Raw genomic sequence first — 72089 nt, 5'->3', positions numbered from 1 at the left:
TTATTATCACAAAAATAAAATTAAAATTGAAATTAAAATACTACAAGTTCTTAAAAAATTGTCAGAAGTCTTTCCAGAAGCTCGCCAAATTTATGAAACACCGTCACGTACACGGAACGGAACACAATACGCGTATAAACAAATTCTAAGCCTTTGCTAAAAAACACCGTAAAAAAAATTAGACCAGACTCCCGAGTCAGAAGCAGACTTGTAAATCGTGATAATTTCATCGGGAGTCAGCAGGGCTCCCGACCCCCCCAAAGCCCAATTTTCTTGGGTACCCGGGGCTCCATAGTGGACAAGGGTAATAGCCCCTTTCGCATGTCGGAGGGTAAAAGTGAGGGAAAATGCGAGGCGCATGCCTGTCTATTAAATAAAAAACTCGAATATCATACTGAGGCATAGAACTATTTTGGTGTCGAGGAAAAGCCGCGTATTTTTATTAACTTTTACTTTCACTTTTGAGTCTTGAGAGTTCTCATCGCCCCGATTTTTCAGGGTACCCGGGTGGTACCCGACCCCCCCTAAAAATATTTTTTCAGGGTGTCCTGTGAATTTTCTTGGGTGTCACAGGCTCCCTGGTACCTCCTATTTACAAGTCTGGTCAGAAGAGAGAATTTCTCCGTCAAGTCTCCGCCAGAGGCGCCGCAGGCGCTATCTCCGGGCTTGAACGCATGCGCGACTTTGTACGCTGAGAACGTTTTGGGAACAGGGGCTACGTGCATTTTGACTGACTCCGAGCCTCCCCTTATACATCCTCCTTGCTATTAAGAACCTAGAAAAACTATTGCGAGGGAGGTATCGCGACATTCTGTTACGAAAATTTCCATCCCACCCCTTCGCGTGTGTGATAGGGTTTTTGATACGAAGCGCCCCCATCGGCGAGCGAAGGAGCTATTCAATTTGAACAAAAAATAAATACCGTAATGTTTCATCTTGAAAATGTTTTAATTCTCTGTTAATAAGCATCTCCTTACTTTACAAACACTTTTCCGTCCATTAATTAATACGGAAATTAATAAAAATTAATTAAATATAAAACGTCCCCGGCGGGATCCGAACCCGCGTTGTCTCCCTCCCAAGTACTGACCGCGCTTGAAGCTGCTGAACTTCGAGTGTTAACATGGGGTTGGTAATATTTTAGTTTACCTCGCCGCGTGTAGATGGCGCTACAAGCAACTCGCCCTATCACACACGCGAAGGGGCGCTTCCATTGAACCCGAATCAAAGCTGAAAATTCAACTGTTCCTCTTGTATCTCTATGACTCACCCCCATGAATCCAGAGCTAAGCCTAACTTCCGGCGAAAGAGAATAAGGTGGATAATCAAATTAAACTTGTAAATTAAGACAAACCATAGCGCGTTTCGAGAGGTTTAAAGAAATGAGAAGGGGTCTGAGAAAACGTGACGAAGCGTGATGGGGGGGGGGCGGTCAGTAAATACTATTTTGGCATGACGTAATTTATGGACGGTCCCAAATATGGAAACAACAAATGAAAGTACGCTATCACACATACGTCACATTGTTGACTTTGTGAACAACACATTCAATAAATAAATAAATGTATAATAGGCCTATTACATTAAAATACCATTACTTTCCAACATAAGTTAATAAGATATGTACCATAAGTTTGTCACTAGTTATTGAGAGTTTGTTACGAAGGGACGTAGGTGATTCTCGTAAACGCCTGTTGAGGCGCTGTCAAAGGCTTACTAAAGACTAAATAGGAAGATGGACTGCAAAACCGAGCATAGATTTAGTATAGAAGCTTGCGTTTCATGGATATATCACTCACCTTAAAAAACGCACCACATTTATTTCTCGTCTCGGCGCGAATTGGTTTGTGACATAGAATTTGAGGCAAATTCAATGAAGGAGGGGGGGCTGAATGTCACGCGCGTCTGTGACGTAGAATTTGAAGCAAATTTAGAGGATTAGGGGGTGAGTGGCACGCGCGTTTGTGACGTAGAATTTGAAGCAAATTTAGAAGATTAGGGGGTGAGTGGCACGCGCGTTTGTGACGTAGAATTTGAAGCAAATTTAGAGGATTAGGGGGGAATAGCTCGTGCACAAAGCAAAAAAAGGATGTTTGCCTCAAATTCGACGTCATCAGCGTGCTTGTAACCTGCCCCCGCGAATTTTTACGACATAAATGTGGTTAAAATCGAATTGCCTTTCCGAAGACTACAGTGATATATCCATGAAACGTAAGCTTCTATACTAAATCCATGATTCTAGGGTCGTTCTCGAAATACCTCTTAGTAAATCTCTAATATTACGAAGTATAGGTAGTGTCATACTTATGGAATATATCTTATAAACTTATGATTTCAAAAAAAATTAGTTTATTAGTATCAAATAAAAGTATGCATTAACTGGTGTATTAAATTAAAATACTATATTCTAAAAACGTTCCTAACTTTTAAACTAAATGTGGTAGAGATTAAATCAAAGTATCAGCGTAAAGTAGACATTCTTTAGGGAATTAAATTAAAATGCAATTACATTCCAAGCATAATTAAATTAGTAACAAAAGAGACAATTTGCAATGCATTTCCTATGGCCCCTGGACGTTCGCTTTCCCTCAATACTAACCAGCTGTAAGTACCTTATGAACTGAGTCCCGTCTTTTTCTCCGTGACCGGTGCCTACGTTAATCAAGGCCTAAGCGCGGTAGTCTCGAAGGGGGGGGGACTTTTAAGAAACGAGACTTCTTATTTTCGCCCTATTTTACCGCGAGAATTCATTGATAGCTGGTCCGACACGCGCGAGAAGATTAACATTTCAAATAATTTAGGTCCAGCTAATACCGCCTCAGGTTAGGGAATTTGGCAACTTAAATTGCCAAAATAAAAATAAAAATCGGCGCACGCCGCACAGGCCTTGATTAACGTAGGCAACGCTATGACGTAGCTTTCCGCTGACACTTATTAATTACAAAACCCACCATTTACATAATTAATGATTCAAGCTCAATATACCTTAAAGTCTAACCTTTCCCGTAACCATACAAAAAGCTCAATATACCTTAAAGTCTAACCTTCCCCGTAACCATACAAAAACTCGGAACCTCTAGTCATCGCAACCAATATTTGAAACCATTTAATGTGCACTGAATATGACTTATCGTCCTAACAAATCTTCAAATCTAACCATGCATAAAATAAAATTTGACTTACCCATCTATTCCAGCGATAGAACGAAGACATCAAAATGTTCCAATTAAGTTGAGACTGTTCCATAAGCGTAACAGATCACAAAGTTCCACGATAGAACTTGAAGCACACTTGGTGTTGTCACAATGGTAGAACAGTCACATACGGTGTTGGATCACGGTCACCAATTCGATTTATAAACACCACACATGTTCTGTTGTCTCGATACTGCCGCACACCTGTTTTACGCAGACCCCACTCCAGTAGATTGCTTGGGACCAGATGAGAAGCAGGTTTGTTTAACTTCTTAGCACTTGATTTGTCACAAAAGTTCGATAGTCACAGCGCCGTATTGCAATTGAGTACAGTAGCGTGAGGCAAAACGTTAACAGTTCGGAGCCATAGTCCAAAATTCCAGAAATATCTGTAACAATTCAACCACGGATTAGAAAAATAAAACAATCTGTCACCTTCACCATATTATGTTGTAAAGCTTTATTACGTTCCTCCTTCCATAATAGTATAATTTATAAAATAAATTAGGTTTTGAAAACGAAATACCATCCTCGTTTCTAGGCACGTCCTCTTGCACTTGCTCCCTTTCCATCCTAAGATGCCACTTTTCCCGCCAATTTTTAAAAGCTCCTCCCCTTCAACAAACGGCGTCCACATATGTATGCAAACGTCATACCCTTCTATCTCTTAGCTCAGTGTCATCCCCCCTACCCGTCGCGTACAGTATCCTCTCTTACAAAAGCGCGCCTTGAGGGAGGGAGGGATACACAGTCTTCTCTGATCTCTACCGACACGAGTCTATACCGGCTCGTCGCACGATCACCCTTCCCTTAGTAACCAAGCGCGAACGCGCGATTGGCCGATTTCATCCGTCTCCCATCTCTCGTCTGAGCGGCGACGCTAGACAACGTCTGATGTTGCTAGAGCCGTCTCGTCCCTGCCTTTCCCTCAATCCCTTCCCCTCAACGTTGAAAAAAATGCTCCCATCTCCTACTACCAAGGAAGATGGTAGTAGTTTCCCGCCAAAATTTCGATAGGGCTTTTCACCTTCCTGCCTTTCGCTCCACTAATTCCCTTCTCCTCGACTTAGAAAAATATGGCGCGCATCTCCAACTATATAGCCGTAATTTTCCTGCCAACTATACGCAGCCCTAACTAAAATGCCAAAAACTACCTTTTCACTAAAATTAGCTTAAACCATTCTCATGCAACTGGAAACTAATTAAGCTAAATAAATACAATAAAATATTATTACCAAAATGATGCGACGTTTGAATTTTTATCCAGATTCCTTGTTTTCCCGAAATTGGGGTCTTTACGAAGCCCGCGAAAATTTATTTCTATCCAATTTTGTTAAAAACACACACTCGCGTAATACATTTTCGCAAAAATAACTTCTAAATTATAATTAAGCTTGTTGGTTAATAGACTAATGGCACCCCATGTTATTTGTCCATACTCCATAGCTGGGAAACTGCCATTACTCTATTGTCCGGCTAACTTGGAAACTTTACGGAGCGTTGCGAAAACACGTCCGTACTCTAGCACGGCGCTCAGACTCTCTCTCACTGTATCGCGCCACTTTTTCCCGCCAAAATTTAGATGACGTTTTTCCCGCCAAGTATTCTATGGCGCCTATAAGGTAACAAAGCAGCCCCACCCAAGCCGGCCAAGCTAAATTTCAAACGGATGCTACGTTAATGCAGGCACGGCGCTATCTCCTTCGAGTCCGAATGCGCGATTGGTCCATTTCATTTCTTCCTCCCCTATCCCCTAAGCCGAATTTGCCAGCAGCTTTGGTTTAAAGGGAGGGTGAAGTAGAAAATCAAGTGATTTTTTATCGATTCTTCTACTCGGGGTTGCCACGGAATTTTCAGAACCAAATTCCCAGGTTTTCCCTGACCTTTTCTGCGATTTTTCCTGACCTTTTTAAGCCGAAAGTGTAAATGTTTTACAGAACTTTTTAAGTGCTAATAATTAAATAAACTTTCTACATTAAGTTTTCCAATGTATTTGTTGCACCAAAATGATTAAGAAACTTTTTATCTATAAATAACAGGCTAAGAGAGGCATTTACTTCATAAATACAATTCTTGACAACATTTTTAAGGATTGCTCTAGAGTATCCTGTGTTAATAGCTGATCAGGAGACACTTTCATTACTCTTTCAATAAAGACTTATCCTCAGAAATTTTACACACTAAAATCAAATTCCCTGACTTTTCCCTGACTTCGCTGAAATTGTTAAAATTCCCTGACTTTTCCCTGACCTTTTCGCCCTATTTCCAACTCCCTGACTTTTTCAGGTTTTCCCTGACCCCTGACAACCCTGTCTACTAATTATAAGACCAGTCTGCATAGTGGAACATTCAGGAAATACTTTGGTCGGAGGTCCTTCTTTAAAATTATCCTTAAAATCTGAACCTAAATTGAATTTTAAAATCATTCGGAAGTATTTCCTGAATGTCCCACTATGCAGACTGGTCTTATAAAGAATTGATTAAAAATTCACTTGATTTTCTACTTCACCCTCCCTTTAAAATGTCACCTCTTTTAAAGAATAATCAAAACTTTTGGATTGTTTTTAACTTTCTTAGTGTTTTTAAACCAACATAACCAAAATATAGGTATTATAGGATAAATTTACGATTTGTAGGTTTTTATCGGATTATCTCGGAATTATAGGTATTATGGGTAAAGGAATTTTTTTCCGGAATTATAGGATTTTATAGGGAAAAATGTGTTTTTATAGGAAACTATCAGGGATAGATTTAATTTTAGAAGTAGGAATCGAGAACGGTTAGTATTTACTTCTGTCCGACTCAAAGCCCTGTATAGAGATATTATAAATTTACGAATTATAGGTTTTTATAGGATTATCTCGGAATTATAGGTATTTATAGGTGTTATGGGTACTCTGGGAGCCCGGCTTATAGGAAAAATAGGAATTTTTTCCGGAATTATAGGATTTTATAGGAGAAATGTGTTTTTATGGGAAAATATCAGGGATAGATTTAATTTTAGAAGTAGGAATGGAGAACGGTTAGTATTTACTTCAGTCCGACTCAAAGCCCAGTATAGAGGCCCTCCTTCCAACACGTAACAAAAAGTTTAAATTATCTTATTGGCTCACTTAAACTACGTTTTGATTACGTTGCTGATGGGGTCGGCGAAAAATAAGAAATAGGCTTAGTGAAACAAAGAGTAAATAATTGAGGCCTGAGGTGAAGTAAACTTGTGGCTTTGATTTTCGTGTCTGAAATGAAGAGACATCAACGGTTCAGAGTGAGCCGAAAGTTAAATACACTACTAAATAATCAGGTTAAGATTTTATAATAGAAGAAAAGATCATGGTGGCAATTAGAATAGTGAAAGGGCTAATGGTAAACGGGTAGTAGCTACAGACTTTTTTCTCTTTATGGTGCGCATTGACTATTAGTGCGTCTAGCTACAATTTAGCTTTGGTGTTATTTAACATTAACATTCATGTTGGCAAACTAAGAATATTGTTGAGGTGAGACGAGACGATAGTGTTTACACTGCAAACCAGTTGTGAATGTAGCTATCAGAATATACGGTAAACAGCTGAAGCGTAGACTTCATTTCCTGATCTTTTCCCCATTGACTGATTTCCATGTGTCCAAGATTTATCCTTATTGGATGTAAAATGTCGTCTGCTTTACTGTATTATTCGCTATGCTTGGAATACTGCTTCAATATTTCGTAAATTTTTACTTCAAAAAAGAGAAATAATTCCATATCTAGATAAATAAGTTTGTAGTAGTAGACCTCTTGACTCGGAGAGGTAATATTTTGGTTTTCCCAACTTGTTTCAATTTCATTTTAGCACCATCTACTCAATGGTATGATTCGTATTATTTTTAAAAAGAAGTTCGTCAGCCATGTTGGTTGAATAGAGAGCTTCCTGATAATTATTTTAATGAACTTCCTAGTCATACAACAAGAGGTATTTTGAGAAAATGAAAATATTTCACAATTTTTACCCGTATGCGCTACAACCGAGTTATGTTAAAGAAGTTAGAGGGGAAGAGGAGTTTCAAAACTTGCCTCCGACAGAATTTAGACCAGTTAAATTATATTTAATTGAGGCTATATCGCCATACAATGAAAAGCATTTAAGAAACTACTAGAGTTTAATGGCTTACAACCAATTTGAAAATAGTTTCGTACGAAACGTTCGAGCAAAAAAATATAAGCCAAAATTTCCTCGCGAACGGCACAGTAAGTTATTTTGAATTAAGTTTATAAACAAAGCCCCACAATCATGATAATGCCCATTATAGGTTTTGCATTCACAATCTTTAAGGGATGATCCCTTACATTGTTGTATTACTGACGATGAAAGAGGCAATATTTGGGGCGGCCACTGATTAGATGAATGCTGTTCACATCTCAAAAAAATGTTAACTTCTCCGTTACAAAATCAGGATTTTGTCTCAACAAAGATTGATTTTTTATCGGGGCATCACCAGATGGCATAACAAAATTGTTCCTGTTGTGGAAGTGCAACTTTAAAAATAAAATTCCCTTACTCTATGAGAAATTTATCCGTTCACTCTCCCCATCAAAATTCTTTTTTGAAAGAAAACGCTGCAGAACTAAAGTTAGATCATTTTCACGCATACTATTACCAAATTCAGTTTCAAATTTTTGTGACTAAATCCTCTTATTGCGATTTTTGCGTGTGGACAACTAAAGATCATCACATACAATGATTAGAAAATCCTTAAAAAAGGCCGTACATTTTTCAACCGCACTATTCTACCCGAACTTGTATCCAAGTAAAAGGAAAAATTCAGTTCTTAGTGATAAAACAATTTTTTAGTTTTAAGTGATATTATTAATAATTTTGTTATTAATTATAAGAATGCAGGTGATGAAACATAAAAATGAATTAATCATGGCAACGCTAAAGTCGGAAAAAGAAATCTGATTACAAAGCCTTCAACTTCTACCGCTCCCATAACCCCACTTTCAATAATCCCAAGTAATAATCCTCCAAAAAACACAAGAAAATCACATAATGTTACTGTGGAGGTGATGAAGAAGGTGAAATGATTGGCTGCACTCTTAAAACGAAAGTTATGATTTAGTACCTTTTCTCCTAATTTTGACGGGTCCAAAAACAGTACCATTAATATGGATAAAGAACACCTCTGAAAGCGTTAAATGGCCCATTTTCAAAACTTTGCATCTGAACAATTTTTTCCACCGGCACATTTGTAACACCTTCATGAGCTTTATCTTACACCTTTTAAGAATCATATTTTTAAAAGGTGTTCTTAAAGTGTCTGTATGTTCTTCTAATTTTCATCTAATGGCGTGAATTTTGGCTTGATTTATGAAATAGTGCAGAAAAGGAATATTACACTCTCAAAACGAAAGATGGCATTTAGCTTCTTTTGTCTAAATTTTGACGGGTTAAGAAACAACACCTCTGAAAAATATGTCCCGTTGACACATTTATTACACCTCATTTCGCTTTTCCTTACACCTTTTAAAAACATTAAATTTAAAAGCTGTTCTTAAAGTGTTTGTATGTTATTCCAATACTCTTCAAATGGCGTGAATTTGAGCTATTGAAATGGGAAATAGTGCAAAATAGGCGTGAAATAAGGTACTACGGGTTTTTGGTAATAGTGTATTTATATTACAGTTGGGCACCTATACCACACTGTGCTACTTTTAGAAAAGGTGCAATGTACCCGTACAAAAATTTACGGCTGCATTTTTGCTGTTAAGTAGATTTTTTATAATCTGCAATATATTGCAAATAAACTGGAATATTCTGGAATAATACTGGAATAAACCTGCAAAATGTCCAATTTCAGACACAATTAAGATGCATTCCAGAGAGCAATGCAGAACATTTTAGACGTTTTGCAGAAAAAATATCTTCCGTTGGAAAATTCAGTACAGCAGTATACAAAATTTAGCTACTCTAGAGTCATAAAATAGCTACCTTACAGCTAGAAAACAGAGGGGAAATAGAAACTCCCGTAAGAAATAAGATGTTTGTAGGCTCATTACAGGTACCTTCCAGATATTTCGTATGCATGTTACAGTCAGAAATTGCTAAGTTTGTGGGATAATTGTAGGCGCGTTTCAGATACTTTGTAGGATAATTGCAGGAGCGTTTCATATAATTTTCAGGATCATTGCAGGCGCGTTTCATATAGTTTGTAGGAAAATTGCAGGCGCGTTTCCGATTCTTTTTGGATCATTGCAGGTGCGTTTCAGATACTGTGCAGGATCATTGTAGGTGCGTTTCATATTCTTTGTAGGATAATTCCAGATGCGTTTCTGATACTTTGTAGGATCATTGCAGGCGCGTTTCAGATACTTTGCAGGGTCATTGCAGCCGCGTTTCAGATAATTTTTAGGATAGTTGCAGGTGCATGTCAGATCATTTTTAGGATAGTTGCAGGCGCATGTCAGATACTTTGCAGGCGCTTTTCATATACTTTGTAGGAAAATTGCAGGCGCGTTTCAGATACTTTTCAGGATCATTTCTGGCGCGTTTCAGATACTTTAATTTGTACGATTATTGCAGGTGCTTTTCGGATACTTTCTAGGATAATGGCAGGTGCTTTTCAGATAATTTATAGGATAATTGCAGGCGCGTTTCAGATACTTTTCAGGATCATTACAGGCGCGTTTCAGATACTTTGTAGGATCATAGCAGCCGCGTTTCAGATACTTTGCAGGGTCATTGCAGCCGCGTTTCAGATTCTTTGTAGGATCATTGCAGGTGCGTTTCAGATACTTTGCAGGATCATTGCAGGTGCATTTCAGATTCTTTGTAGGATCATTGCAGGTGCGTTTCAGATACTTTGTGGGATAATTGCAGATGCGTTTCAGATACTTCGCAGGATCATTGCAGGTGCGTTTCAGATTCTTTGTAGGATCATTGCAGGTGCGTTTCAGATACTTTGCAGGATAATTGCAGGTGCGTTTCATATTCTTTGTAGGATAATTGCAGGTGCGTTTCATATTCTTTGTAGGATCATTGCAGGCGCGTTTCAGATGCTTTGCAGGGTCACTGCGGGTTTTCTTATCAATTATTGTGAATCAGTCGCCTTATATACCCTAAATTTCCAAAAATTGTTAAAGAGACTTACGCTTGAGTTCAAACGTCAACAATAGCTATGTTTAAAATGATTTTAGGAATAAAGTTTCTTAAAACGATTTAACTAGAATTAAGGTAAATTAATGACGATTAAATTAATAAATACCAATTATATTTATTTAAATATTTAAAAATAGCCTCTAAATTGTCTCGACTTGGAGAGGTTTATTTTGGATTCCCAACTTGTACTCATCCCTTACGAAAATATTAAGCTGTAATTCGTCTGCATACACGCTTTTCTGACTTGCTAAAGTAATATCTGAGATGGTCCAACTGTTCAGGTACATTAAGTTCTTACCACATCTAGCTAAAAATGTCTTTTCGTCTATCTAACATCCACAACATACACACTCACAGAACATAATCGAAAAAGTCTTTAAAACTTGTAGCTATAAACCGATTACAACTGAAGGGAAGGGTCCCGAGTGGCTTGTTTTATGTCTATCCGCAACCAGGAAAACTGCTGTACTCTTATATGATAGCGCTAAAGTACTTTGTTTCTCAATTTCTTCCACATTTCGAGCTCCATGGTGATAGTAGATCTTGTCTTAATCGGTTTCTATCCACGCTGGTTTTTCGTGTACCCGGGGCCACAAACACACACATGCACACAGCATACACAGAAAGCTAAGTCTGGTCTCAAAAACTGGAATAAAATCACTAAAATAAACTGAAACTAATTTCATTTACATTTTTTTGGATGAAAAATTGTTTTTCTACGACTTTTTACCTCAAATAGAATAAACTCTTATTTTATTAGGTTTTGAATCTATTGAACTTGACTGCCAACACCTTTGAAAGCTTGGAATCCTTATGTTGTTAGTATTGGATACACCTTAAACATAACTGCATAAGTTCGAAAGATGTGTTCCATAAGTTTGTCACTGGCTACTTAGAGCTCGTCATGAAGTGGTGTATTCTCGTAAAGCGACGCCTGTTGAGCCATTGTCAAAGGCTTAATACAGGCTAAATAGGTAGTGGGACTGCAAAAGCGAGTGTATTCAATTCTCGCGTCATTCTCGAACTAGCTCTCAGTAAGTCTCTAGCATTACGAAGTATAGGCAGTGTCATAATTATTGAAACATATCTGATAACTTACTTATGATTAAACAGAAGCAGATAAAAATTTAGGGTGCGCTCGGAGTTGACTTCCCGTACAAAGATTTTAAGCTGTAATTCATCTGCATACGCGCTTTTTTATCGCTACCACGCTGTAATAGCTATACATTAAGGCTACATTTCTGCAGCTCAAAAAACGGGAAAATTTCACAGCAATTCTAGAACTACAAATTGACTGCCGTTTCTACATTTTCTATTTGTTAACTGTTATCTGTCTAGCCTGGCAGAAATATGCAGCGCAATTCTGCAAACGCTATGCAAAAGTAGAAATACCAGCTGCAAGTTTAAAACTGTAATTTGACCGTTTTTATAGACATGTTACAGGTCTGCAAAAGTGATGGAAAAGTAGAAATCCAGCTGCTAATTTAGAACTGTAATTTGACCATTTTAATAGACATGTTACAGGTCTGAAAAGTGATAGAAAAGTAGAAATCCAGCTGCTAATTTAAAGCTGCAATTCTACCACATTTATAGACATGTTACAGGTTTGCAAAAGTGATAGAAAAGTAAAAATCCAGCTGCTAATTTAAAACTGCAATTTGACCACATTTATAGACATGCTACAGGTCTGTAAAAGTGATGAAAGTAGAAATGCAGCTACTAATTTAAAAGCAATTTGACTACATTTATAGATATGTTACAGGTCTGCAAAAGTGATGGAACAGTAGAAATCCAGCTGCCAATTTAAAACTTTAATTTGACCACATTTAGAGAGATATTGCAGGTATTCAAAAGTAGGAAATTCTACTTTTGAATACCTGCAACATGTCTATAAATGTGGAATAGTTACTGTTTTAAATTGGAAGCTAGATTTCAACTTTCCCATAACTTTTGCAGACCTGTAACATGTGTATAAATGTGCACATTGCAGTTTTAAATTGGCAGCTGGATATCTACTGTTCCATCACTTTTGCAGACCTGTAACATGTCTATATAAATGGTCAAATTACAGTTTTAAATTGGCAGCTGGATATCTACTTTTCCATAAGTTTTGCAGACCTGTAACATGTCTATAAATATGGTCAAATTACAGTTTTAAATTGGCAGCTGAATATCTACTTTTTCATCACTTTTGCATACCTGTAACATGTCAATAAATATAGTCAAATTACAGTTTTAAACTAGCAGCTGGATTTCTACTTTTCTATCACTTTTGCAGACCTGTAACATGTCTATAAAAATGGTCAAATTACAGATCTAAATTAGCAGTTGCATTTCTATTTTCCATCACATTTGCAGACCTGTAATATGTCTATAAATGTGGTCAAATTGCAGTTTTAAATTAGCAGCTGGATTTCTACTTTTCTATCGTCTTTGCAGACCTGTAACATGTCTATAAAAACGGTCAAATTACAGTTTTAAACTAACAGCTGGTATTTCTACTTTTGCATCGCGTTTGCAGAATCGCGCTGCATATTTCTGCCAGTACAGACAATTAACAGTTAATAAACAGAAAATGTAGAAACGGCAGACAATTTGCAGTTCTGGAATTTCTGTGAAATTTTCGCGTTTTTCGAGCTGCAGAAAATGTAGCCTTAATGTATACCTATTACAGCGTGGTAGCGATAAAAAAGCGCGTATGCAGATGAATTACAGCTTAAAATTTTTGTTCGGGTACACTTTCAATTGTACACACTTAAAAACTGGAGTGTTTTTAACACGTTTAAAAGTATTTTTTATGGGTCCAAAATTGACACAGACCGAAACCATTGGAGGTTCCATTCAACCGAACTCCCGCACCTTTAGCGGCTTTCGAAAAGCGATAAATAGCTGCAGAAGACTGCACTTAACGCAAGTGTTTATTGCTAGCTTTTCTCCGATAGGAGATTCATTTTCAAACGATTTGATGGCTTATATAAATATAAGGAAAAGGTGACAAAAGCCATAATCCATAACATACCCTTTGTTATTATTGTAAAATGATGCTTTAAAAGATAAATTTTTATTTCAAATAGGGTAAATAAACAAGGTCCAGTAAATTGTTGAGCTATAAATGGATTTTTAATGAAAGTTTTGTCTGTAATTCAAGTTTACGTCAGCAGAATCAAAAACTTTTAGAGCAGAATATATTTCCTTTTATATGGGTTATCCAAATTTTTCAATAAACAAAATTTCATCTTTTTTGGCCGTTCACGAAAAGCGTGGGAGTCGTGAGCACCTAAAGATAAATTCGCCTTGTTGATTGAATTAAAAATAAATTTTACTTATCGAAACAGTTCATTAGAAGCCAAGGCCATGTTTGACGCCGATATGTACGATCATTTGGGGTGGTGGCTGCTCCCCTTCACCTATTGAGGACGTCCCATTCTGCTAGATTTTAGAACAAAGCGAGAAACACTACGAACAGTTTAATATGTATGGCAACAAGACAAAGCAAATAACACCGAAATAAACGGCTTTTTTAAAACGCAGCGATGTTCGTATTAAAACATCCAAAAGATCCCAGAGATGCTTTTTTCATAGCTCGTTGTTGCTCTAACAAGCTGTACCATAAAACAACAGGGACAGAAATGTCGATTTCACGAGTTTTTACCCATACGTCAACAAAACTGGAAAAATTCCTATTGGCTATCCTCAAATTATTTTAGACAATTTTCCCGATATCTTCTCTTTCGATGGACTTCTCAAATGCGACGTACTTCCGGCTCAAAATCCAATTCATCCGGTTTTACCTGCTAGGATAAATGGTAAGCTCACCTTCACTCTATTCTACACCTGTTGCAAAACTCAATTTCAAGGTGACTGCACACACACACACCTGATCAGAGAGAACTGCGGGGTACCTGGGTTTCCGACGAATTGAGATACGACGTAGAGCGAGGGTACAAAAACACACGCATGCACGAGGCCTGGTCCTACAAAATAACACAATACAACACCGATACTAAACAAGGCGGTCTTTTTAAAGACTATGAAAACGCCTTTCTTGAATATAAATTTTGGCTAGCGGTTTTCCTGCCGATTGCATCACCGAGGAGGACAAAGAAAACTATGTCAGGAGATAGATCAAACAAAAACATATCAGGTCGTCGTAGGTAAAGTTCGTGTTTTCCCCGACTATACCACAACCCCATACGGATATCATAAATAATTATTAATTTGTAAAATTGTATAATTTTATACCAGAAATGTTTTTGAATAGTTTTTAATTTTTGTATTGTAATTAATTGGGGTTTTGTCTGCAGACATTTTTTGTGTATGTTAATCGTAATTAGTTTTATTACGATTAGAATAAATTTGTCAATAATAATTATCTACTTTATATTATGGTCTTCCTTTATAAGCTTACAAAAACCTAAACAATCGATCAATTAAATATTGACAGGTTGAGTAATTCACCAAAAAAGAGTAGACAGAACGTAAAAACCCGGCCCTCCGCCTTAACAGTGGCCGCCATCTTGGATCGGTATACTGGCGTACTACTCTCTGATTGCATGGGAACTGGTGGAATGCATAGTTGGTAACACTTGTTATTAAAATATACGAATTTAAAATAAAGATGATTTAAGCTTTCTCATGTATCCGTTTATTGATAATTTACTACGCGAATAATTCCACAACTAAAAATAGTTTTCAAGCCCGGTAATCAAAGGCATTAAGCTCATACACACTAAAACCTGCGTAAATTTGCTATTAATAACATGATACTTGATGTAAAGTAAATTTACTAAACATAGAGTACAACAGTTCTTTCTACATAAATTTTTCGGAAATGGGACAACCCCATTGCACCGAAAAACCCGCGCTTCGGGTTTTTCCCGATGGAATTTAAATAAATAAAATCCCAGGAACGCAAAGATTTTATCTTTGCTAGCAAAAATTAAATTAACTTAAAACAATTTAAGGCCTACGTAAAATAAACACTAGATATAAACATTTTCTAAATAATTATTTTAAAACTAAGGATTGTAAGAACAAAATAGTAATATATCAGCAAAATATGACATAATAAAACCAATTTCTAATATTTATTTATTTTTTATGTTATATTCATCATGAAAATACTTTAAGGCAGCCGTTTTAATATACTTGAAGTGTATAACCACTCCAAAGAGGAAGAGACGTCCTCCTAACCAAACCTAACTTAACAGTAATATTTTGGAAAAGGCGTAACATTGTCAAGTGATTTATAAAATATTACTAACCTATCTTAACCAAATAGTGGCCATTTTATGTTATATTCATCATGAAAATACTTTAAGCCGTTTTAATATAATTGAAGTGTATAACCGCTCCAAAGAGGAAGAGACGTCCTCCTAACCAAACAGAAATTTTTTGGAAAAGGCATATTATTTGAGAAGTCAATGAAGATAAAAATCAATATTTTGGAAAAGGCGTAACATTGTTAAGTGATTTATAAAGTATTACTAACCTAGCTTAACCAAATAGTGGCGTTTCCAAGTCAGTGAAAGTGTATTTAAAAGGCTTTCATTAACAATGACTTTAATAGAAATTAAACTACATAGCATTTTCGGGGCGCTGTTTTCGACAAATGGAGTCGTTTGAATTGTAAATACCAAACCCGCCGTTGGGATAAATTCATTAAAAACATTGGCGGGATTCGGTCTAATGGGAATTCTTCGCAATGGGAAGATACCTTAAAGTCTTACTAAGATCAATGAATCTAAAAAATATCATCTAAAATTGCTGTTTTATTTAAACGAAAAAACTACTGAATAACTTTTGATTATTTGTAGTTAATCGTACTTTTCCAAAAAATCGATCAGAAAACCCAGAGCCCTAACAACAGACACAAACACATAAACGACCGTGACAGATCCTCTTCGTGACATACGTGACCTGTACAAGTAAAAATAACGATCAATATCGGCTAAATTTAACCTAATGACAGCTTTATTAAAATGAAGCTTGAAAAAGATAATCGATCCACATCCAAGTATTTTGCGTTCACCCATGCGTCATTATACTGGGCTATACAAAAGTAATTACATGAAAGTAAAGGGTATTAATATACAGAAATATAAACTGATAAAAGGCGGAGAGATAAGTTCATTTAAAACTAAGACCATAAGAATACATTTGAACAAAATGTACAGTGAGGAATTCGTTGCTCTGGGCTTGTTTCAGACAATATTCCACTGATCATAAACAGGATTAAGTAATTTTTTGTCAGCTTTAAAAATTAAACATATAATACTTAAAGTATAGCGCGGCTCCTGTGGATCCCCTACAAGGGGACTTTCCTCCTGAACTCCGGGTTTGGTTTGGCAAAGACTAGTGGGCGGGATTTACACATGCACGTATAAATCCCGCCCACAATTGCCTCTAGCTTCGCCAAGCCAAAACTGGAGTTCGTAAGGAAAGTCAACTTGTAGGGGATCCACAAGAGCCGCGCTATGCTTTTAGAGCCAATGTTGTCCGGATGTTGAAAGAAGCCGGAAAGTTCAACTGGGAAGATTTTCTTGCCTATAGAGACACTAAACAATAAATATTTTTAAGCCCACCTCTATGAAATTTCTTCAAGATAGTGGTTTTTAATTATCTACCCTGCAAATTCAATAAAACTTTGCTTTTTATGGTATAATCGTGAATCCAAAATGTTACGGGTCCGGAATACGACGTTCTTATGAGGCTTAATCTCTTGGTTTCGACGATCCAATCTTGAGGAATTCTATTTAACCACTTTCCCCAGTTTTGGTGATATCAACCGTGCAGATTGGTCAAATAAGAGATTTTTATGACAATATTCCTTTTGTCAGAATGGATATATCAGTTCGTTATGTTTTTACGTGAAAAGCAAGAAACCTTTGAAATAAATTCTTTAACCATAAAAGATTATTTTTTGATAGTATATGTACATGTTAGTTATGACAACTTATTATAAACTAATTGCGATAACTACCAATTTCAGAAAAAATTTCGTTAAAATCTGGTTAAGAGACTGGACAGCGGCGAATGTTTTCACCCTATATAATTTCAAGTCGTAGCCTTATAAAATTGTTTTTAAAAGAATGGGACCCCATATTTTTATGCAATAATCCCATCTGTTAAACCCAAAACCAAGTTTTCAAGTTTTAAAATAAAAATTTTTAAGTGCTTTTATATTAAATCGGTAGAACTTTTTCCATTGAGGGCCTTTTTTTCCTAAACATTATTAGCCGAGGCCTCATAAGCTAGCGTTCTTATCGGGTATAAAACCTTATTTCCCACTAGATGTAACAATTTACGTTCTTTTAGAATGCATTTTCAGAGATTTAATTTTTATTTTTTTCAGTTACATTCTATAAATTATCATTGATTTATAAGAATATATCTTGGCAGTGAAGTTTAGAGGCAGATGAAGTTGGTGATGTCGATATGAAATATATTTTTAAAAGAAATAAAAATATTATTAAGAATTTAATTTCAGCCACAACATTAACTTTACGAAAGTACTGTTGACCTTTTCTGGTAAAAAAAAAGATTATGGGTATACTATTCCTTTAATCAACTTCACCTTCATGTCTCTTATATTCTTATAGCTGAATAATATTATTTATTTTGGCACGGCATTAATTTAGCAAAATAACCTTGGAGCAAACGTTAGAAAAATGATCAAAGACTTCATAGTTTTCAAAACATTTACTCTTGGCAACCAACTCAATCGGTCCGACATTTCGGAGAGATTTTTCCATTTCGCGACTTAATCAAAAATCGGTAGATATATAAAGGGCTCGTGGTTTTCTCATCGACTTCGAATTTTACCATAGATCTCGAAATATATTTATATATTAAAGGATATTCATTTTAATTCTGGATTTGTCTCCAATTCTCGACCTTGTAATTTCTTCAAAGATTACGAAATTTTGTGTTTGAAACATCACTCAATTTCACGAGAAAAGTGTTGGATTTGTATGAATAAAGGATAAATAAAGGACTACTCACAGAAAAGTCATTGAAATAGTATTGGAAGTTTTCAAGGTCGTGCCTATCGTTTCCTTGCTAAAAATACATATGTTGAAGAACTAAGACGTTGCCTTCTGGTAAGTGTGAAAGCAAAAATTCGTGTTGGCTTAAAATTTAAAGATCAACACGATTTCGAATCATATACGCGGATCCCATAGTAGCGGTCCTCATAAAAGCGTTTAATAGTGGTTTCCCGAAAAAGCAGTTTACCCGTTACGGCAGTACCCTATACATTGGTTCTCGTAAACGCGGTGTACTGTTACAGCAATTACTCAAGGAGCAATACAGTCCCGGAAAATATTTCCTGGACAACTTTATTTGGCTGACACTTTGTTTCTATTTGAGCTAGAGTAACAAAATAGGACTGCCTATATAGGTTGACTTAACAAAATTATTTTACAAATTAGATAAGACACGGTGGTGGTTGCCCGTTTCCGCACAGTTTTATTTTCCACATCTTAAAAACCTATATCCCCTTTGCGCACAATTTGCAAATAAAATATTTTTTTTCTTGTTGATAATAAAATTTTCAATGGTGTTAAAAGAAACATATTTATAACGCAGCTTTTACAATCGGAATTTAAAAATTAATATTTTACTTTTATTTTTTTAACATAAAGACACTTGTTTTAATGCTAAAGTCTATCAATGCATTTTTCTATATCGATAGTCATAACGCAATGGACAAATCACAAGTTAAATAGCAAGCTTCTAGCCCAACCCTAACCCTAACGGAACCAAACCGAACCCTTAATCATTGCGGAAATGGGTTATGGTAAAAAATTGTGAACTAAAATTTTGAAGTAAAAACTGTGCGCAAATGTGCTGTAAAAATTGTGCGGAATTGGGCTATGATTCTCGAAAATTTTGTGGAAATGGTCATCCTCGGACACGGTGACTTTGATAGTGCGTTAGCCCTACCAGAAATAGTAAAGACCGCCAAAATGACGTCCCGAAATAATACCTCAAATAGGTCGACAAAGCTATCATTACACGCGTCATGTCACGCATAATCCAAAACGGTTTTGAAACTGTCAATCGGTTCGAAAAATCAAAATGTATGACATAAAATATGACATTCAAAGCATTGGGAAATAAGCCTAACTATTATCTCTTTTTATCCATATCAACTTAGCTTCGTAGTAAAACATAACGATCAGAAAAATAAGATGTTCAAACCATAGCATAGTTTGAATCGGAAATTTTGATAATTACGTTCAGTAATGGGGCGATTTTAAAGCTAATTGTCCGTAAGCTCGAATTTGAAAGGATGATTGGATATCAACTTAGAAGGAAATATTTTGGATGGCGCTTTGGAAAGCAGAGATGTTGAATTTGTGTACTGGATAGTGTTTAGGCAGTAAATTTGTGATTACTTAAGTTGGAGGATTTTAGCAATTAAAGATTTTGAAAATATTCTATAAAGCACGAAGGTTGCGTTTTGGTTGAATTCTCCTGTGACTTTCCGGTAGTTAATGTTTTGGTGGACTATCGGCAGTTGTTGGTATGGATTGATTTTCGGTAATAAATGTTCGGGTGTCTTTTTTGTTAGTAAATGTTTTGAATGTTTACAGAATAAATATTCTGGCAGATTTTCACTTTGCAGAATAGGTGATCTGTCCTACCATATAAGTGTAGCAGTGAATCAGGAATGAAAATTCACTATGCCATGCATTAGAGAATTGTGTAACAACAACAAATTCTTGAAGAACGATGAGAATGCCAATTCTCATAACTCTCTGAGGGTTATGGTTTGAATTATTAGAGTATTTAAATATTGTATTTCACTAATTCTTATGACATGAAAATATTGATATGGTTAGGGTTCCTATACTTTCTCTTTTTTCTGAAAGTTTAATTTTCCACAACCTTTAAAATTAGACAACTATTCTTTTAATTTTAGAATGCCATATATTTTCTGGTGAACTCTAAGATTAATTGTGTAACGTAGTAATTAACAAGTTGGGAAACCAAAATAAACCTCTCCGAGCCGAGACGAATTTACTTTCTAAACACAGGTCCACCAGCCGATGAGAAAAACCGGAAATAAATAATTCCAATTGGCGAAATATTGCCAAGGTCATAAGCAAAGGCTTAAGCGTTTAACAATTTCCTTTGTATCCTCAATAATTCTAATGAAGACCTAAAATGTATCACTGAAGGGTGTATTTAACTTTCGGCTCACTCTGAACCGTTAACACCTCCTATGATAGGAGGCGAAACAAGGTCATTTCTAGTTTAAATCTAATTTCACAGACCCAATCGTTTCAACATTTGTAGATAGATGAAGAAATAACATCCATATTGTCTAATGAATATAAAAAATGCGTTTACACTATATATATATATGTAGTAAAGCTGAATTAAAAAGTAAACACCAAATTTGAAATGTTAATATCAAAAGATGTTCTTGGAATATTAAGATGAAACAGGGCTTTATAGCTACACAACTACTTAAAGAATCGTAATGCCGAAAAATATTTAAAATATTTCCATTTAATATTCTGCAAAAAGGAAATGTTATCGTTTTGTAAGAGATCTTATCATCTTACTCGCTTTATATTAACTTTGATATGCGTGTAGTGTTTCGATTCGGATGCGATCTTCATTACTCGTTCTATATAAATTCTCACTTGTGTCATTACATGGAAATAAGTTTATCTTAAATAATTAATTAAATATAAATGATATTAATTATTTTAATCGCCAGTAAATAACTTTAAAAATAGTTAAATCGTTTAAAATAAAGTTGTTCCTATTATCTTTTGAAACTTTGATAATATTGACGTTTAAAGTGAAGGGTACCCCTCTTGCCCGCTTTCTTAAAATTTTGGGGTATATATACGATTCGTTTCCATTATAATAATGGATAAAACGCATTCGCGTGAACCGATGGTGGAAGCCCTGCCATTGGGAGGCTAGACGTTTCTCGTAACCCTAGCCGATCACAGCGTATATCTTAAAACCAAGCGATAACGATGGAAAAGAAGCCGGAATGGACAAAGACCTGAAGATGGTGGTGCATAGAAGCTGGTGTCAATGTGGGATTGACGAAGAACAGAAGATGGTGGTGCTTACGAGCCAGCAAGTACAGGCCAGTGTCCATGTGGGATGGACAAAGTCTAGCAGATTGTGGTCCTTAGAAGCCAGTTAGTAAAGACTGGTGTTGGCAGATGAATGGCCAAATTTCCCTGAACCGCGAACGCGTTCCGGAAATCGGGTATTTGTTTGCTCCGATTTGTAAACTGCGAACGCGGTCACGTGAGGTCTGACAGACAGACACACACACAGACAGACACGGCCGGTGTAATACCTCTCCGTGACATACGTCACTCGGAGAGGTATAAAAGTAGTTGAATTATTAGCAGTCCCAATAGATTTATTTATAACTCCGGAGTCCGTTAAAGGAACTGTGGCCAAAAAATTAATTAATGAGTCAAAATTTTGGGGTGTGACTAAAGTACTGCACCCTCTGAACCACTGAATTACTGAATTTGGTACTAAAATCTCTACATGGGTGAAAAATACCATCCACTCTCATAGAGAATTCCAATAGGAGTAATAAACAAAGGTTTGAATTTCAATGGACTGAATTAAAGTGACTGTTTTACTGAACTCTGAACCGCTGAACCCTCTTCATAGGTTCCATATCTTAACATAGTCTGAACTTCAGTGACTATTTTACTGGGCTCTGATCCACACATTATATTTCTATAGCTTAACATGGTCTGAACTCTAGTGACTATTTTACTGAACTCAGAACCGCTAAACCATATTTAATATTTCTATGGCTTAAGATGGTCTGAACTCGAGTGATAATTATTAACTGAACTCTCAACCGCTGAACCATATTTAATATTCCTGTAGCTTAAGATGGTCTAAACTCGAGTGACTATTTTACTGAACTCTGAACCGCTGAACCACATTTAATATTCCTGTAGCTTAACACGGTCTGAACTCGAGTGACTGTTTTACTGAACTCTGAACCGCTGAACCATATTTTATATTTCTATAGCTTAACACGGTCTGAACTTGAGTGACTATTTTACTGAACTCTGAACCTCTGAACCATATTTAATATTTCTATAGCTTACCTCGGATACGTATTGCAAGATGAATAGCGAAGTTTTGTAGGAACGTTTCGAATTTAGAGGGTACAGTCTAAATATGGATTTGGGCGGCCCCTCCCCAAAATAAGAAAAATGTCAAAAAATACATTGAACAAGGTTGAAACGTTATTACTGTGAAATGTGATATGGTGAATTATGATTTTCCAAAAATCAGTGTCCGACAGGTGCTGGTTGTGAAAAATTTTCTGCACAAGAAATTTTAATCAATCTTCTCTGGATATTTTTTGATAATTGCTAATTGATTTAGTTTTTTTTGAGTTATAGTTGTCCGTAAGTCAGGGTACCAACTCTTTTAGTGCATTTTTAATACGACTGGATTCATAAAATTATATTATTATACAGGTAAGATAAGACCTAGAGTGTGGATAATTTGACAATTGCAGCAACAATATTTATATAGGAATTTTAATGATAGACAAAGGAGTTTTTGTTAAAAAAAGACGCATTCTTTAATTCCGTTTGTAAAAACTGCATTACACATAAAATGTCCAACGCTTATATTGAAAACCTAATTTCTTTGAAAGACCTTACTATGCTGTCAGGATTACGTAATAAATATAGTTTTATGTGTTCCAATATGCGAAATGGCAACCTTGAGCCCCACGGAAACCTCTGCCGCGTTTCTTGCATAAGTAAATAAACCGTCGTAAGTATATTACAACAGGAAATAATACCCGAAAACTAACAAATGAAACACTGTTCTACAAAGCTCTATATACCACTTCGTACTCAAATTTCCAAGACACCAATAATGTAAGACATCAAGTTGTATTATAAATAGGGAATTTCAATTTAAATCGTAAGGATGCCTACGAAAAGCTCGGTAGCTAGTAGGCTTAACATCTACAGTAACATTACTTACAATTTGTCTGACAATCTACTATTGCTTTACCGAGAGATTTTAAATTTTGCTTAAGTAGTAGGCGAACAGTTAGAAAGATATTTTTCCACACCTCACTATCTTGAAATAAATGGCAGCCCGAAAAGTAAAAATCTTCTTCATGGAATTACGTCCACCCGTTTCAACCGAATCAGTAATATTTATTACTGGTTCTCAATATCCTGAAGACTGACTTTATGCCTCTTGGAGCCTTTGTAAAAAATGGCGGCCTGAAATGTAATAAAATATCTCGACACCGCGTGCCTTTTTTGCGACTCTGTAAATACTGAAAACGATTTTATTCTAAATATTCAAGGTGGCGTTTTCTCTAAATATTCAAGATGTATTTTTTACTAAACATTCATAATATGATTTCTGTAAAACTTCATATGCGAAATTAATATATAAATAAAATGAACATTTCCCCCCGAAAAACCTCCTTACCAAACCTATGGGAGGTCAAGTAAAGGGTATTTAACTCTACATTGGCGCCCATTAAAATTCTCATTACAAGTAAGAAATTCAACGCGCCTTAGATTACTGTGTAAATCTAAATGTCCTGCTAACTAAACAGAATATGTAATGTAAACTTTAACCTGTAATAGAATAACATCAAATTATTTCAAGGTTATTAATGGAAGCAAACTATCTTTGGTTTTTTGCTACAGTCGGTGGGGATCTTAGTTCCAAATTGCCGATAGGAAAATATATATATTAAATTCTCACTGTGGAAAAGTGATGGACATTGAAACTGGTCTTATCTAAGCGAAACAATATTTACGCTGAAAAATAACACAATTGCAAACGATGCTCTGTTTATCGTTTGGAGGGCCTCTCTGTTTAAGTACAATTTTCTAAAACCAGCCTTAGTTTAAAAAAAAAAATCTTAATTAAAGTTTAAAGATATAGTTATCACCTTTAAAATGTGCTGGAAATATGAAACTTGCAGAGTGAAGCCCAAAAACCGGAAAGTATGTTTAAATTATGCGATTCATAAAATATTTTCATGTAATAAGACCTTGAAAATAATCTAAGCTTTAGAAATATTATTATAATTCAAACCATTCTCATCGGACATAAACATCCACTTTGAAATGAGTAACATGCCTTCTCAACCTTCCTCATGAATTTGCCGTCAAACTACTATACCCACAATATTAATTTCGGAGCACTTCTCAACATCCAATTCTCAAGCGTCCAAAGTATAATTACCGATCGTCAAATAAGTTCTGTTACACCTATATTTTTGTCATGCCACTTATTTTGCTCCCCAGTTTTTCTCAATGTATATCCTTGAAACACTACCCATCATTCAATACCGTGGTTCGTTCAATTTGTAATCAAATTTCACGCAAAACGTTATCTTCCCTAAAATTGCCGTCATATTATCCCCAAACATCCACCCACTGATGCTGTAATTGAAAGAAACCAATTACAATAAATTTATTCTCTGAATGCTAGCCATAAACAAATCCAAGTCTCTACCTAAATATTTAGACGTTTAAAAACCGCCACCAAAAGCTTCATTAACAAGACCAACTTTAAATCATTATCCTCCCAAATCGGTATTTCACAATCTTCGTGCAACTGGCAATCAACATATACAACACCCCAAATCAGAATATAATTCGCAAGTTCTCATTTCCCATATTTCAGCGTGAAACTAAAGTTTCTCTGGTGTGAACATTTTGTTTTTCTGTTCGTGATGCTTACTACGGAGCTAAGTTAATATAGATAAAATAAAATAAATCGTTCAGCTTATTTGCCAATGTTTTGAACGTCATAGTTTTTTCATAACTTTTGATTTTCTGAAACGATTTACAATTTGAAAATGGTTTTCGATTCTGCGTAACAAGATGCGTGCAATGAGAGCATTGTCGACCTATTTGAGGTAATATTTTGTGACGTCATTACCGGGGGTATTTTCTATTTCCGTTATGGTAAGCGAAATCGTGTCCTTTTTAATTTTAGAATAATTTTGTGAAGTCATACTATCTAAGAAGTCCTATTTTGTTACTCTAGTTCTAGTAGGAAAAAATGGCAGCCGCATGAAAATATACAGAAACGTGTACAAACGCGTTGTATAAAACGGTAGTCGTTTATGATGGTGTAGGCTGTGTTATTTTAACTCAAATAGTACTAGATCAGGCGAGGTTAATACTAATCGTCAGCTTAGCTATTGTTATTTGAACCCCAATAGTATAAAATTATATTAGGGTTTTTTGCTTGAACTCCAATAATATTAGGTCAGGTCAGGTTAGGTTAGGTTAGGTTAGCGTATGATGATAGAGTTGTAAAGGTAAGGTCAATTTAAGGGTTAAGAATTGAACAAGACTCAAGTCAAACTGCTATTTCCCAAAACTCCTGTCGCTATTTCTAAAACAACAGTTCTGAACAACGCCGCTTTTTTTGCAATTGCGGTTGCTATTTCGGGAAGTGCTTTACAGGGAAATGCTGATTCAAGGAACAGCCATTTCTGAAATACATTTTTTATACCTTTTATGAATTTTGAAATGTTTTTTGTGAATGATCTTTGAGAAACTATGGAAAATAACAAATACATAAATAAGGTTAAAAATATACACTAAGTCGTCTGTTTCTTAAAGGTAAATTAACAACAGTCCAGCTGCCGAAACGTTTGTAGACATTGGAAGTTCAATAAGGTGAAAAACGAGCTATATCGATTTTTCGTATTTTGCAAATAAAATTAAACAATTCATTAAACACTTGCCTTACTACGCACCACAATTTCAATTCTGTGAAATATGAGCAACGATACTCTCAACGATGTAATTTATCAGGTTGGATTTCATCATTATTGATAAGTTTTTGGGAATAAAATCAGAACCATTTATTGGTCAATAATATGTTCAAAAAGCGTAAAATGTTGGCTGGCGATATGGAGAATTTGGTTAAATTTTTCATTAGTAGAATTCTTAAAACTAATGGTTGCTTTCGAAGCTTTAAAGGAGAATTTTAAGCATTTAAAGGGTCTGTTCACAAATTACGTAACGCGGATCCCGGGGAGAGGGGTTTAAGTATGTGTTTCTAAATTATACATGGGGTGGGGAGAGGCTATTGAATACGTTACGAAATTAGTCGTATTTTAGTACATAGCACCTTTGCAGTATATACATTTATTTCTCATAACGGCCAATCTAACAATCTTAATTTATTTCTTGTTATAGTTTTATCTGCGGTCATATCATAGTTTTATTTTTTCATGTACTAGACAGAGCCTTTTATCCTCTGCGAGTGGCGTATAAATCATATTAAAGAAAATAAATAATATTAATTATATTTATTAAGATAATCTTGTTTCTTATCTCAAAGTTAATACAAAAAGAGTTAAAAAGCAGTCTGTGCTTGTAGTGATCATACGAGGTGAGATTTTTGTCTTGTCGGGCTCCGGGTCGGGTTGCGAAATAATAATAATATAAGTGTAATTAACATATTCTAAAAAATTATACATAGCAGCTAAGTGCTATGTAATGTAAGAAGTATATTTTCAGTAATTTAGTTCCAAGATATCACTGCTTTAGTGAATCCAATAGTCGGCGAATCCGCAATATCATTGCTATCTGTCGTCGTGGAAGCGATTGGGGTAACTAATTGTCCCAGAACAGACGCAAATTAATTTCATCTGTAAAGTTTCCAAATTGTCCTTGTCCTATGTCTTGGGCAGTGGTTGAATGGGTTTCTGGTACTCGTGAAACTCTTCTACCAATTTTTTAAATTTGGAAATCAATTGCTCGTTACTTAACGCACAATTTATACATTGGCGTTTGGCGGACGACCATGAAATTGCCAAAATATATCAGTGTTCTACTGGCATTAGAAGCCTCGAGAAAGAAAAAAATAAATATTCAAACTCGCCCTAATCAGATTCGAGTTCCTATCTACTCTATCACAAAGCACGACCGTCAATATTAACTTACCCTCTACTACGGGCCCACCCCGATTTTGTTTAAACCCGACTTCAAAATGGGATGGCCGGGTCGGGTTGGAAAATACCGGGGATCCCCGACTGGTTCGGGTTCCCCGTACGATCACTATGTGCTTGTCTATGTATGTGCGTCCGTTGTTATACTAGTGCACCGCGATAGCAGTTCGCCTAGTGAATTAGTGATGCGTAAAGGTATATTCCCATAGCGCAGAATTCCATTAGACCGAATCCCGCCAATGTTTTAATGAATTTAGCCCAAACGAGGGTTTGGTATTTACCATTCAAACGACGCTATTTGTTGAATTAAGTGAACCCAAAAATGTAATGTAGTTTAATTTCTATTAATTTAGTTTTTTTAATGAAAGCGTTTTAAATACATTTTTACTGCTTTGGAAACGCCACTATTTGACGACTGGTTAGGTTAGGTTACGTTAGGTTTGGTTTGTTATGAGGACGTCTGTTCCTCTTTGGAGCAGTTACACACTTCTAGTACAGTAAAAGGGCTGGCTTAAAAATTTTTCATGATGAATTTAGCATAAAAAATAAATTAATATTAGCAATTGGTTTTATTATGTCATATTTTGCTGATATATTATTATTTTGTTCTTATAAGTCAGAAAATGTTTGGATCTAGTGTTCATTTTATGTAGGCCTTAAATTGATTTAGTTTAATTTAATTTATTTAAAGTCCATTAGGAAAAAAGTGCGGGTTTTTCGATGCAATGGGATTGTCCCATTGGACAGAATCGTAAATCCGCCAAAGTGAGGGTTTTTCGCTCGAATGGGATTGGGTTCAGTTGATAGGGATTCGGCGCAAATGCGACTGAAGCATATGGAAATACATCCTACAAAACCTTGTTATTTTTCATGATATAAAAAGAATATATGAAAATTATTTTCGTCATTTCGATGCCATTAGTAGTTATAAACCTCTGTTTCATTTTAACATTCCAAGAAATTTTTCTATCATTATTTGTACCGGCTGCTTATATATTACGTAATCCATAATACATCAGTATATAGTATAAACCATGCTCTAGAGATTGCAAAGTCGCCAAGGCTTAGATTCAGTCGTTCAAACCAGGTTTTAATTGTTAATAGGCCTAGTGAACCAAAAAGTAAACAATTGAGGCACTAAAGTAAAATAAGAATATGGTTTTGTTTTTCGTGACCGTAATGAAGACATATTAACGGTTCAGAATGAGCCGAAGGTTAAAGACACATTTAAATTATCAAGTTTAGATTTAAAACAGAAGTAAGCGTCATGGTGGCAATCAGATCAGTGAAACGTCTGCTCGTAATTGGGTCATAGGCTCGGAGTTTTCATTCATTACATTATGGTGTGCATTCACTTTAAAAGCGTCAGCACAAATCAACTTTGGTGTTATGGAACGTTAACAGTCATGATGGTGAACTAAGAATATCGTTGAGGTGAAACGAGAGGAAAGTTTTTACACGGAAACCCAGTTGGAAATGTAGTTTGGATCATAGATAGTATACAGTTGAGGCGCGAACAATTGGGCCTTTACAAACACATATGGGTAATATCTTTCCAAAAATTTATGGTCTTCATTTCTTGTTTTCCCTATTGACTGATTTCCATGTGTACAAGACTTATCCTCATTGGATGTAAAATGACGTCTGTTTAGTCGCGAAGATTCGAATACTGCTTTAATAATTCATAAATTTTAACTTCTGCAATAGTTGGTTTTAAAAAATAGCACTTGTGGTCTTGGCCATGTTGTTGGAATGTTGCTATGTCTCTAAGTCAGGTGACCTAGATGTATTGTAGGGTAGAATTTCCGTTTCCAAAAAATATTTAGGGCCCAGTAGCTTAGATCAGTCCAAGCTTTGGAGTTTGCCACAGCAAGCAAAAATCTAGTCTTTTATAAATTAATTTTAATATTAAATTGAGCACTGATTTACATTAATTGTCTTATTTTAATTTTAAATTGAATGTGTACAAGTATACCTGGAACTACGAAAGAAAAAAAACTTGTTGTATAACTAAAAACTATTTACCTACTAACGATAGCTTTTGTATGAAAAACTAGATATTTAGATAACGACGATAACGTGCGCTATATAAGGAAAGCCATTTCGTAAAACAAACACATTGTAAACTAGTTGCTCTTGCTCTGCTGGATTCTCTTAATAAACATTGCTTTTAAAACTATTACATTGAATCTAAGTATTATAACATAACATGGTATCAGAAGTGGTCATCTCTCTCGTCTTTTAATCGTGCACCCATGGCTTCCTTCAAAAGCCCTGAACCTTTCGTTCCCGGTGCGAACCCTGCTGATGCATGGGCCTCTTACAAGGAGCGGTTCAAGATTTACGCCATCACATGCAAGCTTGATAAAGAAGAACATGAACTTCAGCGCAATGTCTTTCTTCACGTCATCGGTCTCGAAGGCCTTCGAATCTACAAGACGCTACCGTTTCCCGCGCAACAAGGGGAACGCACATTAGACGACATCTACAGTGCCTTTGATACGTACTATAAACCTTATCAGAACATCACGTATGCCCGATATAACCTTCTCACCACGAAACAAGAACCTGGTGAGCCCTTTGACTCGTATCTCACCAAACTAAAGACCCTAGCGTTTGAATGCGACCTCGACAAGCCCAACTTAACCGACTCTCTGGTCGCCACATTGATTGCGATTGGCACGACAAGCCCCGACTTTCGAAAACGCCACTTGACGCTCGAGCCTCTTACACTCAGCGACGCCATTGCAATTGCGCAAGCCGAAGAAACCGCCCTGCACCGTGCTCAAGCCATTCACCCAGCGAAAGCGGGTCACAGAGTTCAACGCGACGACGAATCCACAGTTTTGCATGCCCTTAGACGACTCCAACAATCAAAGCTATGGCACCGCCAGCCTTCGCAATTCCAACAAACACGAACGTACAGACCAGAGTCCCAACACTCATCGCAGCGAAGCGACATGCAGCCACGTTCGCAACAATGGTCTAATAGACACAGGACGCGGCAAAATAACAACGCATCTGCATCTTCCCGTTACACTTCGACATGCACCAGATGCGCACTTCGACATCCGAACCAACAATGTCTTGCCATCGGATCCTCTTGTCGTGCCGTTGGAGGGCCTAACCATTGGGCATCGGTGTGTCGGACAACACACACCCTAGAGACTTCCTCATCTGTGAACGAGCACAGGATGGATCGCCCCATAGAATCACAATTTCTGCAAGCTGATGAATTGAGCTATACCACCAATCAAGAGCCACGGGACGACGACTATCTCTATCCACACTCATTAACACTACACGCAACACTGCCTAATGTCAACCCTACAGAAGATGATCAGATATGGTGTGCCGAGATAGAAATTGCAAACATCCACAACATCTTTAAGATCGACACTGGTTCACAGGTGAATGTAATTCCGGAAACGGTCTACAACAAAATCTATCCAAGACCTGCACTGGTACCCGCTGAACATACTATCAAGTCATACTCCGGGCACACAGTCAATGTGTTGGGTATGATACAAGTCACGTGCTCTTCTTCAGTAGCCTCACTGAACCTCGATGTTCACGTAACATCGCAATACCGGACTTCCATCCTCAGTCCCAAGGCCTCACGTATGCTTGGACTAACCGCACGCTTGCCCCAGAATCTCTCCAACCACAGTGTCACACTGAACGAAATCATCAGTGACATCAAGGAAACTCACGAAGCAACCACTTCAGATGGAACCTCTGTACCACCGGAAATAAGGACCTGCACACCGCAAGCCATTCTTGCACGATACCCCGACGTTTTCGACACCATGGGGAAGCCCCCCCGGTCAGTACCATATGCGAATTCGACCTGATGCAGTGCCAACGAGAGCCCTAGCAAGGAAATTACCCATCAAGCTCTTACCGCGAGTGGAAGCGGAACTAAAACGAATGGTGGCCGCTGGTGTCATAATTCCCGTAACAGAGCACACGGACTGGGTACACCCTATGGTAGTGGCACCCAATGTGGACAACGACGTTCGAATCTGCCTCGACCCTCGACACCTTAACAAAGCACTCCTCCGAGAACACTATCCAATGCCAACATTCCAGCAGATATTTTCCGAGCTATCCGATGCGAAAATCTTCACAGTCCTGGATGCCAAATCTGCGTTCTGGCAGATCGAACTTACAGAAGAGAGCTCATTTCTATGCACGTTCCCCACCCCATTTGTCAATTTCCGTTATACACGTCTACCATACGGTATCGCCACAGCATTAGAGCAGTGCCAAAGAACTATGAACTCCATCTTTGGTGACATCCCACGAGCCAGCATCGCCACTGATGGACCAGATGAGCTATCTCACAACATCACTCTATACAAGGTTCTGGAACGAGCACGACAAACAGGCCTCAAATTCAATTCCAAGAAAATTCAATTGGCTGTACCTCGCATCGCTTATCTGGGTCACATAATCACGTCTGACGGAATAGAAATTGATCCGGAGAAGGTGAAAATCATAAGGAATCTCTCACCACCCGCAGACAAATCGACATTACTGCGATTCCTTGGCATGATCAACTTCCTCGCGAAATTCATACCAGGATATTCCGAGAGAAGTGCACCATTATGACCCCTACTGAAACAAGACGCCATATTTCAATGGGACGAGACGCATTAACAAGCATTTGAAGACTTGAAACAAGCCATATCATCGTCACCCGTACTCTCGTACTACAACTCCAAACTTCCCAACACAATATCAGTTGATGCCAGCCAGCACGGCATTGGGGCCGTCTAGTTACAAGAAGGAAAACCAATCGAGTATGCGTCGATGACCTTCACCTCTGCACAAAGTCGTTATGCACATTGCAGACACATTGTCACGAGCTCCTCATCCGGAAAGCAAGATGTCCACGGAATTCCTAGAGGGCCAGCTGCAGCACTACATGCACTCACAACGCTATCGGAAGACCGCCTACAAAATTTCCACCGCTACCCGTACAAACGGACCACAAACCGCTACTCTCCATCGTGAAGAAGCCCTTCCATTTGCTATCTCCTCGCTTGCAACGCCTGACTCTGCGACTCGCCAGGTTCGACCCTGCTTTAGTATACGTCCCCGGAACAAGGCTATACATTGCAGACACATTGTCACGAGCTCCTCATCCGGAATGCAAGATGTCCACGGAATTCCTAGAGGGCCCATCTGCAGCACAACATGCACTCACAACGCTATCGGAAGACCGCCTACAAAAATTCCAAGATGCCACCAATCATGACGAGGTTCTTCAACAAGTCCATCAATAAATTGGAAAGGGCTGGCCCACGAACTTAAACTCAATAAGGAACAACGGAGTCCGTGCATTCTGGTCAATTAAAGAAGAACTGCACACCCAAGATGCTCTTTTATACAGAGGGGAACGACTGGTAGTGCCAATGACTCTACAACATGAGACAATAAGGCAAATACACAACGTCCATCAAGGAGTAACAGCCTGCCTAGCGAGAGCGAAACTTAATGTATATTGGCCTTCAATGACCACGGACATCACAAATTTCGTCCGAAACTGCACCACTTGCAATCAAAGAGCACGTGCCAATACCCCCCAGCCGCTTCGACCACTGGAAATTCCGCCTCATCCTTGGCACACCATTTCGTCGGATTTATTCAAATTCAAAGCAAAGGACTACATTTTGATCATCGATCATTACTCCAAGTATGTTGAAGCCCAACAACTGACCTCAACCACCGCTGAAGCTGTAATAAAGTTCATGACTCCGCACTTCTCACGCCACGGCATACCAAGAAGGTTTCTATACGACAACGGTCCACCCTTTTCATCCTACACTTTCACGAAGTTCCTGCAAAATTGGGGCGTCCAGCACCTTACGTCAAGCCCCTACCACCCTCAGAGCAACGGTCTGGCAGAGCGCATGGTGCAAACACTAAAGAACCTTCTCGCCAAAGCCGAGCCGGAAGGGAAAGATCTGAATCAAATCCTACTAGAATTATAAAAAAACGTCTTGGTTTGGACCAAGGCCGAAAAAAACAAACGATATGTGTGAGGTTTATCATTTGACTGAAGTTTCAGATATTGCAATTGTTTTAGTTATTTTTATCCATTTAATCCTTAATCAATATTAAATTCAATCAAATGATTTTACTGTTAATCGATCTAGTCCCTCTAAATTAATTGAAAAAATTACATATCTACGCTTTTTCAAGAACAATTACATTTTCCGAAAACATTTTATCATGAAATTAATTATTTTGAAGGGAGTACGTGTTGAGCTATCAACATAGAATATTTGAAATATTCTATTGACTTTCTAAAAAGAGCAAGCGAACTTTGACATAATTCGAAAGGAAAATGTAAAAATTTAATCGAAATGCTACATTTCTATTGTCGCCTCTATGAAGAAAACATTGCACTGCAATTTTCCTCTCCGTGCTTTAGAATTTCTTGGTCATAACTCAGTCTTCATTTGAAACGTCACCACCCCTTTCTACATTGTTGGCGCTACTTGTACACCGGTTACGTATTACGCGTAATCATTTTAGCACGCTTAAAGACCATTTCGGAAAACACACAGGGGCGAGGCCACCATTGGGGTATTATCCCTCGCACCAAGGGTCACCGCCAGACGGAGTCAATTCGCTCTGCCTATAGCGGTGCTTCTAGGCGAGAGAGAGAAGACCCCAATGGCGGCATCACCCTTGTGTTTTAGTTTCTCTGAATGTAATTTCTAAAATGGTCTACTTACTTACAAATGTACACAAATTACACTGAGTGATCGGTCCTTCAGGCGCTAGTGAGTGACAAGCCACAACCATAATCATTCATGTACAGGAATGTTTTATAGTTTTAGGTTATTAAGGTTGGCGGGCAAGTCCGGAGAGTCACTAATGTGAAAAGGTTTCGAACTATATGGTATTATTGGCTGAGTGTGTTGCGACGGCTCAGATGACCCATACACTTGAACCACTGGTGCTTTTAAAAATTTTTATATTGGGAAAATAGAGGAAGGGGGGTCGGAGTAAAGTGTGACCTTCGCATAACTGGTAATGAATAATGTGTATACCCATATTATTTCCGCATGAAATGAATATAACAAGTCATTGGTACTGAGAAGTATTTCTTTTTATGTAATCTTTACCCTTACCTTTGGTTATATCAGAAGTAAGATAAGGGACTAGAAGTAACGAGGTAACCAAACTCTTCACTTGGTGATGGAAGCGGCATAAAATCGTCAAATTTGTTCACTAGTGCTAGGCTCTATTACCAATGCTAGGGCACTTTAATTCTAGTCCCTTATCTTACTGCTGGTTATATTTATACCGATATTGCCGATATCATATTTTTCCTGTGCTACAGAGAGCCACCTACTAAACGAAACCACACAGGATAAGCATTGTTGCTTTGTCTCAAGAAGACGACATTAGTTTGAGAAAAAAAGTTCTTTATCATATTTTCTCTAAAATCAGTCTTCTCAGAAACTTACTACAGATTTAAACTTTTTTGGTGCAAACTTGAAAATTTGTTAAGCCAGCAACAATTAAAACTATGCCCGTCAAGGTGCTTACAAGTTAGTGAGCAACGACACGAAATCCCTTCAAAATAATTAATTTCATGATAAAATGTTTTCGGAAAATGTAATTGTTCTTGAAAAAGCGTAGATATGTAATTTTTTCAATTAATTTAGAGGGACTAGATCGATTAACAGTAAAATCATTTGATTGAATTTAATATTGATTAAGGATTAAATGGATAAAAATAACTAAAACAATTGCAATATCTGAAACTTCAGTCAAATGATAAACCTCACACATATCGTTTGTTTTTTTCGGCCTTGGTCCAAACCAAGACGTTTTTTTATAATATCTGTCACTTCAGTCTTTTTGTAATTAAAATTTGAATAATTTTATTTTTGCTTTACCGTCATACATTTGGGGTTGATCTATTTCTAATTGCTTAAAGAAGTACTTAAGTATCGTTAATTACATTTAACTTATATTCAAAAACATTGATTTCGATAAGCAAATAATGTTGTACTTTATTTATTAAAGAAGTTTAAAAACGACGGTATTTGAAATATGGACAGTGTTGTCGAGATCCAGGCTAGGAAATAAGACAGGTTTACAGGTCAAAAACCAGTTTATTAATAGCTTGGACCACTTTTTTTATTCAAAACGTGAGGGTCACTGGTCCCAATGACTAGTTTATTAATTCCTACTTTTATTAAAAATTTATATGGGGACCTCTTTAATTATTTTCATTTTAACATAAATTTTGACTCCATGAGTCCAGTTGTGTATACAACCCTAAGCTGAGAGAGATTTTTTTAGAAGAGAAAACGACCACAAGTCCTGGGACCAGTAGAAAAATAAATAGGGGAAGGGTCACTGGTTCCGGGACCAGTTTCAAATTTAAGACATCAGGGGTCACTGGTCCGGCGGACTAGTTCAGAAATAAACCTTATTTCCAAGCCTGGTCGAGATCAGACCAACAGCTTCCTATATGTAAAACCCCCAATACTGCCAACGGGAGATGTCATACTAAATTATACTTGCCATAAATTATATTATATTATTATACTTGCCATAAATTATCAGGACTCGACACTGGACTTGAAACCTAGTTCTTAAGCTGACTTAAGGACTCGAGGACTCGATACCAATTAAAAGACTCGACTCGAGATTCTATGAGAGCTTTTTTAAGGACTCGAGACTCGACTCGAACCCTAAAAAACTGGACTCGCACAGGCCTAATTAAAATTTAAATGGAAAAGTTTCATTTTGACACATTCCTTACCCTAAAATTTTGTATTTGGAGCCCATTAATGTATTATAGTGATAATGTAATTAATTTTAGTGTTAAATAGGAAAACATTTAGGCTGAAAGAACAACTCGCGTAGTTTGATCTTATTTTATTATTTCAGTTAAGATTTATCTAAAGTTACCCAAAAAACGTATTGTTTTCGATTAATTTCACGTTAAATATGGTTATTAAGTTGAAATTAACGGCTTATCTTCTTTTACTAGTCTTATTTCTGTTTATTAAACGAGTTTGAACAAGAAATTCTCCCTAGCTGCAAACTTTAGAGGCGTGACTGTTTGACTCTTGCGGAACAATCACTATTTTGCCCCAAAACTTTTAAATATCGCTCCTTTTCAATGGCTCTCTTTTCAAAATGGGGAAAAATGCTTTTAAATGACAATTTAATTAATCGTAAGAATTAAACAGGAAAGTGGAGGCTGGGTGAAAGATAAGTGTAGTTTTAATTTTAATTTGTTAGTTTAATTATAAGGTATCCATGAATTTACCCAAAACATTCGTATTTTGGGTTAATTTCACATTAATTATACTTGATCGAGTTTAATTTAACGGCTTATCTTGTTAATCTAGTGTGGATTTAGTTTATAATACAAGTAGTATGCGCTTTTGATATATTTTAATGATCATTTAAATTAATTTGAAAGTGAAATAGGAAACCTCTGTGGCTGTACGAAAAACTTGTGAGGTTTTAATCTTAATTTGAGCGTGGTTCGTGAGAGTGGATTAAGCTTAAAATTTATTTGAATTTTTTTACCCTAATTGCAATGTTTAGTGCAGTTTAATATTTTTGCCATATATTCATCATTATGGTACCCTAAACTTTTGAATTTCGCGGCAATTAATGTACTTTAAAGATAATTTAAATTAACTTAAGTGTGAAATAGAAAATATTGGGCTTTACCAATGGCTTGGGTAGTTTTAATCATAATTAAACAGTTTATTTAAAAGTTATTTGAGCTTTTATCCAAAAATGTATATTTTGGTTTAATTTCACGTTAATTATATTAAATTGAGTTAAAATTAACGTAGGATTGTGTTTTGGCAGTGTACATTTAGGTTATAAAATGAGTTTAAATGTATGCATCACCTTAATTGCAATTTTTAGTGGAGTTTTCGATTCTCATTTTACGCTAAACTTTTGAATTTCGCGCCTATTAAGGTACTTTGGAGATAATTTAAATTAGATTGAGTGTGAAAGAGAAAACATGGGGCTTTACCAACGGCTTGGGTAGATACAATCTTAATCAAGAACATCATTTAAGAGTTATCGGAGTTTTCATCCAAAAAATGTATATTTGGGGTTTAATTTCACGTTAATTATACTTAATTACGTTGAAATTAACTTGTCGTCAGTGCTCATTAAGCTTATAAAATGACTTTCAACAATTAATTCACCTTAATTCTAATGTTTAGAGGAGTTTTTGATTATTTCCAACACATTGCGTTCAATTTTTATCCTGTGCTAGGTTTGTGGTAAAGATTATCTATACAATATGTTAATGAATGATGTTATTCTATAGTTTAGCTTGAATACCAGTAATTAAATCAAATACCTATACAATTCATAGCAATTTAAACCAATAAAGAAACGGCAATGTGGACTGTGGAAATAGCAAACAACGTAACCCTCCGTTTCTAACGTGGTTACGTTGAGAGAATCTGTGTTGTAAACCTGAAAATTATTTCACTAATTAAATTATATAACGACACTGTCCTCCTGCATTAACCAGTACCACTGTTACTTATTAATTAAACAATCGACTGTTGGTAACAAATAGTTTATAAAATGATAACGTAACATGACTAACATCACAGTATGACTGATTCAATAGGATCAAAATTGTTTTAACGAATAATCTGGTCCTCTACATTGGTTTAGTTTCAGGAATTATATCACACACCTTCACAATTAGTAGCATTTTAGTGAGATTAACAAATAATGAAACCGAGTATACCTGTCCTCAAATGAGAATGTTGAAGCGCCAACAAACAGTCATGATGAATACAGTATTAAGTTACGTAGCGTAAAACGGTAACCTAGGCCCTAGGGTTAGGATTTGTAGCATGAATCGAAGCAGACTGCGTATTTTTGTAATTCCAAATTTCCAATCCAAAACAGTGCTGGAAATAAGCTTTCTTATAATCTTTAAAAGGAAAGACACTATAAACACTATATTACATAGACAAACTAAAACTTAAGCCTTGGCCGTAAAGAACGTCGAAAAGCTTACTTTAAATGATATAAAAACCTCTATTAACTGTAATTATTTACCTGAATTACTTTTCTAGACGAAAATTCGACCTGATAACGACGTATTTCTTATTAAGGGTGCTACAGTTAATTAGAAAATACATATAAAGGTGCTCAAGCTCGGATGAAATACCAAAGTAATTGGTTAGGGTCTACTGCTAAGAAATTAGGAAAATCAGCAAGAAACCCAACATTTGAAATTTGTCAACGTAACTTGTTAGCACCCACAAACCTAGGCCCTTCTAGTTGTCAACGAGAACGAAATGAAGAAATAGGTTTAAGCGCGCTATAAGGTTAGGCTGACTTCTGACCCAAAAGTAATTTTTTGACGTACTATCTTAATTAGTTAAATTACAAAAATTAGAATTCATTAATTAAAAATCGAAACACGTAAGTTTCCCATTTAAGAAATGCTTGTTAATTTAGGAGTATTCCGAAAACTAACTTCGCTATACTTTTTCCGTATGGCCTGCCACAATTGCCTTAAAAAACCGAAAATTTTTTAATGCTTTTTCTATGGGACGCTAACCCTAAAAACTGTGAATTTTCTTTTAACATTACGGAAGGGTGTCATGTCATATCTACAAGGGCCTACCGGCCCTGTAGAATACAGAACAACACCGTTGGACAACCTGCTCACTCCTTCGGAAATGTTAATGGGAAGAAAATTACGCAGCCCACTGACAACGAGCAACACTAGTCTCAGACCTAACATTCCGACGCATAAAATACAGGCAGGCCTGAGGGAGAGGCAACAAAATATGGTTCACCAACACAGCAGAAAGCCACAAAAAACTCTACGGCCGTTACGGATTGGAGTACCAGTGTGGTACATTGCGGGTCCTCGACTATGGAAACCAGCTGTAATCCTCCAGAATGCTACGACGCCGGACTCCTACGTAATTCAAACGGAACAACACCAAATATTCAGACGGACACGAGTTCAACTTCGACCTCGAAACTGTGGTCGAAAGCAACATCAGGAACGGCAGTACAATTATGTGGGAACAAGACACACTCTCAAATGGCAGCCACCAGTACAACAGTGTGACGATAACTCCGGAATGGTTCAGCATTCCGGATTCACTATACGATGCATACCATCAGAGCTCGCATCACTTCCCCGTTGGTCGCAAACTGAGACCGGCTCCACCATTCAACCAAGTCACACACCAACAAGTTTTGCCCAATCAACATCCGACCAAGAGCCTACTCAAGAAAACTTCTCTCCAGGAGCCACCTTAACCTCAACATCGACTTCAAAGGACATGGCCCCCATAACCCGCGTGTCATCCTTCGGCAGACGACTAATGAAACCAGCATGGTACTCCCCTGCATAAACAACTACAAGTATACCTGGAACCACGAAAGAAAAAAATTTGTTGTATAACAAAAAACTATTTACTTACTAACGATAGCTTTTGTATAAAAAACTAGATATTTAGATAAGGACGATAACGTGCGCTATATAAAGAAAGCCATTTCGTAAAACAAACACATTTTAAACTAGTTGCTCTTGTTCTGCTGGATTCTCTTAATAAACATTGCTTTTAAAACTATTACGTTCAATCTAAGTATTATAACATAACAGTGTATAAACTTTGCTTGACAAGGCTTCACGGTTTTGTACCGTCTTACGATCACGAAAAGCAGAGAATCTTCTAGCATCAGTTCTGAACCGGAAATGAGAATAGTCCACTCGCTCATGCTTGTTACTCGAGCAGCCAACGTGATCGATTAGACTATGCATTAAAGAAATCGTAGTCTTTCATTCGTTCTGGCGAGATTACTTAGTAAATGACGTCGAGGGCAACATTTTCTCTATAAGCTCCTCCTATTTTATAAAACCATCTATTTTTATCAAAAAAAGAAGAGAGAAATAATTCCATATCCTGGTAAATAAGTTTATATTATTTTGGTTTTCTTAACTGGTTTATTTATGAGCAAAAAAGAGCCTTTTTACGTCATCGACGTCATCGAGTAACGTATGTCACGGAGAGGCTCTGTTCTCGACTTGACGGTCTGTGTATCTGTCTGTTGATGCTAGGCCTGTGCGAGTACTCGATAGGACTCGAAAGCTCGATCGAGCCTCGAGCCGAGTACCTCTGCAAGTTTTGATGGAAAGGAGAAACCGGGTTAGACCGCGGAGGAAAACTCCTTTTCCCAAGCGGGGAGAGAACTTGCAAACTCTACGCAGAAGGATTTGTTCCCAGATTTTCACCCGGTGCCACAGTCCGGAATCGAACCCAGGATCCTCTTGCTGCGAGGTGAGAGCGCTAACCGCTACGCCACCCCACTCTAGCTAGCTATTACTATTACTAGCTATTTACTAGCTTCGAGACGCTGTTCTATGACTGTGATTCTACCCTGGCAGTTGTTATTAGCGTTCTAAGTGACTACGAAGGGTCTGATCACTATCCTCTCCTCGTGTTACAGTTATCCTTGCATAAGAAAAATAAAGTAGAAGCGCAATACATTGAACTTTCTAACTGAGCTGGCCCAATTAAATTGGGATTTGATAAATTTTGCATACACTTGATACTAATTTCACGCATTTCATGGAAACATAACCTATATTTAAAACGAATGCTTATCCACAATTGACGTGTTTTGAGAGAAGTTTACACAATTGGATTAATAGTACTATCAAACAAGCCATTACAATTAATGAAAAACAAAGTACGCTGAACCTAAAAATTAAGGTTTCCCACAGTTCGGTTCAAATCGGTTTTGGACTAAAACTGAAACTGAACTGAAACTTTTCGGTTAAGATTTTCAAGAACTGAAACTGAACTGAAATTATCAGTTCGGATCAGCCAGGAAACCCAATTGATCAGTTCAGTTTTCAGTTATAAATGAACTGAACCGAAAACCCCTTCAGAGATTATCAAGAAGAAAAATACGGTGTCAGAGGCCCAAGATACCCAGATTGTAACTATTAACCGCTAACATTTTCTACTACTACTAAGTATTTTGGAATCGTGAAGTGCCATACCTTAAGATTAAGAGGCATGTTTATTTCATAATTACTAATTACTAATTATTAACATTGATCAATTTAACTTTGACTAATTAACTAATTATGATACCCTTTTTAGTTACTAATTATTGGTATTCTTTTAGCCTGTGTCTCTCTGCAGAGGGTCCCAGCTAATCACGGGACTTTTTCTATGCATAATAAAATCTACACGACATAAATGATGATACGAGACACTAATAAGGTAACTTTACGCGACACATCCCCCAAAATATCATACAGCATGCAATACTAAACGATGTCAATTTTCTATTGTTCTACTAATGTTTGCGGGAACGTAATGATATCGTTTATCGCGATAGATCGAAAGAGTAATGAACTATCTCTTCAGTTAAGTTTTTATAAGTTCAGTTTAAGAAATAAACCGAACCGAACTGAAAACTGATCAGTTTGGAGATGTGCAAACTGAAACTGAACTGAAGCAATCAAATCATTTTAGTCCCTAAACTGAAAACGAAAATAACTGAACTGAACCGAAAACTGAACTGTTTCAACTGAACTGTGGAAAACCTTACTAAAAATAGCTTCCGAGGCAAGCAAAGAACACTATCAACAAGCCAGCAGCCCCTGCAATAATCTTACCAGACTCTCATATTTAAAGACTCCCTCCTACAGACGCAATCCCAGTTGGGAAAATCAAAATATTACTTCTCCGAGCCGAGAGGAGAGCTATACTTAAAACTTATTTACCAAATTTGCAATTATTGCTCTTCATTAATAAACGATTAAAGAAGCTACAATTAATAAATTATGAAAGCATTAAAAAACTTTGAAGATATTTATTAAACAGACAACATTCTTCCACCAATTAAGTATATGTCTTGTACAGAAGGCAGGCAGGCAGTGGGATAAAAGAGGATATGACCAGCTTAAATTTAAGCGACATATTCTCGAATTCAAGTGTCTACTCCTCAACTACATGAGCCTCTATGTTCGCCTGTGCAAATTCTCCTAAGCTCTCATACGCTTTTTTGTGAACATAAACTTTGATTCTATTCTATATTATATTAATATTTAAATTAATATATATCATTTTATTTAAATTTATATATATAATTTTATTTATATTAATGTATATCATTTAATTTATATTAATATATATCATTTTATTTATACTAATATATATCATTTTATATATATTAATATATATCATTTTATTTATATTAATATATATAATTTTATTTATACTAATATATATCATTTTATTTATATTAATATATATCATTTTTTTATATTAATATGTATCATTTTTTATATTAATATACAGGGTGTTTCTGATAAGTCTGCCATAAATCAAGGGGCGTGTTCTTTGGGTCAAACTGAGTGGAAAGTGTCAAAGAACATGGGGTGTACAAGAATTTGCAACGAAGATATGGCCCCCCAAACATTGGCCCGTAAAACAAGAAAATATTCGAATATGTAGACTAAAACAAATTCAGCCTTATCAACTTGTTTAGAAATAATGAGACAATTTCAATAGTTTCCCTCTAACATCGTTATTGAACTTTCACCTGGCAGAAGCGTATTAAATGAGTAGAAGTATGCCTACTCTAGTAAAGTAAATTCAAAGTATCATGGTACCTTTCGGTTGGTATTACTTTTATTCTTAACAAGTTAACATGGACGTTACAGGTATTGTTCAAAATGTCCACCAACGGCGTTAAGACAAACATGAACCCGTCTTTCGAAAGATTCTTGGACATGTTGGAAGATTCCTGGCATGTTCCTGATTGTTTGACAACCTTCAATAATTCGTCTTCGCAAGTCTTCCTCATCACGGACTTCATTCTTGTACACGATGTCTTTGAGATGACCCCAAAGATAGAAATCGCACGGATTTAAATCCGGAGATCTGGCTGGCCACGCAACTGGTCCTCCGCGCCCAATCCACCTCAAATTAAACGTAGCATTAAGATGTTCTCTAACTGCACGGCTGAAATGTGGGGGTGCCCCGTCGTGCATAAACCACATGTCACGAAGTAATGCTAACGGTATGTCCTCGAGTAGTTCAGGTAAAGTGTCTCTTAAGAACGTGAGATATGCTTCACCATTTAGTCTGGGTGGAAGAAAATGCGGACCTAGTAAATGATTACCGACAATGCCGCACCATACGTTTAAAGAAAATTGCTGTTGGTGACTTCTAACACTAGTTGCGTGTGGGTTTAATTGGCGCCATTCGTGGTGGTTGTGATAGTTCAGAATTCCATCCCGGGAAAAATGTGCCTCGTCGGTTACTAAAAGGACCCGTGGAAATTGATTGTCCTCTACTCTGGCCAAAAACCACTCGCAAAAGTCGATGCGTCTTGGATAATCTGCCGGGTTAAGAGCTTGCACCTTTTGAATATGATACGGGTGAAACTGATGTCCGCGGAGAATTCGCCAGACCAAATCGTGATTAACATGTAATTGTCGTCCAACTTGTCTGGTACTTGTCGAGGGGTCCTCATCGAACATGGCAAGGACGTCTTCCTCGATTTCCTCCATGTCTTCTGGAATGTCTCGCTCTCGAACGATGTTGGGTTGTACTTGTCCGATGTCCCTCAAGCGCCTGTCAACAGCCTCGAACGTACGACGATTTGGTATGCGTCGTTGCGGAAATTGTTCCTGGTATCGCCGCTGTGCTTCCACTGAATTGCCCTGCGCCAGTCCATACATGAGATGCATGTCTGCATATTCTGCATTGGTATACGCCATACTGTACTACCACACGTTCGTTCGAAGTGATACTGTGACGTTATCAACAACATCGCGTTACTTTATAGCAAACCACCGTTTAGTTTTTACGTTTGCGTCATGACTGTCAGCATTGTTTTTTATTCACACACGTAAACAATAAACGGTGGTTTGCTAAAAAGTCTTTGGGGTCATCTCAAAGATTTTTTTGACATCGTGTACAAGAATGAAGTCCGTGAATAAAAAACAATGCTGACAGTCATGACGCAAACGTAAAAACTAAACGGTGGTTTGCTATAAAGTAACGCGATGTTGTTGATAACGTCACAGTATCACTTCGAACGAACGTGTGGTAGTACAGTATGGCGTATACCAATGCAGAATATGCAGACATGCATCTCATGTATGGACTGGCGCAGGGCAATTCAGTGGAAGCACAGCGGCGATACCAGGAACAATTTCCGCAACGACGCATACCAAATCGTCGTACGTTCGAGGCTGTTGACAGGCGCTTGAGGGACATCGGACAAGTACAACCCAACAACGTTCGAGAGCGAGACATTCCAGATGACATGGAGGAAATCGAGGAAGACGTCCTTGCCATGTTCGATGAGGACCCCTCGACAAGTACCAGACAAGTTGGACGACAATTACATGTTAATCACGTTTTGGTCTGGCGAATTCTCCGCGGACATCAGTTTCACCCGTATCATATTCAAAAGGTGCAAGCTCTTAACCCGGCAGATTATCCAAGACGCATCGACTTCTGCGAGTGGTTTTTGGCCAGAGTAGAGGACAATCAATTTCCACGGGTCCTTTTAGTAACCGACGAGGCACATTTTTCCCGGGATGGAATTCTGAACTATCACAACCACCACGAATGGCGCCAATTAAACCCACACGCAACTAGTGTTAGAAGTCACCAACAGCAATTTTCTTTAAACGTATGGTGCGGCATTGTCGGTAATCATTTACTAGGTCCGCATTTTCTTCCACCCAGACTAAATGGTGAAGCATATCTCACGTTCTTAAGAGACACTTTACCTGAACTACTCGAGGACATACCGTTAGCATTACTTCGTGACATGTGGTTTATGCACGACGGGGCACCCCCACATTTCAGCCGTGCAGTTAGAGAACATCTTAATGCTACGTTTAGTTTGAGGTGGATTGGGCGTGGAGGACCAGTTGCGTGGCCAGCCAGATCTCCGGATTTAAATCCGTGCGATTTCTATCTTTGGGGTCATCTCAAAGACATCGTGTACAAGAATGAAGTCCGTGATGAGGAAGACTTGCGAAGACGAATTATTGAAGGTTGTCAAACAATCAGGAACATGCCAGGAATCTTCCAACATGTCCAAGAATCTTTCGAAAGACGGGTTCATGTTTGTCTTAACGCCGTTGGTGGACATTTTGAACAATACCTGTAACGTCCATGTTAACTTGTTAAGAATAAAAGTAATACCAACCGAAAGGTACCATGATACTTTGAATTTACTTTACTAGAGTAGGCATACTTCTACTCATTTAATACACTTCTGCCAGGTGAAAGTTCAATAACGATGTTAGAGGGAAACTATTGAAATTGTCTCATATTTCTAAACAAGTTGATAAGGCTGAATTTGTTTTAGTCTACATTTTCCAATATTTTCTTGTTTTAGGGGCCAATGTTTGGGGGGCCATATCTTCGTTGCAAATTCTTGTACACCCCATGTTCTTTGACACTTTCCACTCAGTTTGACCCAAAGAACACGCCCCTTGATTTATGGCAGACTTATCAGAAACACCCTGTATATCATTTTATTTATATTAATATTCTATCCTATTATTTCTTATTATGCTAATAAAATGTATTTTAAATTATATTAGTTTCCCAGCTTAATAGAACTAAATGAAGATACCCAAGAAGTCTCTGGATTACTTATGGGCATAGTGGGAATTTTTACAGACATGATTAAAAACAGACTTCGGTAAAACACGGTTTTTTAAATATTTCTTTAAATTATAATTAATTGCGAGTTCGCCAGTAAACTTTTAATGATATTAAGTATCATCATCTTTTTTTAGATGGAAGATTCAGTTTAACGCTTCTGAAGTTACAAAAGTGGAAACTATGCTCGGACGTTTAGCCAATAACGTAAGCATAATTTATGTAGCTCCCGCCAGAGAGACAGAAGCATCGTAGGCTTGTGAAGTGGGCATTATCTATATCCATATAAATTAAAGTCCTGATTGACTGATAAACAAGGGCCAGCCCAAACCGCTTACCCTAGAAGTCTAACCATTTGCCTTCTCTCCTAGGGTGCTATAAAAATATTAGTCATCAGTAAAGCCTACCCATACTTTATTTCATTTTGATGGAAGTTCTAAAAGCTAGTTGATCAATAACCGTTAAGCGTACTAACGTTTTTCGAAACCACACTATATAGCCATCCGTTTGACCTAGGGCTGTGCGAGTCTTGAATTTTTGGTTTCGAGTCGAGTCTCGAGTATTGAAATTTTCCCTTATCGAGTATCGAGTAGTTGGAAAATTTGTTTCGAGTATTTATCGAGTAATTGGGAATTGATTTTCTAGTGTTTTCACACTTTCTGTTAACTTATTGCTCTCATAATAGACATTTGGTGTAATTTTGATCATCGACAACTACTTCCATCAATTCCCAGACGGTATTAGTCTTCTTCCCTTTAAATTTAACTAACTTAATTTCTCATTAATATCTTCTTCGGAATCTCATTCCTCACCGAAGTAACTTGTAGCCATTGTTATGCTTCGCGCAAAGTTCCAAACGAAAATTTCTAACCTAAACTTAAAAAATAAATAAATAAAATAATAGTAGTAAACGCGCCTTTAACTGTATTTCATTACTTTTACTACCACTATTTTACCAGCTAGGAGCTACCACAATACTACATTGCACTGGCATTATGATCTAAACTACCCAATGAGCACTAATATGCGTCCTTTAACCAATAAGCGTTACTTTCTGGTAGATTTTTATAGTTACTACATCCTATTTTCAGAGTTCAAGGCTTTTCAAAAGCAGGTTCGAATATTTATCGAGCCTTGGTTTGATACTCGAAACTTTTTCGAGTCTCAGAAAATCTCTTATCGAGTATCGAGCCGAGTACTCGCACAGCACTAGTTTGACCGCTTTCTTTGGACAGTTAATTCTAGTGACTTTTTTTTCGAATTAAACCCTACTCGTTCTCAGCCAAATAGAGGCGCGAGAGATAATAAAATTGTTTAAAATTCTAATTATTAGTAATTTAGAATGGTTATAACGAAGGTTTTTAGGTTGAAAGCAATTCTTGCAATAGTGTGTGTCAAATTGAAGGGTTCTTATAACAGAAATGACCATTTCAACCTCAATCGCGCAAGTTTCAATTTTATGTTTAGCTACAATATTTGTTTAAATATACTTAATTCAAAGGTTTCCGATATTGGAATGATATTTTGTATGCCAATCCCGTCATATTTCAACGTCATTGAGTTTTCGAATGCCATGGGTGTCGAGTCAACACATCTTTTTACGGGATCACCTATATCCAGGGAAAAGCGATATTTCGACATATTTCGGTCTTTCAGCAGAGGAGTAAGATTTTAAATCATATCGAATAATATAGAGAACGTTAAGGACAACATTTCACGGAGAAATTAACCTTATTCAAATTTTAATTTCTTACCCTCAGTCCAATAATTTATCTTACAATCTTTGAATTGCTAAGTTGACTGAAGCAACGTTTTTTTTCGCGGCAATGACTCTTCGACTGAAGCCGCAGCAATCCTTGTTTTTCAGGTTTGGATATCAATATTTTTAGCGCTACTAATAACACCATTTGTGCTTGCTGCGTCGTTTGCATTATATTTAAAACAATCACGGTCATTTAAATCATTATACTTCAAATACTTGAAATGTATTTTGAAAACCACAATTAATGTGGGAAGTAAGTTACGCCAAGAATTATTACGTGAATACAAAATCTACAATTTCCCTTCTAACTTTTATGAAGGTTACCATCGGCATCGCTCGTTTTAATAGCGGTATGCAGAGCGCTAAGCTTATCCTCATTAAAATTATCAACGAAAGCAACGAGGTGTAAAGTTAACAGAAACGAATATAATGATCTAAAGGTTTACATGTCTTTAGAGGAAAACGGTTACAGAGCGAGGCTAGCTCGCGTTAGAAAAAGTAACTAATTCTAGGAAATAAATGCATTACCAGGAAAATCAGGTGATTGAATTAAATTCTAAAGAGTTGTAAAATACGGATTGTGTTTAAATTTCATTAGAAAAATAATATCCGCGCTTCAGTCAACTGGAGAAACTCTTATCGTTTTGTTTTTTAGGCTTGGGCAAACCAAGTCTTTTTAATATAATATCAGAGAGGTGAAGCAACGCTGCATGCGGGCCAACACGCTCTAGAGATCTAGAGTCACAGTATCCTTGCATAAAAATTGGAAAAAGCACGAAGCCCTGGTCTATTCTTGAGCTTGCGAGCGTCCATCATATTCTATAGACAAGGACCGATTATCCAGTTTAGCCTCCGCCCCTTTAAACGAGTTATTTTATTTATAACCATAGTATTGTTCTGTTTATGACATATCGCCACCAGGATAGCAATATACAAGAAATACTCCGCTCTGCCGTTTTAAAAAAGGTGGTAAAAATTCTTTTCACCCAGACTTTTAGAAAGTATGACAGGCTTATGGATTCAAATTAGTAAAATTATAAGACCAAAATGTTTAACTTAAATATGAAAATTTTTACATTTTGTAGAACGAACGTACTCTTCAGTTCCGGAATGTTTTATAAAAGTTTGGACAAAATCCGTTTCGGGGCAAGAAACGCTTTTGTTGAACCACCTAAAGCCTTCGAGGACGGGGAAACTGCGATGAAGATGGATATGTTAGTCTTGCCGTTCTTGATTCTGCTAACTGGATACTTACTTTCGTTAGTGCAGATCATCCTAACATTGAAGAAGTTAGTTGGTTCAAGATTCTAAAAAACACTTGATGGTGATGTTTCGATCGTCTAGCTTGCAGCGAGTTAAAATTATTACAAAACTTATAATTTCTTCTGCAAGCCTAATATAATCACCCATTTAATTTCCTTTGATTTGATTTTGTGCTTTATAATACAAAACTTTATTTGAATATTGATTTAAAGTTATAGCCTGACTATTTAAGTTTAAAACCTGACTGAATAACTGTCAGTAATTGGTGATCAACGCGCAGCCCACACCACTTAACCCAGAAGGCTGAAAATTTGCATAGACCTTATACTCTTAGAAAATAAGATAGATTTTTCCAATCCAAAGCTTGCGGCCCAATATCCTACACACCGGTCTTATGGCTATTCGGCTTCAATTTGCTGCCATTTTCATACTCAGGTGCCCCTAGAGCCAATAAAACCAGACTGTCGTATTGCAACTGCAGTAGTTGCCTTAAGTCTTAGCTAATTCGCAGATATAAAGATCTGTGATATTTCTAGAATTAAGAGGCTAAGGCTAAAAATAAACATATGTCTTGAAATTTCACTAATGGGTTTTATATTACCAGATAATAGAAGGAGCAATTGTTAATCAAGTTTCAAAACTTTTTGGATATGAAACCAGTAGTAAAGTAGATTTAGGGAACCCAAGAGAGCTTTAACTAGCATGATATGATTGTAATGGATCATGACTGAGGATTGCCTAATAGGATACCTCTGTCGGAATAGAGTCTAAGCAGTTGGTTTGAAGAGAAAAATCTTTGAATTTCGTTCGAGGCCAAAACCAAATGTTGGCCGGCCGAAGATTTGTTGTAATTTTAACTCTAATTAGATTAATAAAAATGTTTTAGTTGACAAACTCTACGAAAAGTAAACGCTAAGAGAAGGAAATGGAATGACCGAACTTACCGAAGTACAAGATATTAAAATTTATCAGTTTAAAGACATGATTATAAAACATCAATTATTTGAAAAAAAAAACACTTATCTTCGTTTTTTCACCAAAATTAAACTCACATTGTTTTCGAAAGAGCACGTGCAAAGACATTATTCATTCTATATTGCTTTTTGTTATTAAAATTGTTCGCATGAAAAGTATTAGAATAAATATCAGAGTACGGAATTTTATCTTTCATCATAATTCTCATATTAAACGTCGCTTTTGGGTGCTTAAGTTCCACGTCTACATTTATACGGCCATGATACCATTGGTTCCCACTTATCAGTGCCGTCTTATCCATTGGGCCCGTTGGGCACTGGTCCAGGGGCCCCTTAAGAACAGGGGCCCCATAATTGCCAAATAATACTCATTTTACATTTCTTGTCATAAGAAAACCACTAGAAAATGTAAACTACTTTCCATCGGTCATTCAGTCTTTTCAATGAAAAATTTGGCCTTCGAACTTGAAAAATGTAAAACTAAAAATCTGAGACCTATAAGGTAGTCACCCATTGCCTAGGCTTTTACATTATCCCCCCTCCCCATGGCCTCACTTCACAACCGCATATTGGCTTATTTACTTAGTTTGAATCCTTCACCCTAAAACAGATTCAGTCTATACTGTAATTTTGCCCATGCGCAGAGAGAAAACCTGGAATTTTCTCGCTCATTCCGGCTGTTAGGTGGCGCGTGAGGTACAAGTCTATTTCTTTCCCTGCTGAAAGTAGACAACTCTGTTTAAAATATAATGCCTGTCATGAATAAAATTATGGCTGAGATGTTAGACAAACTATAAATAGCGATTATTAGTGATCAATTCAAAAATGAAACTTAATACTTTGAGCGGTGCCCAGAAGATAAAACGAGCTGTGCAGGAGAAAGAGAAAGCTAACAAATTTCCCAAGGTAACATCATGGTTCCATTAATATGTTATGAGAAGTGCTGAGCCTGGTAAAATTACTCTTTCAACAATATCACCGACGCCCTCAACGACTACCACAGTTCCAACCGACATTGCAATGGAGTCATCACTTGTTCCTACAACTGATCTAGATGAGGATATTCCACCAGTGGAAGTGCCTAAATGTGAAACGAAAACATCTTCCTTCCAGGAAACAGATGCAGGGCTATGGGTAATCAGCAATCCTAACACAGTTGAGTGCTGGATTCGAAATGGGCCGACATCTTGTCAGAACCATGAAAGCGACCTTTCACACGCATACAGTTGGAGAAAGTATTAGAATTCCAAGACAAGATATTTGTCAATAATGTGATCAAACGTAAATTACGTAATGGCGATCCAAAAAATGATCGACTTCGATCCAATTGTTAAGGAATTTTCAAGGAAGAAAGTGCGCAAATGTTTCTGACTTTCGCGTTGACTATTAAATTTGTAGACTTTTGTTTCAAGGAAAAAAATAAATATTTTTATTTCTCGATTAATTTTATTTGTATAGGGGATTAGGGGGCCCAATATACTGCACTGCCCAGGGGCCCATATAACACTGAAGACGGCCCTGCCACTTATTTTGTCGACGACTCAAAATATTTCATAAATCAATCATTAGGATTAGGATAAAGGATTGCAGCGGTTTCACGCGTTGCAGACGACGGAGAGGTGAACTTTTGTGCTTTCCAATTTTTGGGAATATCCCTAGTAGCACCAGCGATACGTTTTGGAGTTGGCTAGAAGTCGCGCAGTTGGTAGTCTGTCGCAATCGGTTTGTAGTCGTAACCTATCACTTACCCGACCAGTAAAGCTATTAAGCCAGCACAAAAACCAAAACATTCCCAACATAACAGATAAAATATCTTTCTAGGATACCATAATCATAATAACTTTTAAAATATTTATTTTGTTAACTTTACAACGTTTAATTAAGAATTAAAACGAAGAATTAAACTGAGTTTTAGCGTTTTTCTTAGGAAACATGGGCCAACTCCTACCCGACTGTAAAACCACCACATGATTTTTTTCTTATTTTGTGGAAATTGATAAAAAAATAATGAAATACATGACGTATTGTTTCATCCAACCTTTGTAGTAGTAAGATTATTAAGAAGTTGAATTTGAAACTAAGTTTATAAGCTTGGAAATATATAGCGCGCGATGCAAAAATGTTTACTTTTCACTGAGGTGAAATGGATAAATTTGGTACATTCATCTCTTAAAGGTAGGGTGAAATAAATGTTCAAGTAATTTTCCTAGCCATTAAAAATTTCAAGTCTGGCTAGTAATATTTTAGTGGCACGTGCTTCGTCGAACGGAATTTGGCGGGAAATGCTATAAACATGAGCGATGTATAGAGCTTGTATGTAAAAAAAGGAGCTCATTTTATTTTACGCTCTCCCTTTAAATAAATGAAGTCAAAGGGCGAACGAACAGGGGAGGGAAGATAGCCCTGACTAATAGATATTTTCACACATGGAGGATTCATAACATTTACACCAAGAGGCAGGGCTAACTGGCGGACAAAAACCCGTCTGCTTTTGTCCTCCAGATAGCCCGGCTACCTGGTGAAAATGGTATGAATCCTCCATGTTTAAAAACTATCTATAACATGGAAATCTAAAAAAACCTGCTTGGAAAAAACGGGGTAGAGGTATAGCTGAGCCAGCGCGAACTTCTACGGTAAACAAAGTTTAGAGAAGGTTCTCGGAAATTCCCCGCTTTCCCTTTGTTAACCCGAGCGTTTCGCGGGCACGATCATTCCTGTAGGCTGTAGCCTGCATAGCCATTTTATTTTACGGAAGATATCGAGCAAGTTGGAAGGTCCCGCCGTGATTTAACAAAAATATTGTTTGAAAACGTAAGCCTAAATGTGATTTTTACCTCTCCGTGTGACGTAGTCCAGGAGAGGTTCTGTAACGGCCGTGTCTGTCTGTGTGTCTATGTGTCTGTCTGTGTGTGTGTCTGTCTGTCCGTTGTTACACCCACGTGACCGCGTTCGCAGTTTGCGTATCGGAGCAAACGTGTTCGCCATTTCCGAACTGCTTTCACAGTCATGGAAATGGCTCCTCTACTTGAGTTCACACCACCATCTTCTGGTCTTTGTCCATCCCACACGGACACTAGTCTGTTCTTACTGGCTTCTAATCACCACCATCTTCTAGTCTTCGTCCATTCCACGTGGACACCAGTCTGTACATACTGGCTTCTAATGACCACCATCTTCTGTTCTTTGTCAATCCCACATTGACACCCGTCTGCATTTACACTGGCTTCTAACACCACCATCCACTGGTCTTCCGTCTATTCCACATAAACACCAATCTGGATCATTGGCTTCTACTCCATTATCATCGTTTGGTTTTAGGATATACGCGGCGATCAGCTAGGGTTACGAGAAACGTCTAGCCTCCCTAAGGTGGGATCGCCCACCGAAGGTTTTCGCAATTGCGCTTTTTCCTTACTATTATAATGGAAACGAATCGTATATATACCCCAAAATTTGAAGAAAGCGGGAAGAGGGGTACCCTTCACTTTAAACGTCAATATTAGCAAAGTTTGAGAAGATAATAGGTATAACTTTATTTTAAACGATTTAACTATTATTAATGTTAATTATTGAAAACTAAAATAATTAAAAATAGTTATATTTATTTAAATATTAAAGATAAACTTCTCGTGCAAAGAGAGATTATCATTGCCTCCTATATCTACCAAGGCCCGTGCATGCGATATATTTCCTTCATTGCCTCCTATATCTATCAAGGCCCGTGCATTGTGATATATTTCATTCATTGCCTCCTATATCTATCAAGGCACGTGCATTGTGATATATTTCATTCATTGCCTCCTATATATATCAAGGCCCGTGCATTGCGATATATTTTTCAAAACAACAACAAAAATGGGAAGCTCCTCTCAGAAACATAATAATTTCTTTTCTCTGTATATGAAATGAAAATATGGATAATATTGCGCTCCTTTAATGGTATGAACCCTTGCCTGTTTATTAATATTTTACGTAGGAGTAATACGTTTTTAGCGAAGTCTAGAGAGGATAAACATAAGCGAGATTGTTTCGGAAAAAAAATACTGCTTCCACTAATGGGTTTATACTCCTTGTTACTGTTGTATAGAGTAATCATGATAAAAGCTTAAAAAATTACGAGAGGACAGACCTTTTTTATCCTCTTGTTCTATTCTTAATAAGAGTATAAAACCTTTATTTTGTATCAAAAAATATTTTTTGGTGCTAAGATTGCTTTAAAAAAATCCAAACGGTTAGGCATTGGTAAAAAAGAGAAATGATATTTTTCAAATCTAATGAGATAACGCCCACCTAGTTGAAAATTGCCCTTTTTTATCCGCGGGAGCCATTCTTAATGAGAATTTCGATGCTAGTAGGTTGTCAATTAAACTACCGGTATATTATTGTTGTTGGAAATTGGATATTAAGTCAAATTAGGTGGTTGTAAAGAGCCAGCAGGTTTTTGCCACTTCTTTTTGTGAGTATTTGATTTTTGTATGTAAAATGGAGGAAGATAATGTTGAGAGTAAGGATGAAATGCGGAAGCGCAAAGCGCGGGAAAGGATGAGGGCAAAAAGGTCGACGTTTTCATTGGATACTTAAGGTTATATAATCTTCTCGACACGGAGAGGTAATATTTTGGTTTTCCCAACTTGTTATATTATAATTTTCTTGTGTTTAATCTAATTTTATTCTTAGGTGTCAAAGTTAATCATATCTGGTTGGTAACTGATATTTTAAAGGTACTGTAACTGCATGTTTTATTTTTCTTTGTCTATATTTCAAGAGGGCCCTCTTAATTTAGTTATCATAGACTAAAATTATGTGGTATCAATAATCCACTTTTGATGGTATTTATTTGAATTTGAAGAATAATTCAGGTAGATCTAATTACGCTTAGGAATAGACTTATTTTTGTTTAGGGTTATTCTCTATCTTCTATCGATAGGAAGGTGGCGCGCGGGAGGGTCTCACGTTTTCTCCCTACCAAAGGTCGGAAGCAGACGACGGCTGGGTTTTGTGAACTTTGGTTATTGTGAATAGATATTTAAAGAGGGTCGGTCTTTGGTAATTTAGTTAACTATGTCTAATAATCAAACTAAGAGGGTTGGTATGAGCTATGATAGAGATATTTCTGATTTAAGTTGTAGGCAAAAGAGAAGGAAACGAGCCAGATACAGGGATCGACTAATCTGCTGAATGTCTGAACGTCTGAACTGCTGAAAATAGTAGAATTCCTACTATAAAATTCTCCCATCCTACCAAACCGTAAACTGTCTGAACCTTTTTGACTATTTTGCTGAAATGCCGAATTCTGAACAGTGAACATTGAAATTAAAGTAAGAGATCGTCTGAACCTTTTTGACTATTTTGCTGAAATGCTGAATTCTGAACCGTGAACTTTGAAATTAAAGTACGAGATCGTCTGAACTTTTTTGACTATTTTGCTGAAATGCCGAATTCTGAACCGAAATTAATGTAAGATAGAGACCGTCTGAACTTTTTTGACTATTTTGCTGAAATGCCGAATTCTGAACCGAAATTAATGTAAGATAGAGACCGTCTGAACTTTTTTGACTATTTTGCTGAAATGCCGAATTCTGAACCGAAATTAATGTAAGATAGAGACCGTCTGAACTTTTTTGACTAATTTGCTGAAATGCCGAATTCTGAACCGTGAATTTTGGAAATGAAGTAGAATGGAGACCGTCTGAACTTATTTGACTATTTTGCTGAAATGCCGAATTCTGAACCGTGAATTTTGAAAATGAAATACAATGGAGACCGTCTGAACTTTTTTGACTATTTTGCTGAAATGCTGAATTCTGAACCGTGAACTTTGAAATTAATGTAAGATAGAGACCGTCTGAACTTTTTTGACTATTTTGCTGAAATGCCGAATTCTGAACCGAAATTAATGTAAGATAGAGACCGTCTGAACTTTTTGACTATTTTGCTGAAATGCCGAATTCTGAACCGAAATTAATGTAAGATAAAGACCGTCTGAACTTTTTTGACTATTTTGCTGAAATGCCGAATTCTGAACCGAAATTAATGTAAGATAGAGACCGTCTGAACTTTTTTGACTATTTTGCTGAAATGCCGAATTCTGAACCGAAATTAATGTAAGATAGTGACCGTCTGAACGTTTTTGACTATTTTGCTGAAATGCCGAATTCTGAACCGAAATTAATGTAAGATAGAGACCGTCTGAACTTTTTTGACTAATTTGCTGAAATGCCGAATTCTGAACCGTGAATTTTGGAAATGAAGTAGAATGGAGACCGTCTGAACTTATTTGACTATTTTGCTGAAATGCCGAATTCTGAACCGTGAATTTTGAAAATGAAATACAATGGAGACCGTCTGAACTTTTTTGACTATTTTGCTGAAATGCTGAATTCTGAACCGTGAACTTTGAAATTAATGTAAGATAGAGACCGTCTGAACTTTTTTGACTATTTTGCTGAAATGCCGAATTCTGAACCGTGAACTTTGAAATTAATGTAAGATAGAGACCGTCTGAACTTTTTTGACTAATTTGCTGAAATGCCGAATTATGAACCGTGAATTTTGAAAATGAAATACAATGGAGACCGTCTGAAAATTTTTGACTATTTTGCTGAAATGCTGAATTCTGAACCGTGAATTTTGAAAATGAAAAAGAATGGAGACCGTCTGAACTTTTTTGCCTATTTTACTGAAATGCCGAATTCTGAACCGTGAATTTTGAAAATGAAATAGAATGGAGACCGTCTGAACTTTTTTGACTATTTTGCTGAAATGCCGAATTCTGAACCGAAATTAATGCAAGACAGAGACCGTCTGAACGTTTTTGACTTTTTTGCTGAAATGCCGAATTCTGAACCGAAATTATTGTAAGATAGACACCGTCTGAATTTTTCGAATATTTTGCTGAAATGCTGAATTGATAATATGCCGGGGGGAGGGCAACTAAATGAACTTCAAGGACTGGCGACAGAATTATAGTTATGGTATTTTTAGGACATACAGAATTTACCAAAACCATTCATTTTTGGTAAAGTAATCTGAGAAATTTCTAAATAATTGTGTGAAGAAAATATTAGAAATTCCAAAAATAAGGAAAAGGCGAATATAAGCGGGAAGTTGGAAAAATTACATTAACGATATTTTAGTTTCTAAAAAAAGCAATAAACCAGTATTTTGGGAAAAAGGCACTAATTGGTTTTTAAGTAACAAGGCTTTCTCAACTAAAATTTGCTTTTTCCAAAATTTTTATACTCAAATAAAATGAGACCTTTTCTGAAATTTTTCTCAATTAAAATCCACCTTTTTCAGAATTTGGATGCTTACTTTATTTGCAACACAAATAAAATGGGACCTTTTCCTAATTTTTTCTCAATTAAAATCCACCTTTTCAAATATTATTAGCATCAATTTCATAATTTTAGTAGATTCTGCTTTTATTATTCTCTATCTTACATTAATTTCAAAGTTCACGGTTCAGAATTCGGCATTTCAGCAAAATAGTCAAAAAAGTTCAGACGGTCTCCATTCTACTTCATTTTCAAAATTCACGGTTCAGAATTCGGCATTTCAGCAAAATAGTCAAAAAAGTTCAGACGGTCTCTATCTATATTAATTTCGGTTCAGAATTCGGCATTTCAGCAAAATAGTCAAAAAAGTTCAGACGGTCTCCATTCTATTTCATTTTCAAAATTCACGGCTCAGAATTCGGCATTTCAGCAAAATAGTCAAAAAAGTTCAGACGGTCTCCATTCTATTTCATTTTCAAAATTCACGGTTCAGAATTCGGCATTTCAGCAAAATAGTCAAAAAAGTTCAGACGGTCTCCATTCTACTTCATTTTCAAAATTCACGGTTCAGAATTCAGCATTTCAGCAAAATAGTCAAAAAGGTTCAGACGGTCTCTATCTTACATTAATTTCAAAGTTCACGGTTCAGAATTCAGCATTTCAGCAAATTAGTCAAAAAAGTTCAGACGGTCTCTATCTTACATTAATTTCGGTTCAGAATTCGGCATTTCAGCAAAATAGTCAAAAAAGTTCAGACGGTCTCTATCTTACATTAATTTCGGTTCTGAATTCGGCATTTCAGCAAAATAGTCAAAAAAGTTCAGACGGTCTCCATTCTACTTCATTTCCAAAATTCACGATTCAGAATTCGGCATTTCAGCAAAATAGTCAAAAAGGTTCAGACGGTCTCTATCTTACATTAATTTCGGTTCAGAATTCGGCATTTCAGCAAAATAGTCAAAAAAGTTCAGACGGTCTCCATTCTATTTCATTTTCAAAATTCACGGTTCAGAATTCGGCATTTCAGTAAAATAGTCAAAAAGGTTCAGACGGTCTCTATCTTACATTAATTTCAAAGTTCACGGTTCAGAATTCGGCATTTCAGCAAAATAGTCATAAAAGTTCAGACGGTCTCCATTCTACTTCATTTCCAAAATTCACGATTCAGAATTCGGCATTTCAGCAAAATAGTCAAAAAAGTTCAGACGGTCTCTATCTTACATTAATTTCGGTTCAGAATTCGGCATTTCAGCAAATTAGTCAAAAAAGTTCAGACGGTCTTTATCTTACATTAATTTCAAAGTTCACGGTTCAGAATTCGGCATTTCAGCAAAATAGTCAAAAAAGTTCAGACGGTCTCCATTCTACTTCATTTCCAAAATTCACGATTCAGAATTCGGCATTTCAGCAAAATAGTCAAAAAAGTTCAAACCCCCTAGCCGCGTGACGTAGTCGGAGACAAATACGGCGGATTTTTTGATAGAGACGACTCAGACGAGGCTGTAACCCACTGTTCTCTTGTTATAATTTGGGAATGTACGGCACATTTAAGTTTTAAAACTTAATAGTTATGGCTAATAACGTTGAGCCTTATCAATTTGAACCGGAAACTGACTCATCCAGTGATGAAGAAATTATAAATAGGGATTCGGGCGAAGAATCCGATGAGAGTGCCATGGATATAGAAAATAGAATGACGAATGTCAGAACATGGTAATTGGGATTTTCAATTTTAATTTAGTTTGGATGAACTCAGCCTTAATTAGTGTATATTTGGAAGGTGTACCTGTCAAAATTGTGTTGTTCTGGGAAGCCCCGAAGAATGTATCTGCTGCTGTGAACAAGTAGCAGTTAAAAGAAAATCCAATGAAGGTGGGCACCTCTGTGTAACACAACATGTGGGCTTTTCTTTGAAATGTCTTGAAGAAGAAGTTTTAAAGACGGCTTACAACGCGTATGTAAGAGCGGACATGAGAAGATTTGGCGTGAATGATAGGAACATGATTACTGCCGAGTACGATATTAGTTTTTATTGTTAAACTACCAGGTTAATTAGCTATTAATACGTTTTAGGAGACATCGTTACACAGCATACCGACAATTCGTCCGGTTTGTTTATCAACACTTGGGTAAACGCCAGAGGGTAATTATACCAGCTTGTGTTGTTAATAAGATAAGGGAAAGATTTCCTGCCCCAAACTTGATATACAAAGGATTTGTATATGTTTAAACCAAAAATTGAGTTTAAAATATTATTAGTCTTAACTTTCTAAGTCAAAAGTAAAAGCTAAAATTTGTGATATTTAAAAACTAAAATACTAAATCTTATTTCTGATCTTCCAAGATAAACTAAAATATTGTTAAGTCTTAAAACTAAATTTATGATACATCAAGAATCTTCAAGGTCAAAACTAAAATATTGTTAAGTCATAAAACTGAATTTGTGATACTACATTGTTAAGTCATAAAATTAAATTTGTGATACTACTAAATCAAATTATTGCTCAATAAAAGTTCCTAAAAGTTTTATGATTTGATGAATGAAATTAAAACATAGTTTTAGTATTTTTTTATTTGGTAATATGAAAAGTGCATTAACTGCACTCAAATAACACAATATTTTAAAAATTAAAAAATCCAGTGTCATCAGCCTTAATTTTGGAATCTAGAAACATGGTTTCTAATTAATTCAGCTTTAGGTGGTGGTGTGGTGTAAGTGTTTGACAAAGGAGGAGGCACAAGATTTGGTTGCATTTCTAGATTTAATCTTGCTTCTTCGTAAGATGGAAATTCACTTCTCCTTTCAAAATCTAATTCAATTAGTTGATCCACGTAATCTGTTAAAAATTATAATTAGAACTTTTTTTGACTGAAGGGCAAATATTGTACCATATGTGGCCTCTTCTTTGACTGCAGATACAATACAGCGCCCTTTCTTCGCTTTGGGAAATTTGGTTTTGTAGCGCAGTTCTCCATTGGCATTTTCTTTTTGACATCTGAAACTGTTCTCATTGTTGTGCAAAGCCGCCAGAGCTAACCTGATAAACCCATATAAGGAAAGAAGTACCATTTCAAACCAAATGATTGTTGTTAATTTAGACGTGAGATATACAGGGTGTTTCTGAAAGGTCTATCAGAAATTAAAAATATTCTATGACATTTTGCCCAAAAGAACACCCCCTTTAATTTCTGATTGACCTTTCAGAAACACCCTGTAATGAGTTTAAAATAAAGTCCATTACCTTGACTGCATGCCTTCATAAAAGAAGTGTGTATTTTTTGGAGCCATTGTTAGCAATTGCGAATGGTATCCTTCAAGGCTACTCGTTTGACCATCGCTGGATATCATTTTGATATCATTGCAAAGCCTAGTATTTTTTACAATTTTGGACACTTGAATGTGCGCCATTGTACCTAAATTTTAGTTATTACATTTTAATTTTATAAATTGACGGTTCATCGTAATTTGATAAGGGTAAAGCTTACCCTCTCGAATCCATTTTTTCTTTTTCGTCCCTTTCACTCGCGTTTCTTGATTCATCGGTGGGTGAACGCAATTTTTGAAATATTCCAAATCATGGTCCGTGTGTTTATTTGATATGTGGTTAAGCAAGCTCAACCATTTGTCCTTTTTCTCTAGAGGTCTTCCTGGACTGCTACAAGCGCACCAATGAAGGTGATTTGTGAGACTTTGAGTCCATCTCTCAATTATTTGGCAATCATTGATCTTTGCAGCTTGGTTAAATTTCTTGGCAACGGCTTTAAAATGGTTAAATAAATACCATGGAATGATACTCATGTTTGAACTAAAACGTACCTTTAGAAATATGCCAAGCATCAAATTGATGAGCCACTTCAGGATAAGATTCCCTCAAGTATTTTCTGACTTGGATGTGACGATCAGTAATTAGGGTCTTTAGGTAAACTTCGTTACTGTCCACTACCTTCATGCAACGCTTTAAACCCTCTAACTCCATGGCGGTGGAAGATGTAACTTCGTTACTCTACGTAATCAACCCAATTCAATATGATAAAAACCATTATTTAAAAACCAAACGTGTTATTGTACCTGTACTAGCTGGAATGTTACTATTTCTCCAGTTTCTAAATCCATGAGGGTATAGGAGCCATATTTAGCACTATGGCCAGGACTGTCACAACGACCATCCCCTCCAAAAGTGTACCTTTCAGCCCTTGCTCTATAATAGCCAAGAAGAGCTTTTTCTTCTCTTTGCCAGCGAAGCATAATCGTAGGATGTAAGTAAAATTTCTGGATTTTGAAATAGGTCCGAGATGAAATAAATGGGATTTGGAGAAAGTTGTACATTCTTATGATGTTTGCTGAGTGACCACCAGAAAACAAGATCACTGCCGCTGAGATTAAATTTCCAAGTGGCATTTTTCCATGAGTTGGTTGGCTAAACCAAGTTCTCACATGACGATTGACACACTCAATTTCTATGGCAACCATTGTACCCAAAACCTGTTTAATTTTAGCTACTGCTGAACTAGAACAAACTAAACAGGTTGCAAAAAGGCTCATCAGACAGCTCTCAAAAACTATAAACTTTCTTTCATTTTTCATGTCGTGACTGGGCAAATCTTCGTCAGATTCAGATCTGTAAAGTTTTAATTTGTTACTTCTATTCCGTTTAATTAAGAGAAAAAAAAATACCCTGAAATATCAATGGGATTATAAGATGGGTCCTCTTTTTCGTTATCTTGGAACTCTTCATTGCTGCTGTTATCATCATCATCACCAGTAAAAAGGATTTCTTTTCGTAAACCCACTATAGGCTCGTTAGACGTGTAAAGGTTGCACTGTGTCTCAGCGTTACTAGTTTTCTTAATCTCAGTTATACTTTCAGTTTGTACAGCTTTAAAAGTAAATGACATTATCAGAATATTTTTAATTTAAACCAAAAAAACAGTTACTTCTGTCAGCTTAGATTTACCTTTCGTATTACTAGCAAATTTTGTCTGAGATAGTTTTGAACGATAATTTATTCTCGGGGTTTGACTACTTGCCGGTTTTGTTTTGGCTTCTACTTGTTTCTGTATGTATATAAATGTAATATATAATATCTACACTTATACCTTAATCATGATTTTTTATCTCTAAATTATTAACTCTCATCATTTTACACCATAATACCTTATTTGAAGAAGGTATGCCACTAGTTGAGGGCATAATTATTTCGTCATTATCAGGTTCGCTGGAGTCAGTCTGCATTTCCTCGTTATTTATTTCCTGATCAAAAGTGCCTGAACCTGATTTAACTTTAATTAAGTCACTTACAACCTAGATGTAAAATAAAATATAATAGAAACCAAAAACGCATATTTCGAACTTCATAAATAGGACTACCTCTCTTCTACGCCGCTTTAACGCAGCCACCCGTTTAGGTGCCAACTTTGGTTCATTGAACGAGAATATTGTTGGTACAGCATTGGGTTTTAATTTTGAATTTCGACTACCACTGTAACCAATTGAAGACAAAAATTCTTTTCTTCCACTTAGTTCAAAACAATCCAGTTCAAAATGCAAATGACATACACGCGAAGCCTTTGTAGGCGTGAAGTTTTTCCTTTTAATTTTAGCTAGCCACTGCTTTAAAAGATCCTTATTATCCAAAGGAAAACGATAAAAACTATTACCGGGGTTTGCGCTTGAAGATTTACACGAATAAGCACAACAATAGACCATTTTGGAAACAAAATAAATTAATAACCGCTAGCGAAACTTAACACCTTCCTATGATCTACGCGTTATTATCCACGTCGCACCGAAGCCCGAAACCCGTTTGTTTGTCGCCAACTACGTCACGGCCCTGTTCGCTTGCGCATGCGCCGTTGGCTTTACGGAAACAAGAGACGGAGCTAGATGCTTTGCGTGAAAGTAGCCTCCGGGAAAGGGGATAGTGCAGGTAGGCTTTAATTCATTTGATAAAATATTGTAGCACTTCGAAGTGATGGTTATAATCAAGCCTCTACAAATAATTGCAGCATTGTTAATGGTATTGATTTGAATTATCAAATAACCAAGATGAAAGTATAAATTATTGATTTAGAATGATTAACTGTTGAATTTTCAGAAAATAACAGATCTAAATTCGAAAAATCTGTGTTTTTGATGCTCTCAGACATAAATATGAAGCTAAACAGAATACTTAATACACAGCAGGAACTGGCTCGTAACACTTCAAAGGACTGCGAAGTTGAAGGTTTACCAAATCTACCTTTGGCTACTTTGGAGGATTTACAATATTTGGAAAATCTTGTAGAAAATGAAGAAATCAGGAGGAGGATTGTAAGTTTCCCAAAATAAGTTATTTATAGTTAACAAACTTGTCATCTTAATTGTCTTTAAAGGTGAACAAATTAGCTGCTGTTGGAGGAAAAAGAGTTGGAGATACTTGCAGAAGCATTTTAAAAAGAGTGTTTTCTCATGGATTAATATTGCAGTTTAATTGGATTGGTATGAATGGAAAACAAGCTTTTCAAGGATTGAAAATGAAAGAAATCATTACTGGTAAGTAATATTGCCATAGAATTATATTAAAATCTATTTTCCATAGATTTTAATTTTTTTATCCCATTATTAGTTTAGATGAATTAATTGAGCTCAAAATATTGATCAAAGCACTAGCTCGTGTATGATTAACTCATGATCAAAGTCAAATTTCATTTTTTTTTAATATTAACAGATGCAGTTCAATGTAACATTAAGGGATCGCGTATTTATGACATCGAAGCTGTTATCAAGAAATGGCTCAGATACGCTGGTGATAGAGAAGGTGGGAGAGAAGAAAGGAAAAAGAAAAAGGACAATTGTCAAGCTGACTAGAATGAAATGAAATTCTTTATTAAAAAACTGAATCCTAACTTGTTACTTTATTATACCTATCGCAGTTATAGTTGACCATAAAAAGTTTGGGGGAGGGGGATTGATCGGGGGGATTTATTGCCGGGAAAGAGAGGAGGGGTTAGTGTTGGGGATGTGGTGGTTTTACTATTGGCAAATACTCAACTTATGATGTAAAAAAATATGAAGGCCATCACATGGTTTAAGAGACGCTATCCTTTCCATTCCATCAAAAATACCAGATATTGGCCAAATTCTGGTTTCCATGGAAAATGTATCTCCTGCCCAATTGAAAAAACTGCTTTTGGCCAAATGCTGGTTTCTCTGAATAACTTTTCTCCTGCCCAACTCCAAAAACAGCAATTGGCCAAATGCTGGTTTCCTTGAAACTTGTATCATCTGCCCAACTCCAAAAACAGCTATTGGCCAAGTAGGACATTTCGACTGTTCAATTGATGGTTTGCCAACACCATTGGCCAATAGCATATTCGTAACTGTTGGGCCGATTGCATTTGGCTACTAGGGATGTTCAGCCCGTAGGGCTCAGTCCACTGCCGTCCAAGGTGAGAAATAAGGAAAATTTTTAACTGGTCATTTGACCAGTAGAGCCCAAGCGTTTCAATTTAAAAACTGGTCAATGACCACTTAATATTTCTACATAAAGTCAGAGCTGCCCTGAAATGGTTCTAGGTTTTACATACTGTCTATTTGTTTTATATGTATTAATTCCAATAACCCACAACTGGGAATTTATTTTTTACTAAAGAAGGGGAATTTAAAAAGTGGTCACGGTGACAAATGGATCCTAGGCATTTAATGAATATTCTGGTCAAAGCAATTTTTAAACTGGTCATGTGGCCAGTGCCACCGCCTTATTTCTCACCCTGCTGCCGTCAACGTCATTTCCCCCATCCCTTTTCTCTCGATCCGAGATATCTTTAGAGGCGCCGGTTCCAAAGAAAGCGAGATTCTTTTCACTGCCAAGGAGCACAGTAGGGCTGTGCGCGGTATTTGAAAGTATTCGTTTCAACCAAATAGTGGACTGAATATTTACACCGACAAATTCAAATATCGGTTTTGAACCAAATCCTCATTTGGTTGTAATGGCTCAGTTATCTTTAAAGTCAAATTTAGACCAAATATTTTGGTATTAGACCAAATTCAGAAAATTCTCCAGCCGCGAGAGAGTGGTAGCTTCCGTAAAATTGACTTCCAGATTGGCGAATCACGTTACTTTATGCTGCTGTCCGCTGATCGGGGAATGACGGGGACTCCTCATCAGTCCTTCAAAATCTTTCCTCTTGGTACTCTGATACTGCTCTGCTCTCGCTGCGGCGGTTGCCGATTACTCCGGGCCGTCAGGTGACTTCCGCGGTTTTTACTTTTTACCGCCATAGATGGCGTTAAAAAGTAATGCATTTATACCGAAGATTTACTACCCCCCACTTTTACCCCCATTTTTACCCCTTTTTTTAGTGCCTTTCCCTCCTATATTACCCCCTTTTTTCCCCATTATAGCCTTAACCCCGCCCTATCCCCACCCATTTTCGCGTGCTATCCCCGCCCATTTTCGCGTTGATTTGTTTAAATTTATTCATTTAATGCTCTAAAACGCGAACAGATGGACCTAGGGTAGCTAAACTTTATATTATTTTATTTCGAAAATTTCCAAATCCCCGAGTGGACTCGAACGTACCAACGTTAACGCTACGGTTCGGAAACCCGGCACGCTAGGATTGCGCCACCGAATACTTATATAGCCCATAAGATAAAAGCTGCCATAGCGTTTCGCGCTAAGAGAGAGAAATTAAATAATCGCCCACTACCACGTTAATATGACGTTAAGTCGGCCTCAAAGTCACGTCTGAAGCTTAGAGTTCTTTTCCTAAAACCTTATTAGTCTTGAATGTAGAGAGAAACGAATTAGCAGGCAAAGTTCACCATGAGTTAACCAATGATATCGTATCTTGAAAACTCGTCTGCTTAAGCGAGCAGTCCACGTTCACATTGAGATTAATGATATCTTTATAAATAATGATGTAGTTTAATTAAGTTTAAAATTAACCGATTGAGGAAGTTACAATATATATTATTCTGTAATTTAATTAAGATTAAAATAAATATATGATATAGTCTAAGTTTAAAATTAAAATTAACCGATTAAGGAAGTTAGTATAGCTTAATTGCGACACGTCATTATCAGTTACCGGTTTGAGGAAGTTAGTATAGTTTAATCGCGACACGTAATCATCAGTTACCCGATTGAGGACGTTAGGGTAGGATTTTACTTTACTTGACTAACTCAACCAACACCTGATTCTGACTAACTAGGCCACGGGGAGTTCGAAAAAAATAGTGAAAAAATTCTAAACCCGCCGCAAAATGGTCAAAAAAATTTTTGAAAATATGAAAATTGCATGTACTTACCGCCATTAAGACCGCTACGCGCCTAAACGCATTCTGCCCTCGATCTTGAAAAACTACCCGGGGGGGGGGGTAAATATAATAACAAGGACTCGCGACGGAAATCAGGGAGCACACACTGCGGAAATATAGCTATGAAATTTTAAACACCCACTGAAACACATAGAATTCTCATACCAGCGAGCTCCAATTTTAAAAATAAACAACGATATTTTGCTAAATTGCGTAGATTATTTCGGAAGTAAATAAAGATAAACCACAATATTTTGGAAAAGGCGTAACATTATTTGGGAAATAAATGAAGATAAACCACAATATTTTGGAAAAGGCGTAACATTATTTGGGAAATAAATGAAGATAAACCACAATATTTTGGAAAAGGCGTAACATTATTTGGGAAATAAATGAAGATAAACCACAATATTTTGGAAAAGGCGTAACATTAATTGGGAAATAAATGAAGATAAACAACAATATTTTGGAAAAGGCGTAACATTATTTGGGAAATAAATGAAGATAAACCACAATATTTTGGAAAAGGCGTAACATTATTTGGGAAATAAATGAAGATAAACCACAAAATTTTGGAAAAGGCGTAACATTATTTGGGAAATAAATGAAGATAAACCACAAAATTTTGGAAAAGGCGTAACATTATTTGGGAAATAAATGAAGATAAACAACAATATTTTGGAAAAGGCGTGACATTATTTGGGAAGTAAATGAAGATAAACCACAATATTTTGGAAAAGGCGTAACATTATTTGGGATGATAAACAACATATTTTGGAAAGGCGGTCACTTATTTGGAAAATTATATAAAATTTGCTTAAAATGTGGCACTTAGCGTTACCCGAGAAACACCACATGGAGGTGGCCACACGTCGTTTCTCATGGGGAGTTTTGTTTAGGCAGGTCCCCTTGCCTACTGCCGTATATATTTACTGAAATTCCAGCAAATCTCTTAAAAAAGCTAGTACTCAAGAATGAAAGATACCAATCCAAAACAAAATAATTTAACTTAATTAAGGCGACTCAATTCGAGAGCCAAAATATCTAATGGCCCCATCTAAATATTCAATAAGCCCTGAATGAATATTGTAGGAATAAAATCTACAAAGATTTTCCCGTTTTTTCATGTAAATGAAAAGATCTGCAACATTACGTTCGTCCTGCCTTGAGCAATCTTTCCAACGAATGATTCGCCAAAAATTGTACTCTGATATACCATTCAATATGCAGAATGCTACAACTTGCATTCTTTTTAAATACGTACATTCGTCAAAAAAAGCACACACAATATGTTCAGGAACTCTGCTGAAATCTGTTACATCCTTTCCATTTAGCAACCTTCTCATAGCTGCAACGCGATTGCTTTTGAAAGCCATAAATGACGATTTTATTTCAATAATTAACTCTTCCCACAAAAAAATGAATGTTCCCACCAAAGTGTTTTCCTAAAATAAGTTTTATTTAACCTTCGCCTTAGCTCGCTCAGACGCGTCTGACAAGAAAAAAAGGCCTCAGTTCGCGCGAGCCGTTGCTATGGTAACGAAGAAAAATCGCCCCGTTACCATGACAACCGTAACGGGGCGATCCTTCTTCGCGCAAACTGAGGCCTTTTTTTCTTGTCAGACGCGTCTGAGCGAGTTAAGGCGAAGGTTTAATCTCATTTTAGCGCAAATATTTTGCTGGGAGGAATAACTTATTTTAGGAGAAACGTTCTTGGTGGGAGGTATAACGCTTTTAGGAGAAACATTTTTGGTGTGAGGAGTAACGTTTGTAGGAGAAACATATTTTTGGTGGGAGGAATAACTTTTTTAGGAGAAACATTTTTGGTGGGAACTGGGAAGCAATATTCAAAGATGGAAAATCCAACTTTCGAAAACCCTAATTTTGAAAGTGTGGAACAGTTTTTCCACAGCATTTCATTAAAAAATTGGGGTGGTTTTTTTCCATCCATGAACGAAGAGTTGAAGGCTAAATCTGAAAGGGATGCTAAAACTTTGGTTGTTTCTCTGGACTTGGTTCCAAGCCTTAATTCTTTTAATGAAAGAAAGATAGCTTGTTCCTGCGGGAATAAGTCCAACGATGGCAATGTCAATGGATTTCTTGTGGGGGTGTTCAACGCCCAAATGCGGTTTGGATATATAATCCGATGTTCTGCTGCGCAATCTCGAGCAAACAAGCGAAAGGCTTTGAGTGCTGCGAAGAAAAAGGTTCCCGAGTATTTAGCTTCCGAGTGTGTCAAGGCTTTCGTCCCCTCCAAAAACACCTGGTTTTATAATCAAAACTTGTCGGTTACCGACAATCTTTTTCTCGTTTTCCTTTGGGTGTGTAAAATGAGCGTCACCGACGCTATAACCCATAGTGAATGTTCCTCGCGAACAGTCGTTGATTACTATTCCATGTGCCGCGAAGTGACTGAAATTATTATATCGAACAGGGCCGACAAAGTGCAGATTGGAGGACCAGGACTGTTTGTGGAGGTGGACGAAACATACCTTCACACCCGCAAATACCATCGAGGGGCGGAGTTGGCCGGGGAAACAATATGCATTTTTGGGATTTATTGCAGAGACACAAAAGATGGTCTCTTTTTGAGAGTTAGAAATAAGTCCCGTGCCGTTTTGTGGAGCCAGATGGCTAGATATATAGCCCCCGGATCTCTAATTGTGTCTGACGGAGCGCCAATGTATATGAACTGTACATTGATGGGGTTTCAAGAACACTTAACGGTGCTCCATAAGTATGAGTTCGTGAACTCTGAAGATTCACGAGCTCATACCAATAACGTAGAAAACCGGAATAGGCACGTAAAGGATGCTATAAAATCTTACAGAACCGACAGGGCGTTAAATGGTTATATGGCCTCTTACTGGTACAGGTGTCTTTTTTTCAAAGACCAGGATGGTGATTGGCTTCCTCCTGGAACCAACTTTAGTCGCTTCTTGGAGGACGTCAAAGCTTGCTATCCTGGTCCAGGGAAAAAAGGCCTTGAGCTTATTGAAGTTGGTGTGTCGGAGGAAGAACTGGAAACTCTAAATCCTGAAACACAGCCGGCATTCCTTATTGGTGGGCAAAACGAAGACAATACCGTTGATTTCAACGGTGAATGAGTTGGTGTTTTTTTTAGTTTTTGGGCAGTAGGCAAGGGGACCTGCCAGCAAAATCCCCCTCTGGATTTTTTGGGCAGTAGGCAAGGGGACCTGCCAGCAAAACTCCCCCTCTGGATTTTTTGGGCAGTAGGCAAGGGGACCTGTCAGCAAAACTCCCCCTCTGGATTTTTTGGGCAGTAGGCAAGGGGACCTGCCAGCAAAACTCCCCCTCTTGATTTTTTGGGCAGTAGGCAAGGGGACCTGCCTAAACAAAACTCCCCGTGAGAAACGACGTGTGGCCACCTCCAAGTGGTGTTTCTCGGGTAACGCTAAGAGCCACATTTTAAGGAAATTTTATATAATTTTCCAAATAAGTGACCGCCTTTCCAAAATATATTGTTTATCATCCCAGATAATGTTACGCCTTTTCCAAAATATTGTGGGTTATCTTCATTTACTTCCCAAATAATGTTACGCCTTTTCCAAAATATTGTGGTTTACCTTCATTTATTTCCCAAATAATGTTACGCCTTTTCCAAAATATTGTGGTTGATCTAATTCATTTACTTCCCAAATAATTTTACGCCTTTTCCAAAATATTGTTGTTTATCTTCATTTATTTCCCAAATAATGTTACGCCTTTTCCAAAATATTGTGGTTTATCTTCATTTATTTCCCAAATAATGTTACGCCTTTTCCAAATTATTGGGGTTTACCTTCATTTATTTCCCAAATAATGTTACGCCTTTTCCAAAATATTGTGGTTGATCTAATTCATTTACTTCCCAAATAATGTTACGCCTTTTCCAAAATATTGTTGTTTATCTTCATTTATTTCCCAAATAATGTTACGCCTTTTCCAAAATATTGTGGTTTATCTTCATTTATTTCCCAAATAATGTTCCGCCTTTTCCAAAATATTGTGGTTTATCTTCATTTATTTCCCAAATAATGTTACGCCTTTTCCAAAATATTGTGGTTTACCTTCATTTATTTCCCAAATAATGTTACGCCTTTTCCAAAATATTGTGGTTGATCTAATTCATTTACTTCCCAAATAATGTTACGCCTTTTCCAAAATATTGTTGTTTATCTTCATTTATTTCCCAAATAATGTTACGCCTTTTCCAAAATATTGTGGTTTATCTTCATTTATTTCCCAAATAATGTTACGCCTTTGCCAAAATATTGTGGTTTATCTTCATTTATTTCCCAAATAATGTTACGCCTTTTCCAAAATATTGTGGTTTATCTTCATTTATTTCCCAAATAATGTTACGCCTTTTCCAAAATATTGTGGTTTATCTTCATTTATTTCCCAAATAATGTTACGCCTTTTCCAAAATATTGTGGTTGATCTAATTCATTTACTTCCCAAATAATGTTACGCCTTTTCCAAAATATTGTGGTTTATCTTCATTTACTTCCCAAATAATGTTACGCCTTTTCCAAAATATTGTGGTTTATCTTCATTTACTTCCCAAATAATGTTTCGCCTTTTCCAAAATATTATTGTTTATCTTCATTTAATTTAGCAAAATATCGTTGTTTATTTTAAAATTGGAGCTTGCTTCAAATATTTTTCTATTCTGGTATGAGAATTCTATGTGTTTCAGTGGGTGTTTAAAATTTCATAGCTATATTTCCGCAGTGTGTGCTCCCTGATTTCCGTCGCGAGTCCTTGTTATTATATTTACCCCCCCGGGTAGTTTTTCAAGATCGAGGGCAGAATGCGTTTAGGCGCGTAGCGGTCTTAATGGCGGTAAGTACATGCAATTTTCAAATTTTCCAAAAAATTTTTGACCATCTTGCGGCGGATTTGGAATTTTTTCACTATTTTTTTCGAACTCCCCGTGGCCTAATTAGTCAGAATCAAGTGTTGGTTGAGTTAGTTAAGTAAAGTAAAATCCTACCGAGATTATGTCCTTATGATAATACTGAAAGGGAAAATATTCGTCATTTCGGTACGCGACAATTTGGTCTCGCCGTTAAGGTCTTGCCGATTTGGTCTCGCTGTTTTGGTCTCGCCGTTTTGGTCTCGGGACAAATGGGTCTCGGGACAATTAAGTCTCGGGACAAATGGGTCTCGGGACAATTGGGTCTCGGGACAATTGGGTCTCGGGACAAATGGGTCTCGGGACAAATGGGTCTCGGGACAAATGGGTCTCGGGACAAATGGGTCTCGGGACAAATGGGTCTCGGGACAAATGCATCTCGGGACAAATGGGTCTCGGGACCTAACCCAACCCAACCTTGTTTGGAGGTAAGAAGATTATTTATATGAGTATTAAAAGCCCGCCTCTTACCACGAACAATTTATTAGCAATAATAGAAATATTTTGGAAGGTGTCAGATAATTAATTGGAGAATATTTTGGAAAAGGTGGCAGCTAACTATTAGGAGAACATTTT

The 72089-nt window shown here is 36.8% G+C and overlaps 3 protein-coding genes and 2 long non-coding RNA genes across 7 annotated transcripts; 2 read left to right on the top strand and 3 right to left on the bottom strand.

Annotated features, from left to right (window-relative positions):
• Positions 1-36200: 36200 nt before the first annotated feature.
• LOC149660999 (uncharacterized) lies at positions 36201-38984 on the bottom strand. Of its 2 annotated transcripts, none has more exons than XR_016368754.1 (4): positions 38397-38984; positions 37858-38245; positions 37678-37811; positions 36201-37608 (listed from the first exon to the last, which is right to left on the bottom strand). It is a non-coding gene; the product is annotated as an uncharacterized LOC149660999 (long non-coding RNA). The 2 variants fall into 2 exon arrangements; XR_016368753.1 differs by having other exon boundaries at positions 37678-37796; positions 38080-38245; positions 38397-38975.
• An 11388-nt stretch (positions 38985-50372) lies between these two features.
• On the top strand, positions 50373-51535 carry LOC149660998 (uncharacterized). Of its 2 annotated transcripts, XR_016369053.1 has the most exons (3): positions 50373-50516; positions 50625-51169; positions 51473-51535. It is a non-coding gene; the product is annotated as an uncharacterized LOC149660998 (long non-coding RNA). The 2 variants fall into 2 exon arrangements; XR_016369052.1 differs by lacking the exon at positions 51473-51535 and having other exon boundaries at positions 50625-51273.
• Positions 51536-59935: 8400 nt separating this feature from the next.
• On the bottom strand, positions 59936-60715 carry LOC149660997 (uncharacterized). The gene is made up of 3 exons (XM_089843843.1): positions 60534-60715; positions 60181-60329; positions 59936-60128 (listed from the first exon to the last, which is right to left on the bottom strand). Exons 1-3 carry the CDS (start codon positions 60698-60700, stop codon positions 59944-59946), a joined length of 501 nt encoding a protein of 166 aa, XP_089699969.1. The 5' UTR covers positions 60701-60715; the 3' UTR covers positions 59936-59943.
• An 885-nt stretch (positions 60716-61600) lies between these two features.
• On the bottom strand, positions 61601-63065 carry LOC149660996 (uncharacterized; the record flags this gene model as incomplete). The annotated part of the gene is made up of 5 exons (XM_089843646.1): positions 62660-63065; positions 62447-62593; positions 62247-62346; positions 61967-62168; positions 61601-61910 (listed from the first exon to the last, which is right to left on the bottom strand). Coding segments are annotated over exons 1-5 (1098 nt in total), but the record flags the coding sequence as incomplete, so codon positions are not given.
• Positions 63066-63175: 110 nt separating this feature from the next.
• LOC149660995 (uncharacterized) lies at positions 63176-64176 on the top strand. The gene is made up of 5 exons (XM_089843644.1): positions 63176-63218; positions 63252-63308; positions 63387-63601; positions 63664-63823; positions 63999-64176. The coding sequence occupies exons 1-5, from the start codon at positions 63176-63178 to the stop codon at positions 64136-64138; spliced, it is 615 nt and encodes a 204-aa protein (XP_089699770.1). The 3' UTR covers positions 64139-64176.
• Positions 64177-72089: the final 7913 nt, after the last annotated feature.

The sequence above is a fragment of the Phalangium opilio genome, unplaced genomic scaffold, assembly GCF_054372755.1.
Source record: "Phalangium opilio isolate 3A_F unplaced genomic scaffold, DU_Popi_V2 ptg000070l_1, whole genome shotgun sequence".
NCBI classification, from domain to species: Eukaryota; Metazoa; Arthropoda; class Arachnida; order Opiliones; family Phalangiidae; genus Phalangium; species Phalangium opilio.
The sequence above is the reverse complement of the archived record's forward strand: the minus strand, read 5'-3'. Positions and strand labels throughout refer to the sequence as shown.

Excerpts from the sequence above, each read along its gene's own strand:
- LOC149660995 (XM_089843644.1), top strand. The coding sequence starts at position 63,176 with ATGCTTTGCGTGAAAGTAGCCTCCGGGAAAGGGGATAGTGCAG. Across the intron at positions 63,219-63,251 it reads CGGGAAAGGGGATAGTGCAG|CACTTCGAAGTGATGGTTAT; the intron begins GTAGGCTTTAAT and ends AAAATATTGTAG. Across the intron at positions 63,309-63,386 it reads TAATTGCAGCATTGTTAATG|AAAATAACAGATCTAAATTC; the intron begins GTATTGATTTGA and ends TTGAATTTTCAG.
- LOC149660997 (XM_089843843.1), bottom strand. The coding sequence starts at position 60,700 with ATGGCGCACATTCAAGTGTCCAAAATTGTAAAAAATACTAGGCTTTGC. Across the intron at positions 60,330-60,533 it reads TATGAAGGCATGCAGTCAAG|GTTAGCTCTGGCGGCTTTGC; the intron begins GTAATGGACTTT and ends TGGGTTTATCAG. Across the intron at positions 60,129-60,180 it reads CAAAGAAGAGGCCACATATG|ATTACGTGGATCAACTAATT; the intron begins GTACAATATTTG and ends AATTTTTAACAG.